The 72,089-nt window shown below is 33.9% G+C and overlaps 4 protein-coding genes and 1 long non-coding RNA gene across 8 annotated transcripts in view; 4 read left to right on the plus strand and 1 right to left on the minus strand.

Annotated features, from left to right (window-relative positions):
• Positions 1 to 8,101: 8,101 nt before the first annotated feature.
• On the plus strand, positions 8,102 to 10,712 carry LOC147407743 (uncharacterized). The gene is made up of 2 exons (XR_015176871.1): positions 8,102 to 8,261; positions 10,476 to 10,712. It is a non-coding gene; the product is annotated as an uncharacterized LOC147407743 (long non-coding RNA).
• Positions 10,713 to 11,870: 1,158 nt separating this feature from the next.
• LOC147407744 (Photosystem II reaction center PsbP family protein) lies at positions 11,871 to 16,019 on the plus strand. 2 transcript variants are annotated; one of them, XM_086436470.1, is made up of 11 exons: positions 11,871 to 12,029; positions 12,121 to 12,187; positions 12,282 to 12,394; positions 12,471 to 12,536; positions 14,392 to 14,472; positions 14,554 to 14,636; positions 14,729 to 14,804; positions 15,013 to 15,131; positions 15,530 to 15,574; positions 15,667 to 15,683; positions 15,839 to 16,019. In XM_086436470.1, exons 1-11 carry the CDS (start codon positions 11,948 to 11,950, stop codon positions 15,840 to 15,842), a joined length of 753 nt encoding a protein of 250 aa, XP_086292596.1. In that variant the 5' UTR covers positions 11,871 to 11,947; the 3' UTR covers positions 15,843 to 16,019. The 2 variants fall into 2 exon arrangements, with proteins under 2 accessions (XP_086292596.1, XP_086292595.1); XM_086436469.1 differs by having other exon boundaries at positions 11,872 to 12,029; positions 15,667 to 16,019.
• A 1,573-nt stretch (positions 16,020 to 17,592) lies between these two features.
• LOC147407745 (brefeldin A-inhibited guanine nucleotide-exchange protein 1-like) lies at positions 17,593 to 27,835 on the plus strand. The gene is made up of 11 exons (XM_086436471.1): positions 17,593 to 18,939; positions 19,886 to 20,203; positions 20,466 to 20,796; positions 21,049 to 21,471; positions 21,724 to 22,016; positions 22,292 to 22,565; positions 22,732 to 23,237; positions 23,476 to 23,797; positions 24,219 to 24,558; positions 25,117 to 25,805; positions 26,842 to 27,835. Exons 1-11 carry the CDS (start codon positions 17,918 to 17,920, stop codon positions 27,454 to 27,456), a joined length of 5,133 nt encoding a protein of 1,710 aa, XP_086292597.1. The 5' UTR covers positions 17,593 to 17,917; the 3' UTR covers positions 27,457 to 27,835.
• LOC147407746 (RNA-binding (RRM/RBD/RNP motifs) family protein) lies at positions 21,790 to 34,204 on the minus strand. Of its 3 annotated transcripts, none has more exons than XM_086436474.1 (8): positions 33,367 to 34,203; positions 33,029 to 33,152; positions 32,135 to 32,264; positions 30,432 to 30,468; positions 30,080 to 30,317; positions 29,728 to 29,855; positions 29,516 to 29,614; positions 21,790 to 21,923 (listed from the first exon to the last, which is right to left on the minus strand). In XM_086436474.1, exons 1-6 carry the CDS (start codon positions 33,601 to 33,603, stop codon positions 29,758 to 29,760), a joined length of 864 nt encoding a protein of 287 aa, XP_086292600.1. In that variant the 5' UTR covers positions 33,604 to 34,203; the 3' UTR covers positions 21,790 to 21,923; positions 29,516 to 29,614; positions 29,728 to 29,757. The 3 variants fall into 3 exon arrangements, with proteins under 3 accessions (XP_086292600.1, XP_086292601.1, XP_086292598.1); XM_086436475.1 differs by lacking the exon at positions 21,790 to 21,923 and adding an exon at positions 28,532 to 28,934 and having other exon boundaries at positions 29,728 to 29,787; positions 33,367 to 34,204; XM_086436472.1 differs by lacking the exon at positions 21,790 to 21,923 and adding an exon at positions 28,532 to 28,934.
• A 35,438-nt stretch (positions 34,205 to 69,642) lies between these two features.
• Positions 69,643 to 72,089, plus strand: part of LOC147407747 (3-hydroxy-3-methylglutaryl-coenzyme A reductase 1-like) — a 3,474-nt gene continuing 1,027 nt past the window's right edge. Inside the window, exons 1-3 of the mRNA XM_086436476.1 lie at positions 69,643 to 70,758; positions 71,365 to 71,546; positions 71,656 to 72,002. Of these exons, the coding sequence (XP_086292602.1) occupies positions 69,758 to 70,758; positions 71,365 to 71,546; positions 71,656 to 72,002 (1,530 nt within the window). The 5' untranslated portion in view covers positions 69,643 to 69,757. The remainder of the gene's footprint in view (positions 70,759 to 71,364; positions 71,547 to 71,655; positions 72,003 to 72,089) is intronic.

Below are 72,089 nucleotides of genomic sequence, written 5' to 3' on the forward strand. Positions count from 1 at the left end.
ATCCATAAAATACATAATGGAAAATTAATACATTAAATCTGGTGTGTTTATCCATGTACATTGTCGTTGCATGTATCAAGGCCAAAATAAATATGTTTATATTTCAAGATGCCAAATAGATGTAATTGATCTTAAACAAATTAAAATTAGAGTTTATCCCACAAAAAATACATCTAATTCAATCACGATGGTTTTGATTATTGCAGGAGTAAAAAATACACAAAATGTTATATGTTAAATCAATGAAAGAAGAAAGGGGTCATGTAAAAAAATCAACTTTGGTATGGACCAATGAAATACAAATATGAAAGTTTATAGGTTGAAATTTAGATCATCAAGTATTACTTATGCGAGATAATTGGATTATACAACCTTTTTTTTGAAACACAATGATGAGATCATTGAGGTTAGTTTTTCATTATTTTATAATAGAAGACCAAGGTCAAGGAGGCCATGTCATCAATTTGAAAACATGAGATCTCTCGATATTCACAAAAACAAAAAGGCACATATTGCAGATGCCAAGATCGACGAATATGGATATGTATTGAACAATTTAGAGACATCATATATTTATATATGGTATAGAAATTGTTAGACATTTTGTCAACAAAGATCTAGATTCTGGGATTAAGTCAAGGGATTGGAAGGTGTTAGACACCAATCAAAAGTTGACATCTACTTGAAGTTATAATTTTTAGATCGCAAAATAATAATTTAAATTATAATTGTAATTGAGATAAAAGTAAGAAAATTTTACTTGGAATAAATATGATATCGGTGTTTTAGGATTCCCTTTATAGAAGGTAGTGTAAGAACAACAAGACTTTTCCAAACTGTGACTTTATAGAAATAGTTGCAGTTTTAAGTGTTTGAAAATTTTAAATCAAAGTGTAGACACCCCAATTAGCACAACCCTGTAGACACCCTATTTTGCACTTGCGTGATTAAGTAACTTGTCAACTCGATTGCAACGGTTCCCAATGATGAATGAATATTCTAAAGTTTTTTTTTATTTGTTACTAGATATGTTTTCCAATCTCAGATGAATATTTCAAGCAAATAAACTCTAGAAACCACACTACGCAAGTAAAATATGATCCAAAACATAGAAATCATCATTTTGAAATAAAAATGAGATTTACGAGAAAAATCATTAAAAAAAATGATTAAATTATCAAATTACCCCTAACACACAAAACTCTCATAGAGGTTAGAAAATCATTTCGAACACATAAAACAACAAACTAAAATTAAATAAATTATTTTACAAATTTTTACAAAATTCGATAAAAGTATGAAAATGCCCCTCATAAGGTCCATGGTCATTTCATGCCAAAAACCTATAAGTGACACAAATCAATATTTTCATTAAATTTCTTATGAAAAATTGATTCCAAAACATTTTAAAACGTCAAAAAACGACATCCCAACGCAAAAGTTCTCTTTGAGGGCAAAACGATAATTCTTCAATCTTAAATTTGAAAATTTGAAATTAATAATTAATAACGCAAAGTGAAATCTTAATAAATCAAATTAAAATTTAGAACAAATAAAATCAATTAATCAAGTTAATGGGTCAAATTTTAAGTAGTGGCTCATTTATTCAAGTGGGGCCTACCTACTATTTAATAAAGAACCCTCCACCGAAGGTCCTCAAAGAATTTATAATAATTTAATAAAGAACCCTCCATTGGGGGTTCTCAAAAATAAAATAAAAAACTAATTATATGTAAGTTAAAAAAATTCAAAATTTAAATAAAACCTAATTGAAAACTAATTTAAACTACTTAACAGATTAGTTAGAGATAGACCTTATCTTTAAGAAACCTAATCAAACCCTAATATTATCAAGAAAGTCCTTTAAAAATGAAACTCTATCACTTAATTTCAGAGGTCTTGAAAAATCTTAGAAAATAAAGGTAAAAAATTTTTCAAAATCTTATCAAAACCCCTTAAATTTGGAGTCCTAAGTCAATACCTAACCCCAAACCCCAATTTTCAACCTATAGATATTGAGAAATCTTAAAAAATCTCACAAAAAGTCATAAAAACATCCAGATGTAGAAGAAAAAAGTTTTATCTCGAATATTAGAAGTAGATTTAACAACAAAGATAAAGCGAAAAGATTCACACGAGAAATGCTTATCGCCAGTTTCTAAGGGAACTGATCATCATAATCACCCGGGTAAAAAAAAACTAATTTTTTATTTTGAAGTTAAGCTGATTTTTTTCAATGTAAATATTTGAGAGGAGTAGAGATCAACTTTTGCAGGACGAGGTTAGTGTCTAACACTTTTCAATCTTATAATCTGATCCCTGTACCCATAATATATTCGTAATTTAATGTTCCTTACTTGTTTAGAGTCATATTTGATTTTAGACCATAAAATTAGGTGGCGATTCAAAAAAATAAAAAAATAGATCCGTACATGCGGATCGAGGATGTTTTCAAATCTTACTTGAGAATCAATTTGAAAATTTTAAATCGTAATGTAGACACCTCAATTTGCACAATCCCGCTCGAGAAAAGTTTATTTTAAGCTAAAATACTTACAAAATGTTCAAAAGCCTAAGTGCTAAAAAATCTACCTCTTTTGCTCAAACAAAAATCCAAATACCTTTAAGTGGCCTATGGGTCCATGATAAATACCATTTTTGCAATATCTCATGCATTTATTCACTTTTTCATCTCGAGATCCATTTCTAAGCCCATCCAAACCTAAGCCATTTCCTATTTTAAACCCATGTCCAGTGCCCAAAGTCCATTCTAAACTCATCCCAACCTAAACCCCTGCCTAAAAAAAAAAAACAGGATTACCTCCGTTTTTAGTATTTTTTTTATTTAACATATAAAATAGATATATTTATTATACTTTTTTAATACTTAAAATAATTATGTTTATTTTCAATTTATCCCATGTTTTCCTAACTTTATCGACTTTTTTCGAAGCTTTATCTGACCGAATTATTCTCGAACCTCGATTTTGTCACTATGATCGCATATACGCCCTTTTTCTCTTTCTCGTTTTCCTTTTTCCCAGCCTATGTTCTATCCTATTCTCTCTCTCTCTCTCTCTCTCTCATTCTTCTTCCCCAGCCCATATCATATATGTCTCCTTTCTTCTTGTTTCCTAGGCCATGCTCCACCCACAACCTTCCACCCTCTTTTCTCTCTCACACAGAGAGTTCTACCATGTAAGAAGCAAATGAGTTCCAGGGTTGGAAAGTACTCCATAACTTGAAGCAATCGTGGAATTACGGTTCTACCATGAAAGAAGCATGTGAGTTTCAAGAATCGCAAATTTGAGCATAGAAATTTGCAAATTTCAAAGGGAAATACAAGTTGGGTCGGGGAGATGATTCCAAAATGGGAGTAGGGTTTGAAAGAATTGAGCAAATTGAATAATTTGAAGGAAAGAGTGGATTGTGACAGTTTTCTTTGATCTCTCAAAGATGGAGTCAAATTTCTTTCCAACTTCAAGTTGAATCATCGAAGCTAACCAAACACATGGCATTACTCAATCGACTCCCCCGACGTGACATGTGCTAGATCCGAACCGTAGATTTGTACTCCTCCAGATACACAACTGTACATCCCTGTAAATATATGTAGTTATGTATCTCGAGAAATACAGATCTACGGTTCTAACACATATCTGGATTGAGTATGCCACAAGGGGGAGTCATGTTATCACGACTCTTCCAACAAACTGAATTTTACAGTTTTTTACTACTCCCATCATAAGAAACACATGTATAACATCAGATCTATAATATATATAAATAAATATGAAAAATAAAATCATAAACTAATTATCTAATCAAACAGTTAAATCTTAAAAGTTTATACCTCCAGATACGTTACGAGCCATTGATCAAAGTTGATGAAGTCCAAATCAGAAAACTAGAACCGACACCAAGGGACAACTCCTATCTTCTTCTCTTTTAAATGGACTCATTCATAGATAGGGGCTCTTTATATAGAATTTGAAACTTAACTATTCGATCACAAATTCCTAATTTGAATTTGATTCTCTAAAATTTTGAAATATTTGGTTAGATTCGTCCAAACCCTGGACTCCCTTTTAAGAGACTTCTTTAGTCGACCACACATTCCTAATTGGGGTTGGATTCTCTAATCTTATATACACTCCTAATGCAACTTAAAAAGCGTAATTTTTCATTAATAATAACTACATTAAATTATTAACAAAACTATATGGGATTTGGTGTCAACAAACACTTATTCTATAAACCCTCCTAAGGACGATCTAATTTTAAATCTTATATTCTAAGATTTAATATAATAATTATAATTTTTTAAATTTAAAATATTTTTTAAAATATTTTTTAGATAATATAATAAAAAAAGATATTTTTAAAATTTTGATAAATTATAAACTAACTAACAGGAATTGTAATTCTATTTGGTTTAGAAAAAAATGACTTTGATAATAGTGAGTTATATATGAAATAAAAGTGGGGGCATTTTTTGTCTTCCAAAATTTTGGTTCTATTCTACCTTCTCTTATTATAATAGTAAAGATTAAAACATATTACTTAATCTTTTAAATAAAATATTTATTTTTTGATTTTCACAAAAGTATTATAAATATTATATAATTGGTGGAGTTGTTTATTGAACTTTATGAATTTTCCAGTAATTGGCTGGGTTTATTTGATGAGTTATCCCATTTAATTTTCAGAATTGACTGGCTATAAAGTGCTGGCGCTGACTCAACTAATAATCCAACTGAGCCGATGCAACTCAGTCAAGTTTCTAGTTGACTCGAAGAGATTTAAAGCTGTGGTATCGTTAGTCATTACCAAATAAGGTATATGAAGTAGGGAAAATTACTTAAAAAGCCCTCGCGAAAGGGTTTTTTTCAAAATAGTTCCTAATTTTTTTAGGGTAATTTGGCAAGACATGTAATAAATTTTTCTTTGTAAATGGTCCCTGGACCTCATTTCCCACATTTATCACAATTGAATACCCTAATAGTTCGAACTCATCGTTTTTATCTAAAAATTATTTTTTTAACATCTTAATCGAGTTTCAGAGTCTCCATTATGTCAAAAATGATTTAAGAAAGAAAAATAAGTCATTTTCAATAGTTTTTTCAAACATTATGAAGATATATGTAAAAAATTATGATTTTTTTAATTTTTTTCTTAATTTTTTATTTTTATTTTATGAAAATTGATCAATAATGATTCTTTTGGGTTGAAATCATTTAAACAAATCGTTATCTCAAGTTTTTATTCGATCTTTTCATGTATTTTAGTAAAAAAATATTGAAAATGAGTAGGTTTTACCGGTGTGGAGTTCAATAATAAATAAAAAGTGGTGCACTCGACAGTAAATAGTGTAGAGTTCAATAACAAAAAAATATGAACTCGACACCAGGCAGAAAAATGTTGAGTTCGACAATAATAAAAAGTGGTACTCGACAGTAAATAAAAAATCTGTGAGTTCGCCAATACAACCATTAAAAAACAAAAAAATTACTAAATGTCCTATCAAACTATAACTCAAAACTTAGGGATTATTTAAAAAAAAAAAAAAATCCTTTTGTGAGAATCCTTTAAGTAATTTTTCCTATAAATTATATAATATGAATCCATTAGGATTGTATCGTGTCAACTTAAAATTATCATCGAAACAAACAAATTTGGATCCATTTAGTAGTGGATTTGGGTCGATAATTGTAGAGTTTGGATTGGGCTTTGGTTCAAATTTTCAAGCTCGTTTCAAGCATAGATCAATAAATAATTTGACTACCCCACGTGGCATACTCAATCGACTATATGACGTGACAAATTTGAAAATCATAGATTTGCACTCCTTGGGATACACGGTTCCCTCGAGATACACTTTTGTAATGGGAAACTGCATCTGTGTATCCCGAGGAGTGCGACCTACGGTTCCAAACCTGCCACGTCAGGGTAGTGGATTGAGTTGGTAGTCAGATTATCACAACTCTTTTTAAAATTGTACGGAATCGTGAAAGACACAAGCTTATTGGAATTTAATCATTAAATTTCGATATATTATGAGGAATTAATTAAGATCAACCTATTGTGACACGATTTTAAAACTTGTTAGAGACCGACATAACTCCAATTAAATCATCTTGACTTCAAGGTAACCAATCGACCACAGAGTGTCGTGGATATGTATCACCCCCCCTTACATGAACTTCTTTAAGATTCAAGATGATTAGTCCGATAATTTAAAAATCTTGTTCGAGTACAAGAAAGTTTAAATGAGTGACTAAGTTTATATTTTTCATATAAAATTATTATTTGTTAAGAATTTAGATGTTTTTCTTTATTATTATAATGGAAGAAGGTGAAGTAGTAGTGGTTCGACACCAAAATTTGTATTCACAAATGCCCCATTTTTTACATTTAAATTTAATATAATCAAAGGTTATTTCCATAAAAAACCAATAAATTCTTTAATTTATAACATTATAAAAATATTTTATTTATTTATTAAGGTTATGTTTGGATTGAGATAAGTGGAGAGAAGAGAAATTCAATTTCTCTCCACCATGTTTGGATTGACTGAGAGAATTTGGGACAACTTTAAAATTTTAAAATATTTAAAAAGTGATGTAGGAGCAAAGTTGAAATTATAAGATATTTAAAAAGATTTATCTCCTCTTTTCTCTACTTTTGGAGAGAGAAAATTCACATTTTTTTTTTCTCTTTCTCTCTTCACTTAACAATCCAAATAAGAGAAATAAAGAGAAACTCATTTATTTTCTCTTCTCTCAATTTCTCTCAATCAGAACACAGTCCAAGTAACGTTCAAAAACCTTTTAATCAATTATTTAAATTATGGATAAGCCATTTTGATAAATGTGTGTTTGCACGTAGCACCTTCCATTGTTCACATGATGAGACATTGATAACCTTAAAAAGACGACTACGGTGAGTTAAAAGAAATTTAATAAAAATACAAGAGATTTACTTCATAGACCTAATTGTTACATTTTTATTACAAAAATCCCCTTGGAATTTTGACAACTCCAAGGGAACCTTACTTTATGAAATTTGTTACCTATCAAACCTCACTTTATCAAGTTTGTTATCCAACAAACTTTGGAATGGTGCTCAATGTCGTAAAATTCAAATTTATGTAGTTACTTTTTCGTTTAACAAACCTTAGAGTGGATTCTAACCACTTCAATTTGGAGCATAAAAAACATGCATGATCTAATGCCACAGGGTTATATTGTTGATTTGCCTTCATTATTGCTGTATATTTTGTGGAATGTTTTCAAAGACAGTTGTGTGTGAGGTGCTTGCCATCAATGAATGCAAAAAAGTAATGATAGAGAAGTACACACACAAACATATCACAAAAGGCGGAATGACTTAAATCTTTTAAACTGGTAACTTGAGAAAAGAAACAATGATGCATCATACTGATAGGGGTTGTTTTGGTTGTTATTTAACCTATGTAGCTGGAAACCAAAAAAAAAATCGGAAATGAATTGAATCTTATGGTAGGCAGCCCAAAACTACTAACCAGCATATGCGCATAAGGTGCATGTCACAAGATTTCAATTTTTCTCAAAACCTGCATGGCATTTTGGGAGCAATTCATTTTGAGGCATGAGGCTCCTATTAGGATATCAATTTATAATGCAGAATCACATATAATCCACATGTTGCAACTTTTTATTTTTTATCCACATTTTTCAAATTTTTTGTCTCATCAAGGAGATCTCCAAGTCACATCTGACCTACCACGGCTTGTTAGTCGTCCAATTAATTGAATCCTTCTGAACATTTGAGGAGGGGGGAGAGGGGTGCGGTTGAACGGTTAAAAGGAAGGGAACCTAGATGGTTAGGAATTCTAATAGCTTAATCAGTTAGTTTTTTGGGCTTATTGGGTGTGTTGTATTTTCCTAGTATGTATGATGTGTAATCCCTATGCTGTGTATAATTGTAATCCTAAGGTAGTGATTTTGCCTTTGCTAATCAAGTTCCCCGAAAGCAACACGTTATTTCTGGATTTTTGTTTTTGGGTATCTTTGGTGCATTACTTCTATTTATTTCATTCATAACAGACAAAATCTATGTATATCCTGTGGTATTTGATTCAAATAATTCCTGCTTGTAGCTTTGGGATTTGGAAAGTCTGTTGGAAGGTTTTGGAAATGCTCCGAAGATTCAGTCAGTCATGGCTGATAGTGACAGTGATGAGATGGATGTGGACATTAAACCTGCTAAATCTTCCAAAGGTGTGTTGGTCTCTTCATATTTTCAAAGCTTAAGTTATTATATTGTTCACTTTATCAAAATCTAATTGGCATGCTTTGAAGAAGATTATCAGTTTCTATTGTGTATTGTGAGATCTCTAGTTGTACATGACCTATTTTTGGGGTGAGTCCTCATTCAGATTTGAAGACATCTCATCTTCAAATATCTATAGGCACCTAAATTACGCTGACATGGTGATACATTTCCTTTTGTATCCTATGTACCTACCAGTGGATCAGTATGTGCTCAGATCCAAGTTGCATTTTTTATATTAAGTTTTAACTTGGTACACCATAGAAGAGACCCTATGGGTGGCCTAATTTAGGCCATTATTTACACTAAATACAGTCTTTCCTTGAGTTATTATTATCTCTTTGTCAATGCATTACAACTTGCCACCTATTTTAATTTGGTTTTTGTTACTGATGCGGATGCATCTCTATGCTGGGCGAGGTGGCCCACGAGATGCGGCCCATTGGTGGGATGGCCCATGTGGTGGGATCCTGTGATGGGGGTGACCCACCAGATGGGGCTCACTAAGGGGGAGGGCTTGACTGGATACTTTGGGCTATGAGATAAAGGAATTAATCTTGCGCTTCTCATCAGTCGTGACTTTTGGTGGAGTATTGGATAATATCTTGCGTTAATTATACTTGGTAAACCTAGGATTGTCAACGGGCCGTGCCTCTTCTCATGGATAGGGCCTAAGCCTATCTAATTAGAGAGTTGGGCTTGAGTCGGACATGTTGAGTAAGATCTCTTAGTGGAATCCTTCGTTTGTTGGAGGCGATTTCTAGGCTTCCAGTTAACCTTAGTAGGAGTAAGATGTTTTTAGTGGGTGAGACTCCAAGGGTTGATTGGGTTCCAGGTGGGGTCTTGGGGTTACCTTTGGGGGAAGCTTACAATAGCAAGGAAATTTGGGATCTAGTTATTGATAGGGTTAGGAAGAGAGGGCTAAATATCTTTTTAAGGGTGGGAAAATGATTCTTATTAAGAGTTCTTTGGCCAACATTCCAAATTATGTCCTGTCCTTATCCTCTTAGCTGAGAAGTGTGGAAATTAAAAGCTCGACAGTCTTTGTCATGATTTCTTTTAGCATGACAAGGATGGAAAGAAAATGTATCACCTGGGAAGTTGGCATATAATTTGTCCTCCTAAGAGATGGGGTGGGCTGGGTTCATAAAGTTTTGTTTCATGAATTTGGCTCTCTTAAGGAGATTTGGTGTCGAGGACAGAAAGTCTCTGGAGGAAAGTGACGTAGCGGAAGCGTGTGAATCAAGAGATTCAATAGGAATTTAAAGATGGTGTGCAATGGAACACATAAAATCAATTTGAATTAATAAATTCAATTGATAAACAAGCAATAGTTTGAAGAAGATAAAGCATAAAGCTAAAAAGTAATTAAGAGAGAAAAGATAATTAAATTGATATGTTTTTGAAATTCATTGAATTTTGTTTTTGGAGCTCCTTATATAGATAACTCCATCATAGCAATTTAGAAATCTTCTAAAACAGTAAAAAGAAATTTTCCTAATCTATTTATAATATAATAACTACTTTCTAAACCTATTAGAACTCTATTTAGATACTTCTAAGCACTTCTAATTGTAGTCTAAATAATGAAAACGAATTTAGAACAAAATACAAACTTACAAGGATTTGTACTCCTCACATAACTATGAAATATAAATCCTACTAGAAGTAGAAATATAAATCCTACAAAATTAGAAAATATAAATCTTACTAGAATTAAGAACTACTAAGACTCTAACTAGGATTGTAGATGTCCTACATTAGAAAGTGATAGATGAGAAGTTTGAAGTTTTGGAGTGCCGGAGTTGGGGTGGGAGAGTAAAGAAGCTAAATGGTTGTATGGATGCGGGATCTGGAAAGGGATCCTCAAGAGACTTCCATTATTTAGTAAGAAACTTAAATTCAAGGTGGGGTGTGGTGATAAGAGTCCGTTTTTGGGAGGATTGGTGGTGTGGAGATCTCCCTTTAAATGCCCGATTTCCCAACCTCAGTGTGCTCTATGCACTTGTCAGTGTCCGTCTGAATTCAGACACCCAATATGATTGGAAGATCATAGCTTGAAGTTGCATCTGTGGACAATTAGGACCATTTCATAGATGATAAAAATATTTGACATCCCGGTAATATTTATCTCCTAACATTTTTCCGCTTAATTTCTGCAGGGTCCAAGAGGCAAAGGGCCAATGAAGGACTAGGTTGTGGCGATGCTTCCAACAGTTTCTTTTCGGACGTGTAGTATTTTATCACTTTTTTATTTTCGTTTCAATAGAGAACATTGTTTCAGGTGCATAGAAATTATATATGATGTTTGACCTGTAATAGATAGTTCGAGGGCGTGATATCTTAAGACATTGTAATTATTTTTATGTTCTTAGTCCCATTTTGAAAATTTGTATCAAGACCCATCCTACTGGAACTTTTGTGATGACAGTGATACTCAATCTGGATAGCTTGATATCTGACAGAACCATTTAGCCATTACTGGGTTGGTGTGTTTGAGCTGCTTTGGCTACAGCCATGAATCTAACTTCTTCCCGAGCCCGATCCCATTGGCAATGCATGAAAGCCGACTGCTCGCTAGCTCGCCTTGGTAAAGCATTGTTCTAATGATTGTTGGAAGTTGCTGCCATGGTTCAAAATATTGTTTCTTTTTGAAATATTTTGATTTCGAAAATTGGATGTTTAATTTTAGAACATCTCGGAATATTTCGATTGAGGATTTGAAGTGTCTTTTCTCTCCTGTTTTAAATGTTGGCTTGAGATGAGAATTTAAACATTGGTTGGAGCTTTGTAAAAGATGATCTATTTATTGGATTGTTGGGATGGATGAACTTTGGCACTACCATTCATTGTGCGTAACCCACTGATGCATTCATTGTTTGTCACTTTTTTTTTTTCCTTTGGAAAATGCTCTTGTACCATAAATTCACGATCCTTGTTAGCAATTCAGAATGCGACAAAAATTGAATATATGAAAAATTCAAGTTTTACTTGTCAAATGGGAAATATGGGAGAGTGGAGACGATGGATAGATTGAGAAGTCCCCAATCGATGGAGGAGACTGGAATTTCATTGGTAACTTAAGTTAATGTCATTTCGAAAGAATGATAATTTTATTGAAAAAAGTAAAAAAAATTCACTGAATATTTTTGCAAATAAAACTAAAGATTACCAACAAGGTTCATGGCTGGTATTATATTGAACCTGGTATTGTAGAAACCTTTCCTCACAACCAACTCGATTCCTTGTCACTCTTTGTATTTCTGAAACTCGATTGAGCTAACCAATTGGGAATCAAATTTTTTTTTTTTTTCTTCTTTGAGAGCCATTTTTACTAAGAGCACGACAATATGTGTACTAAATTCTTCTTTGATATCACAAGAATTCAGGTGCTCTTAGTAAAAGTTGAGGTGGCAATAGAATGTCATTTTTATTTTTGGGTTGTGGTAATAAGAATTCCTCTTTACCAGTTAGCACGATTTTTTTGGTGCGCGGGAGGCCATAGTACGTGGCAAGAGCTTTTCCGCGGAGCCGCGTAACGTTATTCAACATCAGGAGTACAGGATCTTCAATCTTTTGTTTAAAAAGTGTCGCCAAAGCAAAGCAGTGAGTGAGCAAGCCAATCTCAAAAGCAATGGTGTCGGTTTCGTCTCTGTATATCCAATCCGTACGGTCTCTTCTCTGCGAATCCATACCCCTCGTTCCTCAAACTAAAGGTCACAACTTTAAAACCGTAGACCTAAATTTGTAACCATAATTTTCTGTTTCGCGACAGATTTCCTGAAATTTCTTGCTTGATTTCTCCAGGAATCATAACATGCAGAAATAAATCATCTCTGTGCTTCAACAGAAACGAATCAGATAAAAATTCACTGTAATTGCAATTCGAATCTTCTTCTTTGCTATTCCTTGTGAATTTCCATTAGTTTTTTTTTAATTTTATTTTTAAATTTAGTTATTTCTTATAGTTTTTACGTGGAAGAACAATCAAAGACGACTAAAAGGAGAGAAGCGTTGTTTCAGATTGTATTTGCGGCATTTTCTTTCCCATCTATTATTTCAGTTGCTTCGGCAGAGAGTGGTAATCCCCCCACACCCCTCTCTAATCAATATTTTTAAAATTCTGTTAAAATTTGATTGATTTTGTTGTTTTTTAGATGGACAAGAGGATTTTCGTATTTACTCGGATGACACGAACAAGTTCAAGATTTTGATTCCTCAAGGTGAATACTTTAGCACTTTTGAACTCATTTTAGAAGTTAATTATAATTGTTGATTTATACCAGAGTGATTAACTTTCATATCTGCTATTGGCACCCCAACTTTTACTTATTACACCCAATTACCAATAAAGAAAATAATCAAATGGATTTTCCCCAAAAGGTGCGCCACTTATGTCCAAATTCTGGTTTCGGTGTACTGTTCATTTTAATTCCCAAAACATGCATTTCGGATCAATTCATCACTTTCATAATCAATGACTTGATAGATATTAAAAGTGATGAACTCATGAGTTTGTACGTTATAAAATAAAAATGACGAATGCATGTTCTGCACCACTAACACCGGTGTATTTTTGGTGTATTGGTTGGGTTTGTAACTTTGTATCATTTAATACTGGAGCCAGCACACATCTTGGGTTCATACCTTGGAAGTAGTGTCTTGGGGAAAGGGCTACCTGGGCCCCAAAAAGAAGGGTACCAGAGTTAAAGCCACTATAAAGTGGCACTGAGGGTATTAGTAGTGCAAGGGATGACCTGGGGAAAGGGTTACCGAAGGTCCAAAAAGAAGGTACCAGGGTGACAGCCGCCACAAAGTGGTCTGTCATGGGTGTCGGCTGTGGAGCATAGTGGTATGTTAAAATCCCAAAGAGGTATGGGCTTAACTTTCCGCAGCATTAACGCCTAGATATTTTGGTGTACTGGTTGAGTTCGTGTTAGATCAGGCTCTAGCATTCCTTAACTTGAGCGGGGAAAATGATTGTATATCCTATTAGGTGATCTATCCAATAAAGCCATTTACTGGTTTCTTGACTGTTAATTGTGACAGTGTGAAAGAATGCAACTTATCGTGTGGTTGGGTTTGTTCAATTGAGGTAATACTTTGGGCAAAGTGATCTCCTATACCGGGGGTCATTGATGGCTCTTCTCCACATTTTCATACAAAATCATCCTGGAAACAAACAATTTATTTAATGAGATTCGACTTATTCACTCGATGTGCCTTTTAACTTTGCCAAAACTTTACACTAATGTACCGGATCATATCGGTGCTAATGCACTGGGAGTTCTTTAACTTGACTAAAATTTCTCATGAGATTGAACTTAACTTTTAATTTTATTTTTTGGAGTAGATTATTTGAAGGGGCTAGCTTCTTAATGTGAGTGTTGATACCTAAGACCTATGTTCAAAATCCACCATCACTTTTGAGTTACTGATCTCATTAGAAGCAAGCTTATTCGGTGGTAACAACTACTATTTCATTGTTACGTACTGAATTTTTTTTTTCCGGTGTATTTGATCATCTATGCCTATCATGAGGAAGCTGAAAGGAATTCTAGAACCTGTTCTGTACAAAGTTTGAACATACCTGATGCAAAAAAATAAAAAAATAAAAAATAAATAAAATTGAGGCTCAATAACAGCACAGATGAGGGGATGAAAGGAAATCAGGGCAGCAAATGAGGAATATTGGTGATAATGTCGTCTTGCTGAAATCAGGGTAGATCAGAACCAGACATTCTTTTTCTTTCTTTTTTAAAAATAAAATAAAAATAAGGAACACTATTATTGTTTTTGTTATGCCTATGACAACCTGAAGAGGCTGAAAAATGAATGCCTGGAGTGATGCAAGTAGAGGAAAATTTTGACAATCATTTGAACCGTGGACTACGTAAATTGACACCAAATGAAACCATTAGGTTGTGCGAGTCTAATTGTGTGCCTGGATTTAGTTATACGACTGCTGCATTTATAGTTTATGGTACTTTGTATGTTATATTTTAACATTATTATAAATACTACCACTTTTGAAACATGTTGGTATTAATGGGTAAAAAGGGGCAAATGGCCTTGCAGATTGGCAAGTAGGCGCAGGACAGACTGACGGAATCAGATCAGTAACTGGATTTTACCCACAAGAGACTTCTAATTCTAATGGTATTCATTGGGTGTTTCTGATTGTTCATTCTATTTAATAGTTGATTCCTGAATTTAAGATTCGCTGAATGGTTGCTTTAGTCAGTGTTGTAATCACGGGGCTTGGTGCGGATTTTACTAGATTAGAATCTTTTGGCAAAGTCGATGCTTTCGCGGAGAGTCTGGTGGGTTATACATTGAATTTATTGATTCTTGCAATGGAAAACTCATTGGATCTGTATGCTTATTAGAATGTATTTTCAAATGCCATTTACAGGTCAGTGGGTTGGACAGAAGCTGGCAGAGGCCTCCTGGTGTGGCAGCAAAACTCATCGATTCTAAAGCTGCAAATGGTAATTGTCTCTCTCATTTGTAGGTGTTCTAGTGTGGAAAGTATTGAGGTCTATTAGTGGGTTGGCCGTGAGGATTGAGTATTAATGCATAGCTAGAGTTGACATATATGCGTGGGGATGTGCTGTTCTTAACAATGTCAAACATTTCTTTTTTTAATTTGCTTACCATTTGTATTCTTTTTCTGTTTATAAAATTCAAACTGAGCAGGGCTGTATTATATCGAGTATTCACTGCAAAACCCTGGTGAAAGCTGTAGGCACATATTTTCTGTCATTGGGATGGCATCTAATGGTTGGTACAATAGGCTGTATACTGTAACAGGGCAGGTGAGTGTGGCTACTCAAGAAGTGAATATTTCATTTCTTTCTTTTATTTAGGGATCTCAGTAGCTGTTTCGATTGATTTGATTCTATTTTTCCCCACTAATTTCAGAATCTATTTTATTTTCATCTAGAGAGCTGTTATTGGCCCCCTAACTTACTTATTACACCCCAATTAAAAATAAATAAAATTAGTGGATGGTTGAGAATAAGTAAACGTTGGGATGCCAATAGAAGCTCTCTTGTGTTTTTTTGTTAGATTTTTATTTTTTGGGTTTAGGATTTTATGAGCCTATTCATAATTATAAACAACTACTGAAATTGTTTGAACATAATGTTCTTTCATGTTGAGATTATAATTTGAGCCAAACCTTTGTAATGTTTAAAGCGTGTTTTAATTGCAGTTTATGGAAGAAGAGTCAGAGAAATATGGGCCCAAAATTGAGAAGGTGAGCTAAATTTGACTCGATCAGTATCTTTTATTTCCATGAATCACCGCAATTATGAAGCTTCTTGACTGGAGTGTTCTACTGTTTTGCAGACCGTCTCATCTTTCAGGTTTACTTGAGTAAATGATCAGAATCTTTATCAAAGAGGGGACAAGCTGCAACCTTTATCTATTTTTGATTAAAAGAATGTTTTTCTTCGTAACCTCTAGTATATATTTTACTTCCACGAATCATGAGAACCTCACCTGCTCACACCTTATGCAGCTGAGGTTAGATGTCATGAAGCCGGTCGATCAAAGTTCTACCACTTTGCAGTCTGTTTCATCCTTCACACCCGAGTAAATCTTTCAAAACCTCAAGTCATATGTTCTTTGTCCACTCAGATTTGATGTATTTCTACATTGTACTAAGATACATTTCTCTGATAAATGGTTCAAATTCTTTACATTGGGTTCTGTAATTGTGATTGTCACAACAATATCCCATTGCCTGTCTTTGTCGGGTTTCAAAGGTACTTATGTAATTTAGAAATTATGAATTATCGTTGATGTTTCATCAACATTGTTCACCCATAAGTAGGTGGCATGTGCATTTGTACATGAGTTTGAAAAACAGCATTTTTGGGATTTTTCTGACCTCAACCTAGGTTAGGATGTTATAAAAAACGCTGATTTCCTATAAATCACTTCTAATCTTCTAGGGATTAATACATTTTTTTCTTGGAAATCCCTAGTATCCCAACGGTTATATTGATGGAGAGCCTCAGCCCGTCAGTTGAGACTTACATTTTTTTCATATTTTTTATGAGGTTAGAATTACATTTATAATTAATTTAAGATATTATTTTGGGTTTCAATAATCTCTCGTAACATGGAAGTTGCACTTTTAGGATAACTTCCTTGTTCATCTTCCAAATTCTACCGATATTCCCCTTATTTTAAGATATTTAATTATTTATTGATTGAGTGAAAATGATTTTCTTTAATAAAAATGTGTGCTGGTCCCTTGATTAAGGAGGTTGGACTACTTTTTTTTTAAAGAGTAATCCCAAATGGAGTGAAAGGGACTTTTAAGTGATGGAGTGCTGCTGGTAATGGGTGGTGTGCAACTAAGGTCAATATATATTATAGAGAGATTTTATTGCTATACCTAGGGTTGTCAATGGGTACCCATTTACTTGGAGTCGAAATTGAAAACCTTTTTATTGGAACCGATTAGAGTCGGGTCTAAATATGGAACCGACCCGATAGGAACCGGAACCATTAGGTTCTATTTGATGGGTACCCGTGGTACACGAAACCGATTTATTTTGTCATTTATTTTACATTATACATGATTCAAGGTAATCCTATATTTTAAAATTAACATATATAATATAAAATTCTTTAAATTTCATATAAACTAAATATTTGAGTTTAAGACGAGTCATTGCTTTTTAAATTTATTACTTGTAAAGGAAATACATTTTAATATTTGAAAATAAAAGTTATTAAATCATCATTTTAATGGAATAAATTATTATTAAGTTGATACTTTACAAATAATATGTTATTTTTTAGAAGAAATTTTTTATTATAATGATTTTGAAATAATTTTTCTCATTCAATTATTGAGAATCGAAAGTGACGGGTACATGTGCTTTTTTATGGTTTCGATTCCACTTATTTTAAAATTGGAATCGATAAAATATAAAGGTTATGGTTCCAAATATCATAGGAATCGAACCGGAACCGACCCATTGATACCAACCCATTGACACCCCTAGTCATACCAAGTTCACCAAAGAATTAGAACAGATTTTGAAATGATTTCAGTAAAAGTTGGTGTGGGAATAGAAACTCTCATATTTATATTTAGTGGTTCAAAATAATATGAAGTATCTGATTTCCTGTCAAGTTATGCAACCTTCCAATCGATCATTCCAAATTAAGATCTTTCATCATTCATATAAGACAACATGATTGGTACGGAAAATCAGTACGGTACCAACCTAAAGTTTCTAATAAAAGAATAAATAAAATAAATAAAGAAAAAAAATCCTCTCAAATTTCCTCATCCATGCAACATAATGTCCATTACTGAGTCTGAGGATGACGAAGTCAGATCGACAAACCTTCTTACTGCATTTTCATGGCTGCCTCCCCTCTCAAACTTGGAAAAACTGCACTTCTGAAACCCTAACCCTAATTATTCTCTCTCTCCCTCTCTTTCTCTCTCTCTCTCTCTCTCTATACATTTTCATGGCTGCAATGCATTCGTTTCTCCTCTCCTCTCACTAGATCTCTGAAAATCTAAATCCTTTTCTAATTCTTCTCAATTACATCTAATCTCTCTCTCAATCTAATGTCTTCCTCTTCACAAACCCTAGGCGGCACTTCTCGCTCTGGTCGCATTCTCGGTCCTTTACTCGACAAAATCATCAAAAATGTTGCTTGGCGAAGCAACTCTCGCCTCGTCTCCTCCTGCAAATCTGCTCTCGATAAGCTCGGGATCCTCACTGATTCTCCCAATCTCATCTCCAATTCTCCTTTATATGGATTTTCTCGTTTCGATGCAGAATCTGTTCTTCAGCCTCTAATCCTTGCGATTGATTCAGCCTCTGTTAAGGTTGTTGAGATCGTTCTTGAATGTGTTCTTAAATTATTCTCACATGGCTTAATCCATGGTGAGATCGATCTCCCAGGAGAAGACGACAGTCCCTCCATCGAATCTCGCCTCATTGTTTCCTTATGCAAATGTGGTGGGGTTGGTGATGAGGAGATTGAGCTTGAGATGCTGAAGGTTTTGATTTTTGTAATTCGATCACCGTGTGTGTTAATTCGGGGAGATTTGTTGGTTCACATTGTTAAAACCTGCTACAATGTGTATCTTAGCAGCCCGAGTGTCACCAATCAGATCTGCGCGAAAGCGATTCTCGCTCAGATTTTGACAATTGTTTTTAAGAGGGTTGAGGAAGATTTGATGGAGGTGAAGGTTCGGGCGGTTTCTGTTGGTGAATTGTTAGAGCTGTCTGATAAGAATTTGAATGATGGGAACTTGGTTCAATTTGTTCAGAAATTCATCAATGAGGTTATGGAGGGCAGCGAAAAGGCCCCAAATTTGAAACCATTGTCAAGTGTGGAAGTAGAATTGAGAAATGGTGATGTTTCAGAGTCCATGAGAGAGGTGAATGAAGGGGGTGATCAATCTGGTGGTGACAGTAAGATCAGGGAAGATGGGTTCCTTCTTTTCAAGAACTTGTGCAAATTTTCAATGAAGCAAGAAAATTCCGAGGACCATCTTCTCTTGAAAGGCAAAGTTTTGTCTCTAAAGCTGCTAAAGGTTGTGATGGAGAACGCTGGTCCAATTTGGCTAACAAATGATAGGCAAGTCATTTCTATGCTAATTACCAAGTTCTAGAATCTTGACATTGTGCACTAGTTTACTGCACCCTACGCTAACATTGTTTTATTCAAATTTGAAATAACAATATTTCCAATAGCTTACCTCAATTCTTTGGTATTTTAGAAGAAAAAAAAATGTAATTTTTGTAAATGAATACCAAGAAGTGTGATCACAAAAATCTCGTTCAAATATTTTGAAGAATCACTGTTGATTAGTACAGAACCATTCGTATATTCACCATTTTGTTTGAACTTGACCATAATTATCTTTTAGAAGGAGCATGGGATGAAAACCATTTCTATTGTTAATGGATTAGCAATTTGCTGGTAAAGCCAGATGCATATTTCACAAGAAACTTAAAGCTTTGAAGAAAGAATTAAGGAAATGAAGTAAAGAATTTTCTTAGCAGGTTGTATGTGAAGGAATTGATGTTTCAGAGGTAATAATGAAGACAAAAATCTAGACTAAAATGGCTAAAAAGGGGTGATATAAATTCAAAGATTTTCCATGGCATAGCTAATGCTAGAAAGAAACCCATACTCACCTCAAAATGGGTGATGTCGTCATCAAGGAAGAGGTAATTTGGTATCTCATTGTAGAGTACTTATCTAATGAGGAATCTAACTTCCTGATCTCACCTTGATTAGTCAAAATTTGATTGGATTTCTCCGTTAATCTGCAAATTTGTTGGAAAGACATCTGAAGAGAGATTCCTAAAGTATTGGGTGGGATGACAGAATACCATGCTCCTGGTCCATTGATCACAAAAATTAACATCTTTGGAAAAATAGTCTGCCTAGATCATTCTGCTGTTGTGTGTCTCTCTCCCTGTCTCCCCATCTTCATTTTATTATTAAATCAAATATGTTTCTCTATCCTTGTACTTTTGATATGTAAATAATTTTTAATGTTCTTGTTCCAGTGCAGGTTTCTCAGTGCTATCAAGCAGTATCTGTGCTCATCATTGATGAAGAATAGTCCATTGCCTGTTATGAACATTTTCCAGCTTCTATGTTCTGTTTTCATGAGTTTGTTATCAAAGTTCAGATCAGGATTAAAGGCAGAAATCAAAATGTTCTTTCCCATGATTGTTCTCCGAGCCCTCGAAAATGTGATTCAGCCTAGTTTTCTTCATAAACTGACAGTTCTCAACTTGCTGGAGAAGATCTTTCAGGACTCACAGGTCATTGTTGACATTTTTGTGAACTATGACTGTGATGTGGATGCACCAAATATTTTTGAAAGGTATTATCCTCCTAGCTTACATTTTATTTACAATTTCACTAGGCTCCTGTGAAAAAATTGAATTTAACAAGTACCTCCTTAGACACCATTTATTAAATGAATAATTGCCTGTTATCTGTCCAACCACGACATAGCTGCCCAGCTTAACAAGTCAATCCAAACAATCTAATTTTTTGGCCATGGCATTTCACACTATCATTTCTTGTAGTTGTTTTTTAATAAAAAGTATTAAAACCCCTTTAATTCCATCAGATATTTGCAGGATTGTCAATGGACTTGTAAAGACTGCTGTAGGTCCCCCCCCTGGTTCTACCACAACATTGTCTCCAGCCCAAGATACAACTTTCCGGCTTGAATCTGTTAAGTGCTTGGTTGGTATCATTAAATCAATGGGAGCTTGGATGGACCAACAGTTGCAAATTGGAGATCTATATCCATTGAAGAGTCTTGAAAGTGATGTATCAACAGAGAATCACATCACACTTCATGGAGAAGGAGCTAGCCTTGACTATGAGCTGCATTGTGAAGCAAATTCTGAAATATCAGACGCTGCCACACCTGAGCAACACAATGCCTTTAAAATTGAATTTCAGGTCAGGTATTGGTTGAAGAGATATGCCATGATAGTTTCGAGATTGTTATATTATAGAGATACTCCATTTCTAACATACATGTTGCACGCAATCCTCAATGCATGAGGTTGCATTTTGATGAGAATTTATTATATTTCTCCAACTTGATCTCTACTTTAGTATTTACTGTCTTAATATTCTATGTTTATTGAATTTTAATTGGGAATTGACCCCTCTGCTATTTGTTGTGACAATTGTATGTCTTAACCACAGAAAGGAATTTCATTATTCAATCAAAAACCTTCCGAAGGCATCAATTTTCTAATAAGCGCCAAGGAACTTAGTGGTTCTCCAGAAGAAGTTGCTTCATTTCTAAAAAACACTACTGGCTTGAATGCAACCATGATTGGAGACTATTTGGGTGAAAGGGAGGAATTCTCTTTGAAAGTTATGTACGCATATGTGGATTTATTTAATTTTGAAGGGATGAATTTTGGTGAATCCATTATAGTTTTCCTACGGGGCTTCAGATTGCCAGGGGAAGCACATAAGATTGACCGCATCATGGAAAAGTTTGTTGGGCGCTATTGTAAATGCAACCCAAATTCTTTCACAAGTGCGAATACTGCTTACGTTCTTGCTTATTCTGTGATAATGCTCAACATGGACGCACATAATATCATAGTAAAAGACAAGGTGATCTTGATTAAATTGTTCCTATTTTACATTTTGAACAAAGTCACTAATCTTGGAAAACAGTTATTTGTTTCTGTTCTTTTTGGTTTTCTATTGGGGAAGACAAAAATGAAGAAAATATGTATGAAATAGAAATTATAGATAATTAATTCAACATAGTATAAATGTTGGAGATATTTTTTATACATCTTATGCATAATTAAGTTTGAATTCTATAATGACTTCCTGTTTGCATTGGGTTGGTCTTGTTAGATGACTAAGGCTGACTTCATTCGGAAGAACCGAGGAATAGACAATGGGAAAGATTTACCTGAAGAATTTCTGGGCACCCTATATGATCAGATTGTGAAGAATGAAATAAAGATGAATGCTGATTCTTCTGCTCCACAGAACAAGCAGGCAAACTGCTTGAATAAGCTGTTGGGTCTGGAAGGCATAGTCAATCTGGTCACCTGGAAGCAAGATGAAGAAAAACCGTTAGGTGCAGATGGTGTTCTGATTAGGCACATTCAAGAGCAGTTTAAAGCAAAGACTGGGAAATCAGAGTAAGCTAACTTATACCATATGCAAAGGTTGATTTTCTTTTGCAGTACATGGTCTAACAATGGAAAATGACATGTGGTGCATAAGTAGTGGGGTGGCACCCACAATTCTATTGTTCCACCTATGAGATCTTCGAAGCCAATCTCAGCTGGATGATCGTAGCCATCTATTAGATCAACCTTTATCCTGTGTATCTACTACCAGTATCACTGTGTCATTGATAGACCATTCTTATTCTGGATCTTTCTTGTGAAGTACATTCTTTTTTAAATTGCAGGTCTGTCTACTATACCATCACAGATGCAGCAATACTGAGGTTTATGGTGGAGGTTTGCTGGGCTCCAATGCTGGCAGCATTCAGTGTGACTCTTGACCAGAGTGATGACAAGGTAGTCACGTCACAATGTTTACAAGGCTTCAGACATGCTGTGCATGTTACTGCAGTGATGGGCATGCAGACACATCGGGACGCTTTTGTTACATCCATGGCCAAGTTTACATACCTCCATTGTGCTGTAGATATGAAGCAAAAGAATGTTGATGCTGTTAAGGTAAGCATTCAATTGAAGGTGGGGTTTTGATCCCAGGTATGTGGTATTAGTACTCACGGACTTTACTACCTCACTGAGGTGTCACCTACAACTTGCTTCGACTTTCCCTAGTATTCCTCATTTCTATCTACTTTCACTGATATGTATATATATTTTCTTTTAATAGGCAATAATATCAATTGCCATTGAAGATGGTAATTATCTTCAAGAAGCCTGGGAGCACATCTTAACATGTATCTCTCGGTTTGAGCACCTGCAAATCTTGGGAGAGGGTACACCATCTGAAATTTCCTCTTTCACAATACCACACTCTCAAGCAGAAGAGAAAACATTGAAGTCCACAGGTTTTCCATCTCTAAGGAAAAAAGGGAATGCTCTCCAAAACCCAGCTGTAATGGCTGTAGTTCGGGGGGGTTCTTATGATAGTGCTACTTTTGGAGTTAATGCCTCAGGGCCGGTAACTCCAGAACAGATTAATACTTTTATTTCCAATTTGAATCTTCTTGATCAGATAGGGAATTTCGAGCTGAACAACATATTTGCTCATAGCCCAAAGTTGAACAGCAAGGCGATAGTGGCTTTTGTGATGGCCCTTTGCAAAGTTTCCATGGTAGAGTTGCAGTCTCCAACAGATCCTCGCATTTTCAGCCTTACAAAAGTGGTTGAAATTACGTAAGATAAACTTTTTTATAAATTAATGAAACTTCTAACATCCCTAATATTTTTACTATATACCTCCGCAATGTTTCCTTTTTAAGTTTTTCGCAAGGAGAACCAAGGACTGATGAATCTCCCAAGGATATCCATGAGAAAAGTTGCTTAGAAAGAGAGTTTGTTGACATTTGGTTAGGACCAAAAAAATGTGGGCTGAATTTTATTATCACACCGAGACTTCTGTTTGTATCTGCAGGCATTACAACATGAATCGCATCAGATTGGTGTGGTCTCACATATGGAATGTTCTCTCTGATTTCTTTGTGTCAGTTGGGTTTTTAAAAAATCTCTCAGTAGCGATATATGTGATGGATTCATTGCGACAGCTGGCTATGAAGTTCTTAGAGCGTGAGGAGCTGGCAAATTACAATTTCCAGAGTGAATTTCTGAGACCTTTTGTGCTTGTTATGCAAAAAGCCAGCTCTGCAGAAATAAGAGAATTAATTGTTCGCTGTGTCTCACAGATGGTCCTCAGCCGTGTCAATACTTTGAAATCCGGTTGGAAAAGTGTTTTTGCGGTATGTTGAGGTTTTCAACCGTGCATTTTTTCAGAGATTGAAAGACTTATTTCATGAACTCAACTTGCTCAGCTATGAAGCTTGATTCTTGTGAACGACTTTGTGGATTGGTCAAGTTGTGGACTTGATTTAAAAACTAGGAGTATTTGGGTCATTAGCTGATTGGAAAATGCTGGAGTGACCTCAATTCACACTTTGTTGACATGGAGGTTTGTACAGAAGCATTGATGCTTTTCATCGAGATATGAGTGAAAAGCATCAATGGCTGTGTGTGCATCTCCACGTCAGCCAAGTGTGAATTGAGGTCAATCCAGCAGGACTCAATAACCTGCCTTCTTTTTAAAATGTGGATGTTAGAGAATGGAGCAAGTTGAACCTTTTGGACATCTGGTTGCTCACATGATACTGGTTTCATTCTTAGGTTTTTACCACCGCTGCAACTGATGAGCGAAAGAATATTGTCTTATTGGCTTTTGAGACCATGGAGAAAATCATTCGAGATTATTTCCCATACACAACTGAGACGGAGACTACAACTTTCACGGATTGTGTTAGATGTCTCCTTACCTTCACGAATAGTGGATTTAACAATGATATTAACCTCAATGCCATTGCATTCATCCGATTATGTGCCAGAAAACTTGCCGATGGTGGGCTGGTTTGCTATGAGAAGAGCAAAAAAGGTTATGAAGATGCTTCAGATGGACATACTTTCACTGATAAAGATGATCATGTGTACTTTTGGGTTCCTTTGCTCACAGGTAACTTCCAAATTCAGTTTCTAAGCAAAATATTATTTCAGAAATATTAGGTAACTTGGTCAGACTGCAATGACCCCCAACAGAGTCCCAGTCGGTATGCCAAGTGGCAGTATCCACCATTTTATCGGTGGTTTCCTAAGAGATTTTTGACTTTGAAAATTAACTTAGTGTATGAGCATTACCATCCATGGACTTTTTTTTTCCTCTACACTTTTCCTTGTGCTTGTTAGACCCAGAAGAGATATTGGCTTTACCACCAACACCTAGGTGGTTTTGGTGTATTGGTTTCTTCTGATTGCTTAATATAATTCCGTTGGTTGGATGGTTACAATCATCTGATCAAGTTTATTTTGGGCATAAGATATTTCCTGGGTGGATGCCACGGAATGGTGAGCCCCCCCCCCCCCCCCCCCCCCAACACACTTCGTTGCTTATCTGCAACATGTACTGATATTCTGTTGGTAGGCCGTCCTAATTGCCTACCCAAGCACCTTTGATTTCCTCAGGTTTTTTCCTACTGGATCTCTCTTATCAAATATCTTTTTTTCTTTCTTTCAGGATTGTCAAAATTAACATCTGATCCCAGACCAGCCATCAGAAAGAGTGCTCTGGAAGTGCTTTTTAACATTCTAAAGGATCATGGGCATCTTTTCACACGTCGCTTTTGGATTAGTACATTCAAGTCTGTTGTGTTCCCCATATTCACTAACACCCTGGACCGAACAGAAATACATGATATAAATGATGATCAGTTCTCGCCAGGTTCCAAATCCCAACAACTGGAGGGAAATTGGTGGAGTTCTGAAACGTGTATGTTGTCCTTACAGTGTGTCGTGGACCTATATGTTACTTTCTTTGATGTGGTGCGGTCTCAGCTACCAGGTGTTGTATCAGTACTCACAGGTTTCATAAGCAGTCATGGTCAGAGTTCTGCTAGCACCGGGGTTGCAGTATTGGTGCGTTTGGTAGGTAGCTTGGGAAGCAGGCTTTTGGAAGATGAATGGAAAGAGATCTTTCAGGCCTTGAAAGAAGCAGTTGTTTCAACTTTTCCAGGATTTTTAAAGGTTGTTAGAATAATGGATAGCATTGAGGTACCTGATGTTCCTCAAGCAGATGCAGAATCAGAATTATTTTCAGATCATGGGTTCACCAATCATGACGATCTTGGTGATGGTAGTCTGCAAACTGCAGCATATGTAGTTTCTAGAATGAAGAGTCATATTACAGTGCAGCTCCTGATAAAACAGGTGGTCCTCTCTCTCTCTCAAGCCATGCTTCTTATAATTCGTGAGTTCATATCCGCTCACACGTGGGGGTGGGGGTTGGGGGGGGGGGGGGGGGGGTGGAGAATTTCCCTATCAGCTGATCGTAACTGCCCAAGTAAAATTCCAATTTTGGATTGTTCAATTTTTTTGACAGTCCGAAGGACATTGTGTCATTAGCTTTGTTCAACCTGACCAATTTTTTTCTCGGGAATTTTCTGAGGGGGACCTATCAAATGTTGTATTTCGAGTTTCTGAGTGGGACCAGGGTCCGTCACCACTTGTTTCTTCACACAAGATGAAACTATAGTCTTGTGAACCCAAGGTCGTATAAATATCATTTCACATGCTAGGTTTGTAAATTATCCCATTTTTCATGGCCAACTATTTTCAACAGCTGAAACACTAAATTCTTGAACACCATCATTCCAACTACCATAACTCTGCAAGGTATGGATGTGCTCAGAAGTCTTACCGTAAGTAGAGTTACGAACTCAGTCTTTGCCTGGATGGGAGGTTCTTTAGAAGTGCAATGAGATTTAATTTTATGTGAGACCGAATGTAATAGGTTACTAGCAACTGTATCGATTGGTCTTGCCTTTTTTTGTGTGGGGTGTGGGTTGAGTAATGATCTTGCAGATTCAAATGCCAGCGATCCCACCATTCTTGGTGGTGGAACTGTGATTGCATTTTCACGTTTAGTTGCTCGCATGAAGCTCGGCTTTGGAGTTCATGTGTTACTATATGATATGGGCTTGAGAATAGAAACTAGGGGTCATCCTTGAATTTGTTTTGATATTGTTTTTTGTGCCCAAGTATTTAATCTCTTCCCTTACCCCGCTTCTCATCACCATTCATTATTATCTATGGAAAATCTCATTAATTAATGGAGGTCATTAGCTTATGAAGCTAATGGAGATCATTAACTTATGAAGCTAATGGAGTTTCTACATGTAATTATTTTCCTTGTGTAGCAAACTTACTTGACATTGACTGAGCAGTGGATTCTTCTTTTTTGCAGGTCATATCCGAGCTGTATAAAAAACATCAAAATTCCTTATCAGCAGCTAATATTGCAATCCTTGTGGAAATCTTTTCATCTGTTGCATCTCATGCTCATGAACTGAACTCTGAAACCACCTTACAGCTGAAGCTACAGAAAGTGTGCACCATCCTCAAGGTTTCGGATCCACCCATGGTTCACTTTGAAAACGAGTCCTACCAGAATTACCTCAATTTCTTGCAAAGTTTGCTCTCAGACTATGCATCTCCATCTGAAGTGAAGAATGTAGAACCCCAACTAGTAGAAGTATGTGGAAAAATAATACAGATATACTTGAACTGTGCAGAAACTAGATCCTCACTGCAGCGATTGGGTAACCACCAGCGGGCGCTACACTGGGTACTTCCGTTAGATTCACTAAAGAAGGAAGAGCTGGCAGCTCGAACTCCATTAGTAGTGTTAGCGTTACAGGCATTGTGTGGTTTGGAAAGTAACTCCTTTAGGAATTATGTGCCTCATTTTTTCCCATTGTTGGTGGACCTTGTGAGAAGTGAGCACTGCTCTGGTGAAGTGCAGCATGAGCTAAGGAACATGTTTGAGTCATATATTGGTCCAGCGGTAGTGAACTTGTGATATTTAACCAATGGTGTAATTGCCCTGGCTAGAGTATTATGTGAATGATGCAACATTTTTCGTAGAATAAGTGGAGGCGGTAACTGGGTTTCTTGACACAGGAAATTGACTATACATCGAGAGATGCCAAGAAATTTTGCATCTTGCCAGAGCTGCAGCTCAAGAACCAGAGACCATCAATAGTCTGACCTGGAGACATGGCTTCCATCAACTACCATTAACCTTTGGGGAGAAAAAAAGATTATTACATAGGGGTGTAGTAACTTCTGACCAAGATTGTGCCCACTATGCTGCGCTGTATAACATACAATGTGTACAACTTATACAGTGCAAAGGTATGGTCTTGTTTAAATATTCAATTCAATTATTATATTTAGTATGAGAATGTGTTAGCATAATCATCATCAGCCATCACAATTCATTATTCCAAATATTAAATCTGCTAAATGTTCTATTATCTATCTTGGACAAAAGCTTAAATCAAGGCATATTCTTAAAATATTTTCTTATTGTGTTCATCCATATGATTTTTGGCCTCCATTTTGTTATTTTAGATCCTTTCTCCCCTCTTCCTTATTGCCATTTGTTCTTTTTGTTTGTGTCTAAATCATCTTTTAACGTATTCTGATACAACATCGAGAAGTTGATGGCATAAAACAGAACAGAACAGATAGGAGAGCTCCCATGATCAAGATAACTTGTAATGATCTTGATATTAAAAGTTAAAAGAAAAAAGAAAATTCAGATGGACCACATAAAAATGACAAAAAAAAAAAAAAAACCTAAATGGGTAAGAAGCACTAAACAAGTGAAAAATGTGGCCTTTTCTCTTATTTCCAGGCAAAATACAGGATCTTGACAATCCAAACAAAATCCTTGGTCATCCATCGGAATAATATAGGTGTGTGCTCTTCCAATATGAGGGATTACTAGAAAGTTCATCATTCCCTCAAACACTGCAGTAGTCATTATATTAGGAAAATCGTTTTTTTTTTTTTTTTTTAAATACATCACGTCTTTCATGTGTCAACGTCACTAGTGGACCCACTGTTTTCAGAATATAAAGAAAAATTACTGAACACAATCATTAACCCATGACCATTCACTGTTGCTGTATGCACAATATTAGTCGAAGAAAAATGCAAGACCCACCATCCCAGGAACCACATAAACACGGGGAGGGCCAGAGACTCCAGCAACCCAAATTCTGGGTCTAGGCCCTTCAGAATCATATTTTGATTCTACACTTGAATTTACTCGGTTTGAGTTCTACCTACATGCTGGAAACCAGCTTCCAGCACATCCCATAAAAGCCGTAAACTGCCAGTCGCATCAGGTTCTGGCAGCACACGAGGTTTTTACAGACACTACGACAACAGAAGAGCAACCCTTGCTCTTCCCTGATTTTGGCTCCGAGATTTGGAGCAACTTAGACATCTGACTTTGTGGTATCTCTGGCGACCATGACTATGGATGACCTGCAACAACATAAAATAATCTTATTCACAAATTCCATGGCATGAACACTTCAAACTAATGCTACATGATGTCAGAATTCATAAATACTGAGGAAGGTGGGGTTCCCATATTTTCTCCATCTTGATAAAACAGGAATACAGGTTCTTACAGGAATGGTTTATACCTCCTGTCTGGCAGTCCCATTAAATGGCTCACATGGTATAAGTTTCACAAAAAATTATTTGATGACTCATATATCTCATGGACCAACACAATTAACCCAACCCGAATGATCCAAAGAATCCAATCCGATCTCAATCCTCTGTCACTTTCTTTCCTGATAATTGACAAGAATTTGGAATATTGGATTCTAAGGATCACCCAATTGAGTCGCTGCAGCCTTCCAACATTGTGCATTTGGTAATGGTGGTCACGTCTCCTCGGAGACCACTACCTCGCTGGGAGACCACCTGAGTCTGCCAACTTGATACCCATACATCCTTTTTTTTTTTTTTTTTGAAACCTGGCTTAATGAACTACTGGGTAAAAAGTTTAAAATGCTTGCAAACATCATTTATTAGATGGGAAAATCGCATTTTACCTCTAGAATGCGAAGATGACAACTTGCAAGGCTAGATTTGAAGCCTGCCACTCAAGTAGCAGAACTGCCGCTCTTAGTCCTGCTGCAATCTAAGGATGCCTGCAATGAACATTAAGACAATGGTACTTGTGAAAGAAACATAAACATGATGGTCTCCAATTAAAATCAAGTACTCCAAGCAACCAATGGAGAAACAAAATAGCATTTTCTACCTCAAGATGTGATTCATCTCAATATATCCCTCAACCCGTGGTTTGGTCTGAACCGCTACCCTGCGTGAACTTAGGAGAATGAGCAGGAACTATAAACTGTGCTTGTGCTGGAACTGGTGCCGCTACGACTGTTAAATCCATGGAACTAACCTAATTAGGATCCTAGACATGTAGTAGGCTGAAATGTTTTTCAAGGAAATCCTATTCATGTATGTATCATAGTAATAATCATGCCTTTCATATCAACAATGTGGTGTGATAGCACGTGGCAGGCTATTGGGTTTGGAAGATACAAACACAAACCGGATCAACTTATTGAGCAAACAAATAATTTCTATGAGGAAATATTTGCCTGTAGGATATGGTGCTTGAATGGAGGGAATAGGTGCTGCCGTTCCGCCATTGACATTGGGCCCAGGAAATTGCACTATTTGATGACCTGGCATTGCATAACCATGGACTGCCGTATAGCCATGATTGCCAGGAAGAGGTTGACGCAATTGCCCAAATGGGTAAACACCCGAGTTAACTGTCCCAGGAACCCCGTATAGCTGAAGGTATTGCTGACCCACGTAGGGACTGTAGACACTCTGCAACAAAGAAGATAAGACACAAAAATTGCAAGTATTTGTAAGGATAACCCACACTTTCTTTCCCTAATAAAAAGTGAAGTTCAAATTGATAGTGATTTCAGAGTTCTGAACCTGTGGATAGACGTATTCAGGTCCATATGTTGTGTACCTGAAAGAAAAGAAAACCATTGCATTCCTTAAGAATATATTGTTTGTGTGCATTAGAGAGACAACGGGTCATACAGAGAGAATGCGACTTTGAGGTTGTGGGCTCAAGAGCATATTGCCAATACATGTAGCCATTATATAATAATGATTCAGTTTTCCCTATTGTACATGTCGCTCACATGCTCATGGAATAGGACGGTCTAATCAATAGGCCATCTTGTTTATTTTTGACAGCGGTTGCTTGTCATTACCTAAGCATAATAAATTTTGACATATTTCCAAGAATTCCGTGGATTTGTTATTTTGGAATTAAGAGTTAGTTCATCTTCTCGTATTATTGTTGGGGGGATTAATCTTCATAGATCTACCACTCTGTTTAGTCCTCAGCTTTTCACTATCGAGGTTGGAAGAATTAATAGTAGTGTTTAGCCATTTCAAGTTGTAGGGGAGTGTTTCCCATGAACTTTACTTTAGCTTCTATTAAGTTTGGGAGCCTTGTGTCACACCCCTCTTTTATTTTCTTAAAAAAAAGAAAAGGGGCGGGCGGGCGGCGGGGGCTTAGACCCATATCTTAGTTGGTTGACATATTGTAATATAACTTTGGAGTCATGGGTTTCAAATCTAACATACCCACACACACACACACACACACACACACAAAGCTGCTTACATTTTCACCAATATATCCATTTATAATTTGATATTTCCTAGTTGTGGCACTCATCCATTTTAACATCCTTACATTTGCAACACTCAATCTATGAACATGTTGTTTATTTGTTTCCCAACTTCAGCTCCATAAAACATACCTGTTCTTATTGCCCTTTTTTTTTCCTTTTAGTTTGATTAGAATGCATTTTTCACATAATAAAACAACAGACCTTCACTTAGACTATCCAACTCTAATTATACGGACAACCTAATTCTATGAATGTAGGTAAATAAATATTATTCATATTTTTAACTTCTATAAATAATAAAAAAATTAAATTAAATAGGTAAATAACTTATTGCGAAGCCTTTGCCCAAGTGTCTCCCCACCTGAGAGATCTCCATCGCTTAGGTGTTACCTAAAGCTTATGAGTATGTTGCTTCCATTTCGAAGTTCAACTCATCAAGGTTACATTAGTTGGTTCGTCAACAACCCAATATAGATAGACGATGTGTACAATATTTAAACTTAAATTCGAAGTTATGGACACATGTCAATTGTCAGGGATCAAATTAAATTGTTTGGTTACTACATCAAGAAGCAGGTCAACGCAAAACCCTTAGAAAGGGTAGCCAATTTTGATACTTGACTCAATTGTTCTTCATTTTTGCACTAATTGGTACTCGGGACCCAGACAAATGAAGCCAGTTCAAATAGGTCTCAAGTACTTAGGGGATTTGGATTGAGAGAAATAACAGGGTGTTTAACGACAAGATCAGAAGCTCTCATGCAGGTTTTTTATACCTATGGTCTAAGCAAAACATAGAGTTCGCAGGGATTTCTTTTGATGATTTTATTTTTAGATGGGACTCTTTATGTAATTAGTGTTTTTGTTTGTTTCTTTTCCTTGTTGTTCTTTTGAGGCCTTCTCGGCCTCCTTGTATTTGGTTCTCCTCTATATTAGTGAGTTTTGGAACATCACATGAGACCATATGCTCAAGGAAGCACAACTCACCCATATGGAGGATATCCATATCCTTGTTGGTAACTGTAAGAAACTGGTTGGTGGTAAGTGGGGCTTCCAACATACGCTCCGCCGGGGCCTTGCACACTTCCAAAGTAGGGGGTTACTGCCCGCAGACGTCCTATAGGAAGCAAAATTAAAATAGCAAAATATATCAGTATCAAGAAATTCATAGGGATGGAAAAGGCCGGAGATGAAACAACAGAAAATATAACCTAAATTTTTTTTCAATATTCCAATTCATTTTCTGCAGGAAAACAAGGACTTTGATCACCAACACTGCCATAAATCTAATCAAACAGTGGACCATGAAAAGGAAAAGAGACAGGTTATATCTTTAATAGGAAAGATAACATACAAACAAGGAAGTATAAGGCACACATAGGTAGACTCTTGAAGACCGGCCATAAATGTGGTCCATTTGTGGGAGGTTCAAATCCATCAATGATGGTACCGCTTTGATAACAAAAACGACTACACAAGGACGTTAATTATGGTATGGACGCAAGACCTCACAGAAACGTTGATAGAACGCATAAGCTTCGGTGTGGTGTGGTTTCAGAAACAGATAAGGATTACATACTTTGGTAATGAGTCCTATATATTTTTCAATTCTTCAATAGATGAAAAATTAAAGGATCTGAAATCAACAGGAAGGATCGAGAGACTCAATCAATAGTTTTTGATTGTGTAGAAATCAAACATTGATCACACAATTCAATCATGATTTTGTTTCCGTACAAAAAGCATTGTGATTTGTGACAAGTTCGAGTTCAACTTAGTATACTTAATCAAATGGAAAACCTCAATATGGAAACATGATTACAATGGAACCCCACACATGTAAATCCTGAATTAAAAGAATTAAAGGATCTGAAAAGATACCATAAGGTGGAGGTGGTCGAGGCCGTCCAAGTGAAGCCAAATTGCAATTTGCACGCCTACCGTCAATAACAGGACTTGGATCAGCACAAGCCCTCCTTGCAGCATCGGGATCACGAAAAGTCACCTAAAACCCTCCATACAAATCAGACCCCAAGTAAACCAAGTCATCCCCATAATCAATAACACAAAATAAAAGTGCAATCTGCAAGGTTGCAACCACAAATTTGTTTTTTTTTTTGTGTTGTTGGTTCTGTTCTTTTTCTTAATGTAATTGCATACAATATTAGTTTTGAAAGAAACTAGGGATCCAAAAACAAACAAAAAAAACAAATACTCACAAAACCATAGCCTTTTGATCTCCCGGTGTTCCTATCAGTGATCACAACTGCCTCGAGGATTTCTCCAAATTGCTCGAAGTGACGATGCAGTGCCTCGCTCTGTGTCTCCCAGGCCAATCCCCCAACAAAGACCTTTGTATAGGTAGTATCTCCAAAAGGAGAATTCAAGAATTGAAACCCAGAATTGGAACTCGATCCTGATCCTGAACCAGGACCCGGAATCGATTGATAAGCCATGAGATTCCAGCAAAAGAGATCCTAATTCAGAAAAGCCAGAAAGAAGATTCCACTAAAACTTGATCAAATTCAAATAGATCGAGTGACGCTATAGTCGACCCAATAAACCCTAGGCCTCACCTTAGCCTAGAAAACCCTAGATTTTATTGAAACAAGGTAAAAAGTTGTGGAATTCGAAGAAAAGGGAACCTAATTCTGCAAAAAGCTGGATCAAATTCGATGATACAAGGTGGATATTATTAGTCGATCAAGTAAACCACAGTGATCATATTTTAAGGAGAAACCCTATAAAAACCCTAAATTTGAGGACAAATTGGGTCAAAAGGGAGATTGAGTCTGGTGAAATTTGCTGGAATCTAACATGGGTTTTAAAGAAAAAGCTGATCAACAATAGCTGTATAAGAATCAAGAAGAGATTAGCAGACAAAAAAGATGGAATTTTTTTTTCTTAGAAGAGAGAAATGGAAGAGAGTCATCATTTTTTCACAGGAGTGCAAGAGAAATAAAAATTATAAAACCTCTCACGATTCTCAAACAAAGCATACAGGCCAGGGTGTCATTGGGGCCGTGGACCCTTTCCCACCCTCTCTATTTCTAATTCTAATCCCTCTTTTTTTTTTTTATACTAAACCCTAATTTCCCCCTTTAAAATTTTTTTTTATTTAAGTTTTTCAATAATAAATATTTTGTGGTTTTTTAAGTTCCTTTTTTTCACCCACTTTTTCTTTGCCTCATTTTCTTAACCATTTCATTTGCTCTAATCTTTAGGGATTCACTTAAAATGAAATAAGATGAGTGGGTCTTTGTTTGATTATGCACTAGAAATTGTAAAATAAAATTGCAAAGTCTAAGATTTAAAGAAAACATTTCAAACATTCAATAATTTCGCAAGGACACGATAGTTTGTCTGATGGAATATTTTTTGAATTATCTTATTTTCTCAAAGATAGAGGATAAATGAATTGAAGTGGTAAACTCTTGGTCAAATCTTTTTATTTAGTGCTCTTGGATTTTGTCCACCATGCTCTTTAGACCTAAAGGATTTTTCTATTTAGAAAGATTTCAAAGGGGACTTTCTTTGAGGAATTTATAAAATTATTTTTGATTGTTGAGAGAATAAAGAGATATATGGAGTTTTGGTATTTTGTTTTTTTTTGCCTTTTGGACAGTGTTCATGTGTAGGTCTCCTCTTTATATTTTCTTTCCCAATTTATTAAAATATTTATATTTATTATAAAAAAAAACTGTTTCAAAGTTTTTGTTTCACAAGGGAGTTAACCTCTTTGGTAGGAATTATTTGAATGTCCTTTTCAACTAGTGGTGTGCCTTAAGAAAAAATATATCATTTTAAAAATATAATTATTAGATTTGAAATTAGTATTCTAAAATAACATGTTATAAAGATATAAATTAAAAAAGTGTAATGATTTTGTAATTCAATCTGACAGGGTAACTCAAAAATTCAACTGACGTGTACTCTCCAAGAATCATAGAATTTTCCTCTCGGAATACACATCTATACATCCCCATAAAACATGTGTAATTGTATATCCCGAGGGAAAAAATCAACAGTCCTTGCACCTGCCACGTCATTGAGTTTTTGAGTTACCCTGTCAGACTGAGTTACAAAATCAGCTCTTATTAAAAAAATATATATGCTTTGTAGATAGAAAAATATGTAATAAATAGAATTGCCAGCTTGTAGGAAGGATATGATACAATGTGATTGGGAAGCAATCACTGTACGCTCGTCCTCCCTGTTTTGGGATCATGCTAAGCACTCAGATGCCTTAAGAGGATAGTAAATTAATGAGAGACTTAAGACTAGAATGACATTTAATGGACACTATAGGGCACAAATACTTCACTAGAATTACAATATTAAAATTACAAATCATTTTAAGAAAGGTAAGATATGTATGACTTTAAGATCTTTTAATAGAACTATAAACATGTATGCCAAATATTGGACTGCATTGAATAAGAGTCGTGATAATCTGACGCTCTTTATATGCACCACCATAGATTTTTTTTCTTCGAGATACACAAGGAAAAATCCATGGCTCTATCACTGCCACGTCAGGGAGCGTACAAAAAGTGTTAGGTTTTAGAGCGTAAGTCTATCATTAGTCATTGAATAATTGTATATTTTGGGGGTTAAGAAAATGTCAAATGAACAATTAAAAAAGTATTGTAATACAAATTTGAAAACTAATTTGATTTTATACTTAAGGGGTAGCTATGATGGCAATCTTTTTTTACTTACTAAGTATCTAGATGATGGTTAATGTGATTGGTATTAAATAATAAAAGAACTTGAGTGAATATAATGACATTATGAAGTACTAGGAGGTGGCATGTGCAAATACACATGCATTACAAAAATTAGGATTTATTCCTAATTATTTTTTTATAATTATTTTAAAAATTTCAATAGATAATCTAATTTTATATCATTTCGAATCATTTAATAAATAATATATTATAATTTAAAATATTAACTAAGGCGATTTTGAATAGAACTTGATAAAAAAGAATTTTTTGTTATTTTAGAAAACTAACGTGATTATAAGAGTTGAAGGACTGTATTTTTATTCATCTTGATAATAATAAGGTTAAATGTAAATGTGGGGGCATTTTTGGTCTTCGAAATTTTGGTATTGATCAACCCTAACTATGCCTTCCTCGAGTATTATTGCTTTATATTAGGGGTTGATTCTGAGTTAGTATATGTTTGGTATAGTTAATTACAAGATAATTACTCATAATCAAAGACAAATATGTTTTTGTATGGGGTTGGGATCCCTAGATACATGAAAGTGAACTCATATGTTTACACAATACCAACCATGTAAATGCTAAATCCAACTGTCGAAATTTTATCTTAGAGATTTGTGCTATATTTTTGGGATTCTTTATTTTTATCGTAACCCTTGGATTTCACTTGGACATGATCAGGATTGTGAGTGAACATATAAATTCCCTTTCCATGCGTCTATTGATCCCGAACATTTAGTACGTTACTTGCATACAACAAATTGTTGATTGACAAAACTTGAAAGACAAAGTCAATGCAAAATTAGAAATTTAAAGTGATACTTTGGAGTCGAAAATACTTGAAATAAGAACCATGATGTCAGCAGTAACACAAACAAAGAAAGGGCCACATGTTTCTTTCAAGTGCTATGTGAAGAATACATCTTAATCAAATTAAAATAAAAAGATGTCAACTTCTTTAGTGTTAAACAATATTGGATGCCCGCGAGATGGGAAGAGAAATACAAATTTTCTAGGGTCCAATTTTCTTGGGAATTCCTCGAAAGTATTTTGTGCATTTACAAGAGTTAAAAAAAAATAGTATTTATGTAAGATTAGAATTACATTTATAATTATTTCAAAATTTTCAAATAGATAGTCTAAATTTAATGTGTTGTCAAATTCAATACACTGTAAATGCATTTTTGTAATTTAAAATTTTAATTGATGTGGATTTAAGTTAATAATACTCAATCATTTCTCACTGTATAGTGAAAAAGAAGTTGTTTAATTGTGATAAACTGACGTTCTTTTTTATACGTTTTCTGACTTGACAATTCACATGACCATAAATCTTTATCCTTGTGTATCCTGAAGAAAAGGATCTACGATTTTATGAAACGAACGTACAAAAAAATGTCAGATTATCATGACTCTTAGGAAATTTCAAATAGATGGTCCAGCTTTACACGGATTTTGCAATATAGTATATTTTTTTGTAATTTTTAAAAAATTATTAAAGTGAAATCGTATTAAAAAGACTCGCCCTTCTCTCGTTGTAATAGTTAAAAAAAAAAAAACATATATTTAACAAGCACAAGTACCATGTTGATCATATTTACGGCCTTAGTTGTAACTTCAAACATAGCCAGCCTTGAGCAAGAGAAAAATAGTGGAGTATCTTTATGACTTTATAAAGTAGTTAAACAATTCCATGAAGTCCACAAGGCCCTATGCACACTTTTGAAAGCGACCCTCACAAGGAATGATGGAGGTTGTGACGGAATCGATGGTTTCTTTCATTAAAAAGGAAAATATGTACAAATATATTTAGATATATTTTTATTTTTATTTTTAAGGTCAAAATTACAGAAAAGGCCGCCTTCAATTAATTATCTCACCATTAAGGAACTATATATATATATATGTATGGAGGTGGTCCCCATTCTGAAACATTGAAAGCCTGGCCTAATCAAGGTATGATTATATTGGGCTCCCCAAAAGACAGATGTGTGGAGCCAATTTCAAGCTGTTGTGGCTAGGTTTTGAGTCACACTTTCAATGTTGGAACAAGTGGGGGAACCAAATGGGGTTCCAACTCCATTTCATCACCATCTCTACCCACAATAGATGATCTGCAACAATTTTTATTTAGAAGCTCTGTTTGGGTCATGAACACTTCACAATTATTATGTCACAAATCTCAGCTAGACACTCATTGTCCAACATCGAAATTGATCTTCATGTCCCCGTTGGATGGTTCTCGGATAAGATTCAAAAGATGGTGTGAAGGTTCGTGACATGTTTCTAGTTCTATGGTCCTAGTATAAATCAAGATGTGGTCGGCCAAATGGACAACCACAAACGAGGCGAGATAGTGGTGTCGTGGTATCGCTTTAGAACTCATTGGCAAGAGGTGGGCGACAGAACCGTCAAATCGAAAGGCATTACTAAGAACTCAAATGCTACAACATATCATGTTATTCAAAGACGTGACCTTTAGTGTTGTACGATTAAAGAGTCGGAGAGAATGACTTTATAGATCTTTAAGGGTTAGCTATTCGTTTCCTTGATAATACGACGGACGGACAGATGGCAATCAACAAGGCAAAGCTCACTGATTCATACCCAGTCACAAATTTATGGAGATCAAATTTCATGAAAGGTCAATATGGTCTTCAATATTTATTTGTTTTGGATCTTGTATGTTTAATTCGATTTATCTAAATTTGATGCATTTTTGTTGATTATGATGATTTTAAATCTCATTAAGATCAAGATGGCTCAGATCTCTCTTGCTTTATTACCTTCCAGACTGAGATGGCTCGCCCGAGTCATCTGGGTCTAGTCCGAGACTTCAAATCATATTGATCGATCTAGCCACTAAATTTCGATATCGAGAAAATTACCCATATGTCCATCTTTCCATCTCAGCCGTTCATTTGATACAGACACTTGAAAACTCCTTTTCTCTGAGCTCCCACGTGCAACAAAGTTTCATCCAAGGCCCTACTGATCTCCCCACCTCTGATGGTTTCCTGTTCAGTGGAGATTGTACAGGAAACATAAGTTCGTGGACAGGCTGGAATTTTTGTCCCAAAAAATATCATAGAAAAGCCCAAACTGCTGGTCCTACTCTCTGCCATAAAACTTGATTTTGGTTTGGGCTTTTGATTTGATGGGTAAAAGATACAAGACGGACCCCTTAATGGATATGTGTTTTGGTTTCATGAAGATATCTAGAAAATATGTTTCTTCTAGGACTTTGCCAAAAGCCAACATAAGCTTATACCCCCAAAGCCCAATCAAGCACAAATCTAGGCCAAAGCCTAGAAATTTGTCTTCGTTTGTGTGAGAAGAACCAAAAATGGAAGGAGTCCAATCCATTTGTTTATGGGTCTTACAAAGTCTCAATTCTACTTATGGACCTCATAAAAGCCCTATGACTAATTGGCCAATGATGAGCGTAAGATGGAATCTATGTTGGACTTGGACCCATTTCGAGACTACTAGAATCCATGACAAATGATGGACTTCATAACATTATCAAATTTCTATGCAAGATTTTGCTAGTTGGTTTCTCAAAACAAATCTATATAATAAAACACAGTGGACTCCACTCCATGGTTCCAAAACTTGGTTTGATTTCTCATCTTGTTCATGGAGGAGACCGAGTTATTTCAGATAAGATAAATCATTTAACTCAGCTAACAATTATTTATTTATGAATATTTGCATGAAAATAATTATAATTATTTAAATTATAAAAGAAGATAGATTTAGGGCGGAGCCAGGATTTTCTTTTAGGAGAGGCAAAAAATATTTAATTGAAATATTGGAGAGCTTGAAGATGACTTGTTTTGATGAGAATTCAAGAGCTTTTTTAATTAGAAGTCAAAGAAAATGGCATTTCGACCATTTGTCATTAGTCTATGAGAAAAAAAACCAAGTCAATAGGCAATGATACTAGGGTAGCTCAAATATTTATCAAAAGAGTCGTACTGGAGTGACCTCAAGGTAGGACCTCACATCACACACCGTGACATGAAAGTGTCTGTGAATCATAGATGCTTTTTCACTCATATCTCGAGGAAACATCTACCATTCCCATACACTTTCATGTGAAGGTGTGAGATATGAGGTCCAATCTTGAGGTCACTTCAATATTATTCTTAACAAAATACTTAGATACCCCCTTGACCTCAACCTTCTCTAATAAATTATTGCAAAATGACATTAGTATCCTTATCTTCAACCAGTAAGTAATATCCTTTTGATTTTTCTTTCAAAAGCAAATCATCTTTAATCTCTTGGATAAAACTCTTACCTAGTTTTCCACCTTAAAATTACTCTACTTTAACCTTCAAACCTAAAAGTAGGATAGGATTTTTGAAATAGAAGATAATGAGATTTTTTGAAAAAAAAAAAAAAATTCTAGAATTTTGCACATGAGATTTAGGTAATATTTGAAACAAAATTGAAGATGTGTTAAATAGATTAAGATTAATTTACTATAAGGGGTAGAAGAACTTGAAGATTACTATTTTAGGAAGAAAAATTAAGGATTTTTGGTTGGGAATTGAAATGAAGGTATTTAACTTATTTTTGTTATTAGTCTAAAAGAAAAAAAAAAACTCAACTCACTATAGTTCTTGCACCTGCCATATCAGTGAGTTTTTGAGTTACCATGGTATGTTGAGTTATAAAATCAGCGCTCTTGGGTGGGAGTGTTATTGAGAGTTTTAATTAGTCCTTGATTCAAATTAAATGTGTCAATTGATTAATTTTGGATTGGGCCTTTGATAATAATAATAATTATTATTTTTAATAGGCGTAGCCTTGTCCTTTCATATAATTCAATTTCGGGGATGTGGAGTGGCTCGTGTTAATTCAAGTATGAGAGAAATATCACTCCAATGGCGAGTGGGAGTGGACACTTTCCTAAGGGTGCATGCTATTTTAGACAACTTCATGTTTGAAAATCCTAAAGAATAATGTTTGGAAAGCTTCGTCCACAACACTAACTGTTATAACTTTAATCAACTTGAGTCGTGCCTCCTCAGTGGGGGACATTTTGATGTGGTGGCACGTGCATGCCCATAGATGCATTTCTCTGAGATACGAGTAAAATGCATATGTCACCACGTGCAGACCTATGGACCTTATGAATTTTTGTCCCATCCCTTGGTGAACCTACACTCTAAAAATCAGACTTGAGTGCTGATAATGAATCTTAATTGGAGTAACAAAAAAAAAAAAATATATGATCAAAATCAATAGCTAGAAACCATTGATGAAAAATGCTTGAATCCAACGGCTAGTAATTGACAATGACGTTGACTTTTGGTGTGTAGATCCACCTCTTAACGATGCTGGGCCGAAAGAGTGTGCCACATGACATTTTGGGATGTCTTTAAAGGATGATTATTACTAATTATCCTTAAGCATCTTTTGTAAGGATGCATGTACACTCATTCAAGTCAAGTTTATAAGCTTATGTTGTAGGTAAATTTTTTAACCTTCTGAAGTATATGATGTAGATTATTATTTATACTATCGAGCGTAACAAAGATGAGGATGGGTGGAAAGACAAGGAAAGATAAAATTAGAAATGAATATATTTGATAAATTTTTTATGAATTTACAATTTTGGTTCATTGTTCATATTAATTACCAAAACGTGAACGATAACGAATTCAGAGGTTTTTAGAGTGACTATTTCACAGGTTTAAAGTGACAATTTCATTTTAAACCTGCGAAATAGTCACTTCGTTTTGATTTTTTTTTTTTATAACGAAAACGTGATTGTTCACGTTTTGATAATGAAAATGAAAAGTGACCGGAATCGTAAAGAACTCATTTTCAGCTCACGAAAAGTAATTCACCCATGAGAAAATGTAGGAGTAATTCCAATAGAGATAATAAACGAATAAAAAATCGATTGAGATGGTTTGGACTACATTTTCAACAAAGGCTGATTACAACCCTACTTAAAAAGAATACACAAGTTGAAAGTTGTTAAAAAAGCGAACAAATGTCCACTCAAAAGGAGGAGGAACAAGATTCGTTTAGCCGAACCCCAAATCTTTGGGATGAGGCTTCAATGATGATTTTTCTGAATTGTATATAATAAGAGTTATGCTCATAATTGGATTAGTGCATGAAATCTAGATTTACAGGAGTCAACTTAACAAACTTTAAAGTACTAACAAGAGTTATTTAATCTTATTAAAGGGATATAACTAGGAACTGAATTGGTTGAATATGTAATTCTTAATTAATTCAAATAAAATTCTTTTAAAGTTTAAATAAATAAAATCAGAATATCTGTAGTTCTAGAAATTTTAGAAGATACATTTATTCCTAGACCTCGTGTTTCAAATTTTATGTGGTTTTTAAGGTTTTACTCTGGAGTGCCACTATAATTGCATATTATATCCCAATGCAGACCTTTTTGACATGTAGGGTTAGATGAAAACTGTACACATTTTTACGTATCAAGTTAAGATTAAACCTTAAACTTGACTGCACTGGTTTGAACATGAAAATAAGTAGAAGGCAGTTATGTAGTAACTTATTAAAGTGAGTCAAGATACATCATGGGAGATCAATGAATCTGGGAATTTCAAATCATCTGAAACACATCTCTAAGTTGCGGTTGTTTTGAGAGTCTTATAAAAAATGTCGACTCCCTTTAAACTTATCTACAATTTCTGTCACTTTTGTAGAACCATTTGTTTTTTTCTAAGTATCCGTCCATGAAAGAGAACGATACCATGCTCTAGGTGAGTTGGATTTTGGCCGAGTTAAGCCATCCCTTATCCCGACCAAGGATTTACGGATATGACGACACAATTGAGCCCAGCCCATAAGCCAACCATTTCTGGCACTTTAAGAATTAACTGGTCGGGCTTGCGCTTCATTTTTTCATAGAAGTTAAGCTCAAGTCTGGCCTCTTAATAAGGTGGGTTTTAAATTACGTCTAGTCTCTTAATACTGGTCTCCAACAGCTATGAGGACATTGTATATAAGTACGTAGTTTTAGTCTTTAAATAAATTGTATATCTGAAGAACAATTTGTAATTTTCTTTCCTGTTTTTTTTAATAGATTAATGATGAAGGCACTCTGTTTTGGTACATGGCTGACTTGGCAAGAGAACAGAACCACACATCTCTTTCTTGTGTATCCCGGTGAAAGAGATTTATTGTTCTGTGCCCTTGCCATGTCAGCTATGTACCCATCGCGCGCATTCATCACGACTCTTGATTTTATTACAAAATCTGGTTGGATCTCCTCAAACAACCAGTTCGGTCCAGTTTTTAAAGTAGTGGTCCAAACATCAGTCAGACAAATCGTTGAGCCTTTCGACAAATCAAGGACTAATCAAATGATGTATCAAAGAACAAGTTAAGGTTTCACATATTATCAAACATCACTGTGTGTGTGTGTGTGTGTTTTTTTTTTAGTTTGTTGAATATATCTATTAAATATGTTTCTTCTAGTACTTTGTCAAAAGCCAACATAAGCCTATGGCCCCAAGCCCAATCAACAAATCTAGGCCGAAGCCTAGTCATTTGTCTTCGTTTGTGTGAGAAGAACAAAATCTCCATTTGTTTATGGGTCTTACAAAGCCTCAATACTACTTATGGACCTCAAAAAAGCCCCATGTCTAATTGACCAACTATGAGCGTAACATGGAATCTACATTGGACACCCATTTCAAGGTCTGATAGAAACCATGATAAATGATGGAATTAATGACATTGAGTCCAATTTCTATGCAATATTTTGCTAGTGGTTTCTCAGGACAAATATATATAGAAAATTACATCGGTAGACTCCACTTAATGGTTTCAAAACTCAGTTTGACTTCTCGTCTAGTTCATGGAGGAGACCGAGTTGTCTCGGACAAGATAAATCATTTAATTCAATTTATAATTATTTATTTATGTATATTTGGATGAAAATAATTATATATTTTTTTAATAAAATATGGTAGACTAGAAGATGTTTAATCATAAAACCATATTTTATTTAGTTAATAAATATTTAAATTAAAAAAAATTAATTATTTTAATTAAAATATAAAACTCCTGATTGACTTAGCTGAGATTTTAAACCATGCTCCACTCCCTTTATTCCCCTCATAAAGAGGGGTTGAGATTTAATTTACCTATGAATTTCAAGGATAATTTTTTATTTTATTATCTTTCCTATTCTTCTATTTCCCAAGAATACACTTTCATCTTTATTGTCTTTCCTCTTTTCATTCTTTTCAAGAATGTCATCCAAACTTTATTGTCTTCCATCTACAATTTTTTTTTCAATAATACCCTCTAAATTTATTTTCTTTCCTCTCCTGCCCCTAAACGATGAAGAGGATGCCCAATAGGCATGGGCACACTCTAATCATCTTATAAGACAGAGTGGCAATTTTTTCAAAGATTCAAATTTCGTCAAATCTTGTAAAACATCAAATCATATTCCCATGAAATTAATTTAAAGAGTAGGATTGAATTCAATTTTTTTTTTATTTTTATAGTATTTAGAATTTATATTTAATCATGATACTCTTATATTGTTCTCGATATCAACCTTATTAGATTCTTTTTGGGTCACATAATCAGTAGAATTCAAACCCTCTATAGTGGCACAACCAACCTACCATATTTAAAGAAGTCGCTCATTTCTTTTTTTTGGTGTAATGATTTTGTAACTCTTAACTCAAAAACTCAACTCATGTGTACCATACAAGAATCGTAGATTTCTCCCCTCGGGATACAAAACTGCAATCCCCATAAATAGGGCATTAGTAATCTCCACTTACCCTATGGTTCTTGCACTTGCCACGTCAGTGAGTTTTTGAGTTACCATGTTAAGTTGAGTTACAAAATCAACAAATTTTTTTTTTTTTTTGCTTTGGAGTTTTCCCTAAATAGGGCATTGCTAGTCTCCACTTACCCTGTTTGTTGATAGATCTACAATAAATTTGGCGTGGGAGTGTTATTGGGAGTTTCATTAGTCCTTGATTCAAATTAAATGTGTCAATTTATCAATTTTGGATTGGGCTTTTGATAATTTTTAATAGGCGTAGTCGTGTCCATTCATATAATTCAATTTCAGGCATATAGACTGGCTCGTGCTAGTTTAAGTCTGTGAGAAATTTGAACAAAATACGATGTATCAAAATCACTCGTGAAAGTGATCAATTTGAAGCTAGGAATTAGGCTTCATTTTGGTATATATTAAGACTAATACAGTTATGAATACATGATTGGACAAATCAAGAAATGGTGTAGCTGCTATCCACCAATGGGCTAGACATATATTGGGCTTTAAGGCCCAATAATACTTGGCATTGGGCTTTAGTGCATTCTAGTGTAGACCTGAGAATGGACTTTATACAATTGGGTGTTCTGACATGATTCTGAATTCATCTTCTCTTGTACAGCTAGGACTTATATAGGACTGGGCTGTAAATAGCTGGGTACTATTTCGGCCTCAAAATCATAGTTCAAGTCTGGCCTGCAAGTATTCAGGTCTATTTAGAGGTCTGATCCGATATCAAACAATTTTTTTTTTTTTTTTACTATCTATATAATATATAATAAAACAGAGACTGATGATAAAATGACTCAAAAAAATGTACTCGGTCTATAAGTGGTTGACGTGGTAGATCTTTTTTCCTTGTGTATCCCGAAGAAAGAGATCTATGGCTCTGTGCACTTGTCACGTCAACCACGTACAGAGCGAGTACGTTTTTTTTCGATTGGGATTATCACGACTCTAAAACACAACGGTTATCTTCCCTCCCCCAATGTTTATACCCAGAAAAGAGCAGTTCAGATCAAAATCCTATATACATCTCAATGAATAATTTCAACTTTATTCCTTTTTCACTACCTTGCCAATAATACCCATTCAACTTTATTGTATTTTCTCTTTTACCCCTTTTCAATAATACCCTCCAACTTTATTATTTTTTATTGCACTCCATATTTTCTTCTTCTTAAATACACCCACATATATAGAGAGAGAGAGACAGAGAGTATGGACAATACAAAAATGGGTGGAACCATGTTGATCGGCAAGTATTCAGTCCAATAAAAAGTATCGGGCCAAGCGACATGATAGGCCTAGCTCCCAAGCAACAGCTTGGCCCTAAATATTAATCCATCTAGCCCGGTCCAGTTCCATTGCTTGTGTGGAGTAATAAGGCTGCCGAAACCGATCCAGATGGGCTTATCCGAGCAAATGTCAGGCCCATCAATTACACTGAATTAATAAAAAATAATGGGCTGGGCCAATTGAATCATAAAAAGGGGTTAGGATTTTATCATTTTACGAATCTCAAGGACAACTATAATTTATTGAGTGTTTCATGTTCTCTTCCTTTTCAAGATTACCCTTCCAACTTTATTGTTTTTTTTCTTCTACCCATTAACCCCAAAGAGGAAGCTTGTAACAATTGACTTGATCAAACCCCAGTAAAAAGTATGATATACAACTTATCTATATAATAAAACACAATAGTAGGATCCACTTGTAGGGGATAAGCGTCTTTAAACCTCAAAGAGAATGCATGTGCCCTAGGCAATGCAAACTCTAGTATCTAAATAAAATATAAAAAATACATCATTTGTAGAATTCAGACACATAATATACGTTTGGAGATGTTGATCCAAGTCTGATCCCATAAGTTATTGAATTAGATTCTTATCGGATTGGGGCCTTATCTAATTATTAATATAGATCAGATTTTGACTTTAATTGATCCATTGATACGTTATGATTGATAAAAGTGGAGATGAAAAATGCTGAAGTGACTAAAACAAAAACTACCCAACTAAGGTGTTAGTGTACACAGATCCATTGATTTTTTTCAGGAAAAAAATATATGATTATGCACTCACTGCTTCCACAGTGAGTGTCTTTTTTTGAGTCAGTTTTGATGGGCTCAGGTGGAGATCCTATCCCATTTGCATGCCATGTGGTACAGCCTGGGATTTCTTGACACTGCAATTTTTGGCCCACTTTTTTGTGGATGCATGAAGAAAGCAAAAAAAAATCAGCTAACTTATTTAGTCGGAACAAAACGTAGTTTTTTTCATAATGACCTTGATCAAGACAAGCCGTAAGTGCTTCTAAGACACCAATATGGAAAATTAGTCGAACCCAACTACTAGATATCACATTAAGCTGGTTTTTTTTTTTTTTTTTGGTCCATAATAATTTCTCGAGTGGGCCAAACATGTGTCAGTGGTTGATGCAAGATCTCCCATTCTCACAATCTTTTTATGATCTGTTAATACATAAAAGTTTGAAACAATCCATACCTTATCAATGTTAGTGGGCTCAATAATATAAATCATATTTCATCATTTAAATCTATCACAAATGGTGTCTTCAATCAAGACATGTTTGTTCGTATCCTTTTGTATTATCTCCATCTATGTTATTTTTACTCACCTAAGTTATCCATTTATAATCTCAACTTGCATGAAAAATGAGTCTGATCAATAATTAATTCCTAATCCAACTCATTGTTGGTCTGCACCCAAAGTCTAAACCAACTAGTGATTTCTAATCATTCGATCCCGAAACTTTTTCATTGTGGACTTACTCATCATTAAGTTTAGTGTGAGGTTAAATCGTTAGATCTTGATAAATTTGGGGGTCTAACTCAAAACCAATTGGTAATGACTGGAGAGGTCCAGAAGATTATTAGGAGAGGGACAAAGCAATGAGTCTTAGATGTAGGACTAAACTCAATACGCACCCGCACACGTGGCCAAATTAGACCAAAGCATGTGGAGATATTAATTAGGTGTCACAGAGGAGAGAAAGACCCACTTTGATACCATGATAAATTTGAGGGTCCAACTCAAATCCAATTGGCAATGAGCGGAGAAACCCAGGAACTTATATGGAGAGGGACAAAGCAATGAGTGCCCGATGTAGGACTAAACTCAATACTCACCCACACAAGTGAGCCGAACTGGAAAAAGCATGTGGAGATATTAACTGGGTGATGTGGAAGAAAGAAAGACCCGCTTTGATACCTTGATTAATTTGGGGGTCCAACTCAAAATCGAGAGAAAATTAAAAAGCCCTATTTTAAATAAATATATGTTTCCCAATTCAAAATCAACTCTCTTGGAACCCAAAATGTCAAATTTGCCGTGACCCCCCAAGTTGGGTATATGATGAACAGTGCCATTCCGACCTTATTTCAAGCCATCTAATATTAATCCACCACTTGGGTTGGAAAGAAAAGTGTTGAAACCCAATCAGATTTCCCAAATGATAGGCGAAATATAAATGAATCAATCCATTTTGATTACTAGTTCAACTTTGATTTAATTTTAATTAGAACAATAATTCCTAATAAAATATTCATGATTGCACCAGCTACTTTAGGTTGATCATGGTTGAAATGGTCTGTTAGTACTTGATTTCAAAGTTAATAATAACACTTTAAAGTAATTTAGAGTCAATTTATTTTAATTATAGAGTAGCTATTTGTTGAATAAGTCTCTACAATAGTGCAGTCCCATAATGCTATAAAAATATGGTCAAAATAAGTAATTATAATAATATATGGTTTTAGGCTGAAGGACAGCATTTTGCAATTATAATATTTTTAAAGTACTTGGGTCAAGAAAGAAAATATATTTTTTTAAATACTATCTTATTTTATAAATTGGATCTTGAAGATTTCTTGATTTCCAATATTTGGATGAAAATTAAGTACTTTTATCAGTTTAATAAAACAACTAAAGCTTGCTTAATTGCAACATCGAATATTTCAACTCCGTGTCCCAAACTCAAATGAAGGAGGATTAAGCTAATTAAGTTGACACTCCATAGTTTATCTAAACCATTTACATGGATTCAATTTATTTATTTATTACTTATTTTTAAAAGGGTAAATTACATTTTGATAATTGCGTTTACCTCTCCTTTCATTGACAAGGTTAAAATCTGGATTTTATTTTATCATAAAAATCATTCTCACAAAAAATCAGCCTATTATGAAATTTCTAACCCCAATTTACAAGTTGAATAATCATGGATTGTCAATTATTTATATTTTGATGTGGTTACAAGTTTCAGAATGGGCTGATTTTTTGTGAGGGTGATCTCCTCATCATATATAGATCATCCTCACAAAAAATCAGCCAATTCAAAATTGCTAACCCATATATAGAAAAATGTTTGATTCTCTTTAGGGCCTTCGAACACTACTCATATATTTATATAATAAAATATAACAATAAGGCCCACAGATATTACAATTTTGTGGAAGAAATCCTCCCATCAACCACAATTTTGTGAGACTCATTTTATTTCTTTTAGTCTTCATACCTTTAACTTTATTATATTTAATATTTTACCCTTTAACCCACTTTATTTCATCTTTTACCTTTTTAATCTCAATTTTTTTAATAATATCATTTTAACTTTATTTTTTTTCTCTGCTTATACCCTTAACCCAAAAGAGGATGCTTATGTCGTAGGCAAAACGAACTCTAGTATGTATGCATATAACTATGGATCCTACTTAAACTATGGTTAATGAGGATATACGTCTTATCCAATTACAATGGAATATGGTCTATACTACCCTCGTTTCCTTTTCACCCCTCGACTTTATTTTCCATCCTTTCGTACCTCTCCCTTTTTCAATAGTACTCCTTTAAACTAAATTAACTTTCATCTTTTACCCTTTTAACGTAAGTTAAAAAAGAACTCATGCTCTTTAATTTCTTAATAATACCTTTCCAACTTTATTATTTTTCATCTTTTACCCCTTTAATCAATTTTTTTAATAATACCTATTCAACCTCATTATTATTGTTATTTTAGTCCCCTTAACCTTAAAGAAGATATTCATGCCATAAACACTTGAAAACCCTAGTATGTATAATAAAACACTACGGTGGATCTCACTCCAACTACAATTGTGGGTATAAACATCCCATTTTAACTATAGTAGAGTGAGTCCACATTACACTTTATTGTCTTCTCTCTTTAATTTTATTGTCTTTCCTTTTTAACTTTACTATCTTTCATTTTTTACTCTTTTAATCTCGAAGATGATGATCAATCCATAGGCACGAGTAAACACTAGTATATATATAAGGACAGGATCAACAATCAACTGAATGGCCAACATGTTTTGTCCTATATGGCTTAGAAGTTTCGAAATGAGGAGATTATCCTCACAAAAAGTCAACCCATTCCGAAGCTTCTAACTCACATAGGACAAAACATGTTGGCAATTTAGTTGGCTATTGATCTTGCCCCATATGTATGGGTTAGGTTCGACGATCAATGTTAGGAGGCAAATTTTTTTCAATATAATTAAAAGTTTCTGATTAAGTTGAATTTTTTTTTTTTGTGAGGATGACATTTATGACGAGGAGATCATCCTCACAAAAAATTATCTCATTCTAAAATTTTAACCCCATCAAAAGTGATTTAGAAAATAACAGTAAAAATCAACAAGCCACATAATTCTTCAACTTTGTAAACCACTTTTGATGGGGTTACAAATTTTAATTGGGCTGATTTTTTAAGAAGATGATCTTCTCATCATAGAGATCATCTTCACAAAAAATCATCCTAATTCAAAACTTGTAATTCATATAGGACAAATGGTTGCTCTCAACATTGGTTGTTGAATGTGTGTATCTGAGTTAGTCATGCATGTCCAAGATTGTATATGTCCCCTTTTTAGAATCGATAAGCCTATTTTTAATGAACATAGTAATAGTAATAGTAATTTAGTGATGAACAGAAATTAAACCTTGGCTGAGATTATCACATGGACTTTACAAATTAAGTTAGCCAATAGTGTATCCCCCCTTTCATCATAAACCAAAATCTTATATTCATAGGTAAAACTCATGCAAAAGAACATAAAACACCTTCCTAATAAATTTGTGTTCCTCAATAAATGTGTGATGTAAAAGTATAAGGATATCCCTTTTAGCAGAAACATGATTTTCTTTCCTACATTTAGCTAGAATGGATCTTTATACGTATAAAGAGCACATTCCACAACTCAAAAGGAGGCCAACGAGTATTTTCTCCTCCACGGTCTTCATGAAATCGACTCTTGATATCCCTTATTAAAACTGAAATGAAGTCCACTCTTGTGAAACTAAGATTCGAAATGAAGCAATTTAGCGGGATATGATCTTGCAGGTTCCCTATTATTATTATTATTATTATTATTTTCTATCAATATGGTAATTGATGATACTTTCGTGCCACCTAATGAAGTAAAACATTTAATAAACTTATCAATATGAAAATAACTGCTCTACATATAGTAGAATCGAGAAACAATCAACCTCAAAACTTTTGGATAATCGATAATGATGATGAGCATGAAATGGAGGAGATAAATATCGAGCCAACTCAATGATTCATCATGATAATGCACTGAGTAAGGTTGGAACTCACCCAATTAATGGTCTGTATATAATATTTATGAAGAGAACAAAAGATAAATATCTTATTTATTTTTAATATTAAAAACTATCATTTAATTAAATAATTAAAATTTTAATATATTTTATCTGACTCGTCCGAGTCGACTCTGTGGAATTCAGATCCAACTCGAACCAGAGTTTTTGAGTTTTAAAACAATAAAACTGAGACACAGTAGTAAAAAATTTGACTTTTGAAGAATAGAGACAGTTGACTTATGTAAAAGCATGATGAAGCGTATATATATTGTACATGAGAACCTATTATTTTGCTCTTTTCTGTTCCCATTAATATTTGACCATTGAAAAACGATAAAAAAAAATATGTATCATCACTTTTAATTGGACTTTTTTCCCCATTTTTCTAATGGAAGATAAGCTGGGAATCAATAAATGCAAACCATGAACTTTGATAATATGGTTCAATGACGAAAGAAGATTGATACTTAGCAATTACAACATTTGGAATAAATTGCAAGGGACAACATCCATGATTACTTCATACTCAAGAAAATTAAATAATGTTACATAGCAATCAAATTAACTTATGGAATTAAATCTACAAAGACTTTTGAGTGTTCATGTTTGAACGAAGAAACATACTCCAAGAATCATAAATGCAAGCCCAACATCTTTCGTATAATTATCTAATGCCACTTGTGAGGATATGAGTTTATGAATTTGGATTGATTTTCTAATGAGTTGTGCTGGAATGACGTCAAGATTGTACTTCATATCGTACACCTTGACGTGAAAGTGGATAAGAATCATAGATGTTTTTTTTTTGTCGATTAGAATCATAGATGTTTTTCACTCGTATCTTGAGGAAACATTTATGAGTCCATACACTTTCACGTTAGTGTGTGTGCGATGTGAGGTTCAATCTTGAGTTAACTTCAACATTATTCTTTTTTAATTTATCAAAATGAATAAGATTTAAGGAGATGGGGAAGTGCCATAACTTGGGTTTAAAATTTGCTTTTATCTACTAATTTCTAATCACCAATCTCATAACGTAGACAGAAGAAAAAGAAAGAGTGAGATCCAATTAAGAGATGCTAATTAATTGATTCGATCCCTAAGACTATCATTTTGAAAATTAAGAAAATACGTGTTTTTTTCTTAGAAAACATTAATTTAGAAGTTAATAGCATAAATTTTTTTCTTGATAAACAAGCGAGTTAGTAAATAATCATCATTAGTAGGTAAAGAAATTTTGGACAAATTGGAAAAGTTTGTCGTGCTTGACACCACGACTTGGGTTTAAAATCTCCAACTTGTCTTCACGGATCACTAAGCCTTGTTTGACTAATTACAAAAAATAGATTAATAATTAGTTGATGAAGATGAGATTTGAATCTATGTTATTGTGTCAATATTCACAAACTTTAATTAACTTAACAAGTGGCCACCTTTAGTAACGTGTTAGACGTTAGAATTGAGTGATAATTTAAAATATAAAATTTAAAATCATTAATTGACAGTGTTAGATGTTAGAATCGAGTGATAATTTACAATTTAAAATGATTAATTGACAATATTGTTATTGCATGTTTTATTTTTAATGTAGATGATTTAAATGTAACTGCTAAGACATTTGCATAATTATATTGCACACTCAAAACAAATTTGTTCTATTGGGTCAATAGCCATGTGGATGGATAAAGTATGTAGGTGAGTTACTTGACTTCTTAGTAAAGTGAAGTAAGCAATGCAAACGATGAAAACCAATTCAGAGTTCACGAGAATGGTATTGAAGAAGAACTCAACGACAATGACAATGACACGTGTTATGACAATATAGAATAACTCGTAGGAAAGTGAGTACGGATAACCCAATCGAAAAGTCCATTTGGGTCATTTTCAAGTGGGCCCCGGAAAAATGGATTCTGTATAAGATGCCAAATAAATAGTAGGTGGTGATGATGATTGCGAGTAGGATAAAAGGCCGGGTTAAGGGTCCAAACCCGAAAAGTCTACCAAGACTTTACTCGTTAAAGTGAATGGCAGCAGTATTGTTTGAAGTTTGAAAAAATGACCGTTTGTTTGAAAGAAAGAATCTGATATTTTCCACGAAAATATCTATCCATTTACAATTAATTTAGTGCTCTTAAAAGGGTATCCAATACCAATTGTATACATTTTTTTTATTTGACCAGGTTGGTTGTTCGGGTCTGATTTATACATGATTCGATAATTGGTTTAATTAGTCTGATTATAGGTTAATGTGGTATCCAACCCATTAATAGAGACAACCAAATTGTATAATCTATTAAAATCTTGTAAAATTTTTTATGAAGGCTGTGGGTCTTGATATCATACCCTTGATTCAAAACCCATATATTGACCCGTTTCAATACTCAAAAATAATTATAATAAAAAAATGTTATATATGCATCAGAACTTAAATTTTAATCTGTGAAACCTTAACTTCTTCTTCTTCTTCTTTACATCATTCAATTGTTCATTGATTTTTCGAAAGGCTTAGCGATTCGTCCTATTGGGTGTTTGAACTAGTACTTTAAAAATTGGATCGAACTGGTGACGTTGAAAGGCCTTAAAGAGAGTCAAACATTTATCAAAATAGGGGTTAGAAGCTTCGGAATGGGTTGATTTTTTGTGAGGATGATCTCTATGGTAAGGAGATCATCTTTGCCAAAAATCATTCCATTCAAAAACTTTTAACCCCATCAAAAGTGGTTTACAAAAATTGGACGGTCCACGATACTTGAACTTGTAAATTAAGGTTAGAAATTTTGGAATGAAATGATTTTTGGCGAGGATGATCTCCTCACCATAGAGATCATCCTCTTAAAAAATCAGCTCATTTTAAAACTTCTAACCCCTATTTTGAAACATGTTTGGCTCTCATTAAGTCTTCTGAGCGCCGCCCATATAAATAAATGAAGGTGACTTAGGAAATTTTTTTTATATTTTTAATAATTTTTTGAAAGTAAATCGGTTACAAATTCTCAGTCCAATCCTCGATTTGATTTTAAAATATTAGTTGTAACAATTGATCATAATAAGTCAATATTAAGTTCATAGTCCACCTTCACCTGCCACTTACCGACAACTAATCACGTTAGCCCAAAAAATAAAAAAACCATAATGTCAATTTAAGTATCCATTTACTTGATCAGGTGATTCTGGCTTTGGATGTTTACAGCTATAATTTACTTGGAAGAAAAATGAAATAAAAAGGAGGAATATGCATGGTCGGTACACATTGTCCTCAATGATCCTTTGTCATCTTAGACCATAATCAATTCATTTTAGAATGAAGAAATATCTGGATTTTCAAATACTTTCCAAAGTAAATATAGGCGGTGGTACGTATATACATTTTCTCATGATCATTTATTATCTATATAAGGGTATTTTTATAATTTAAAAAATCGTCATTAATGTCGATCTTTATAATAGTATAGATCTAGGACAACTCTCTGAATATTTAGGGTATTATTCACAAGTTATCTGAAGTAGATTGGACCATTGAATTGTGGTAAAAAATGGCCAAGATTCACAATGTCATCCATAATTCAATGGTCCAATCTACTTCAGATAGATCCATCACAACAATTATACCATCATCATCATCATCATATTACATTTAAACAAATTTATGGTGGGAACTGCAGAATTGTTCTATTGGCCCAAATAAAAGAACGGGGCGATGCCAAGGGATCATAGAGAGATGTATGACCAACTTGGTAAAATGAAATTCAAATTGTTGTTCATTGAAATCTTGACTATATTACATGATTTCTCATTGATAATAAAATGTAGTTCCCAAAAGGGGAAAAAAATGAATTCTTTACAAAGATTATGTGAAAATATTTCAACTATTACGAATAAAATGCTCAAGATTTCACCAAATAATTGATGTCGATCAAGGGTTGAATTTTACTTAAGAATTTTAAATAATTTGTACTTATATTTTCTATGTACTGTGGTCGAGATATTATCGGTTGATTTAGGGTCAAAATAATCTTAGAACACAGTGGTCAAGAAGATAAGTTCTAATAATGCCTCAGCTCAACTTGCAGGAAAACACTCCTTCCAAACAAAATTGCTTATGGCAACAACTCAAAAACAATTATACAAAGAAAGACTTTCCAATCATCAATAAATTTGAAGACTTTGATCACAGACTTGGAAGACCAAATATAGTCCAAGCATGAATGATGCCGTGTGACTAAGTTGCATTGATGTCATATCAAGGGTGTCAATGGGTGTCCAATTACCTGAAACTGATTAGTTGGTTTTGGGTCTACCAACATGAATCCAATCTTTTTTTAATCCGGTTTTGCGTAACTATCTTGAGGATCCGATAAGAATCAGGTTTCCATCAGATAACCAAACAGTAAATTTATAATATTATAATAAATTTAGTAGTCTAATTAAATGTTTACAAAGAGATATCTCAAAGTAAATGTATTTAAAGTAAAATTAAATATAAAGAAAATGTGAAGTTATTCATTTTTATCTTTTCTCTACATATTCTCTCATTCATTTTTCATACTTTTATACATTTTCAACGACAAATAAATAGTTCATACAATAATTTTCTATGATATTATTATAAAAAATTTGATTTGCTTGAAGAATTTGTTAGTGATCTTAATTTGCAATTGAAGAATTACAAATTAAATTGTTACATTTATAAATAATTATCTATTTCATTGGATATTTATATTATTTTCCCATTTAAAAAAAATATAACCTATCTTAATGGGCATCCAACAAGTATCAGGTGTTTGTAGGGGCGGTTCTGGTTCCAAGGATCTCATACCCAAAATCGAAATCAATAAGAATTGGAACTGAGATTTTATTTCGATTCCAATTTCGGATCTATACGAAATCGATCCATTGACACCTCTATGTCATATATAATAACATATTTATAGTAAATGCGTTCGTTTTAAGATTACTATCAAGGAGTTTTTAATTTTACTGAGAGAAAGTGTGATTAAGAGATTTTAACGCTATCGTTCAAAAATCTTGGAAGGATATTTTCATCACCCATAGATGTATATGATATTGTTGAATCACACAAATTATGTGTCCTATTCTCATTGTTTTGATTTATTCCCATACCAATTTTCTACATCACATAATATATTTTTCACTCTTTGGCAAAGAAAAATAGCTCCAACTACAAATAGGGAAGTAAAAAAAGTTAATTTGGGTTTGATCAAATTACTCAAATTATCTTATTGAAGTTCTTTTTGGGCCATGATTTGTTTTCTTCATGAATATAGGTGAGCTTTCGTCAATCCCTTTAAGTACAGCCATGGTAAAGTCAAGTCAGATGACTGCCTTATTTTTTAAATGTTACTTCTACTTTTGTTTTATATATATTTTTACTACTTCTACTTTTGTTTTATATATATTTTTACTAATTGGAGATTATTTTAATATTTACTAGTTTAGTAGACTAATTATAATTGTTTAAAAAGGTGCCAACTAGTTTAGATAGTCTAATACTCAGAACTGATCACATTAAAAATATATATATATATATATTTTTATCAAAATAATTATTATTTAATAAATAATTATATTATTTAGAATAACACAGGCCTAGTGATGATGATTATTGAACTATTGTGGGAAAAAAAATATGTACTTTCCTTGTGATTCATGGCTCCACACTCCGGTCCTTTCCATTCATTTGGTCTTATATTCTTGACTTGTAAAACTTAATTGGTTTGAAAAAAATGTACAATAGGTGCCCATCATCCTCAATAGTCCCACCATGCCTTCCTTCTATCTCAGATTTGTAGACCAGATCTTAAATCTTTGGTGGCCACGATTGTGAGCACATGTAAACTTGTTTTTCTCGTTTGATCCCATCATTGGCTAACATCATCATCAACAACGTCACCCGTGAAACACGAGTAGAAAAAATTAAAAAAAGAAGAATAAGAAGAAGAAGAAGAAGTAAATATGCTGCTAATCCAATAAATATTGATGGAAATTGTTCAATGGTGATTGAATAAGATATGTAGATAATGCTAACGACTATTCATAATTCTTAGTACCTTTCATAATGTTCGCATGGACCTAATATACCAAATTTTTAGCATATTATTAGTAATTATTTTGAGAGCAGAAGAATCCAACTTAGCAAAGTTAACACCTTTCAAAAAGAATAAGAATCTAATAATAACCTCACATTGTGTGTAAAATATGTTCTAGTTAATTACAGATTGAATATGGATCTAGAGATGGATCCAAATCGTATTCACGTTGAGTTTCGATTGTGAAAGTGACCCATCTGATTAGATCAACATGCACCGATGCGGGTTGATAATTAATCATGCATCAAATATGAAAAATGGGTTTATCTGAATTTTATGGGGCATGAATAAGAGACAGCTTAGGAACGAAGCCAGTGTGACCCGGGTCCAACCCATTCATGCCTTAGATCCATAGACCATGGTTGATTAAAATTATTTGAACTGTCATTGTTACAAATCTGTTCATTACAACGATGAAATATGTAACTAGTTGGCGATCGTCTTCATTGTATACACCACTCCTAACTATCCAATTAATTGGCAATTTAATGGAATAGCACAGTTTCAAAAAAAAAAAAAAAAAAAAAGGATGCCTATAAACAGTTTTTTTCTCGATCTATATCTTTATCGTCGTTTTATTTTCTTGTTTTGCACTCAATATGTTCAAAAGAGGGAGTGTAACTTTCATCCCTGGCTCTTGATTTAGAATACTAATGGTGTTGGTGGATGAAATTAACCAAATAAGATTAATTATCCTAATGTCAGATAAAGAGCGGACTCTCAGTGATAGAAAAGATTATGACCAGACTAGTTGATAGGGAATATGGTGCAATTGATAATTTTATCAATCTACCTACATATGTCACGTGGCATTTCCTCATTAATTGGTAATGCAACCTAGAAAAAACAAGGTTAGGGTTAGGATCTCAATTTTAAGCTCTCGAAGTAGCATCTGATTCATAATTCTCAAACCCATTAAATTTGAGTCGGACTATGATCTCAATTTTAAGCTCTCGAAGTAGCATCTGATTCATAATTCTCAAACCCATTAAATTTGAGTCGGACGATGACTTAGTAGTTAGCAGTCAGCTCATCCACCATTCACAATCTCATGAAAATTTATTTAAAGTTTAAAAAAAAAAATGGTTCATTCATTTATTTTATGTAAATGCAGATCGATAGAAATAGTGATGTTATAAGAGACTATAAGTGGAAAGAATGATGATGAGAATGAATTAATGTAATGTTCAACCACATTTCCTCATGAGATCTACTTATAAAGTCCAAGCTAATGAAGCCTTACCGGATTTATCTACATAGTTAATTTAATGAAAAACTTTCCTTATTAGCATAGTAAGATTTTAAGCTATACTAAGAGTCGTTTTGCTCAAATGGATTACCACATCAGTAATCCAATAACACAGCCCTCTAAGTTTTACTTAAAAACTCGGATAAAAAATGGAAGACTACAAAGTTTTCACATAACTCCTAAACATAAAATTGAAATTCAATGGTGAAAAGTAAAATTTTTTTATTTTTTATTTTTATAATCCTTTTTCAAAATAACATCCCTAAAGCATTGGATCATGTTTTTGGATGCCACAAAGTGAGCCAAGGACCTTTAGTAAGGGCGAAATCCTTACTAACATGGTAAGACTAGTTGGACTCTTCAATTTATTCCCAAACAATGATAGTAATGAAATACATATGCAAAGGGTAGGACTATTTTGGCCACTTGCATAAATTTTTTGACTAAATCATGATAACTGGATACAATTTTTTTTTTTTTTTTTTTTTAAATATTAGTCCTTTGATCGATTCAATCAATGATTGCAGCTCATATTATGCAAAATGTTTGGATTAGTAAAAGTGCGCCATTAATATTATCTTTTATTAGTGATAGATACATTATGAAAGGATGATGCGGGTAGGTTTAAATCCAATTGGATAAAGTGGATGCACTCTTTTGAAGCACTTTGTAACAGATTCACAACAATCACAAACTTTAAGAAACTTTATATGATGGTGTAAAAAGAATAGTTGTATTTTATGTAAATTGAATGTTGGCCGGTCAAAAAATTACTAAAATGAATATAGTTGAGATGGACAAGTAGAAACACCAAGATGTATAAATTATCTATATATATATATATATATATATAGGGAAATGTTCAGCACCCTAAGTTTTACCACACACTTTAACAAACGTTTTTTGTCCTACATGGGTTATAAGTTTTGGAATGGGCTGATTTTTGGTGAGGATGATCTCTATGATTAGAAGATCATCCTCCCCAAAAATCAGCTCATTCCGAAATGTTTAGCCCCATGTTTACATGTTGAAAAATCGTGGACCGTCCATTTTTTGTAAACCATTTTTGGCCCGTTATTTGGCCAACAATTTGGCAAACACTTTTTCAAAACATGGGTTAGAGGTCTTGGAATGGGCTGATTTTTGGTGAGGATGATCTCTACGGTGAGGAGATCATCCTCACCAAAAATCAGCTCATTCCAAAACTTCTAGCCCCAGTTTACAAGTTGAAAAATCGTGAACCGTCCATTTTTTGTAAACCATTTTTGATGGGGTTAGAAGTTTTGGAATGGGCTGATTTTTGGTGAGGATGATCTCCTCACCGTAGAGATCATCATCACCAAAAATCAGCCCATTCCAAGACCTCTAACCCATATTTTGAAAAATGTGTTTGCCAAAATGTTGGCCAAATAACGCTACCCTATATATATATATATATATATATATATATATATATATATATATATATGTATATATATGTTCAATAAATTGTAGGAATAATGTTGCTTGGTGTATATATATGTATGTAGCTTGGTGGTATATAAACTATAAGATAGTTTTGGCATGTTCAACAAAGGCTGGTTACAATCTTAACTAGTTAGAAAAAAATTACTAAAGTTCACGATACATAATCCTAAAAGTTTAAGAGGAAGAAAAAGAATCTAAAGAACTTGGATGGAGATAATAAAAACATAATGATAATATCAATCAAATAATAATAGGAAAAAATTTCAAATAATTACAATTTTTTTTTATCTATATCGAAAGTGTTACAAGTGTTGACAAAACTATCACATAGTGTTTGACACTTTGATAATGATCTATGTGTTAAATCAATCAACACATGTAATACTTTTGGTATTTTTGAAAACTTCAATAATTATTTGAAAATTTACTAATAATAATAATAATAATAATAACATAAATAGAGTAGAGGAATAAGATTGCTAAACCAACTCCAAATCTTTGGAATAAGAATCTGTTATTATTATTGTTGTTGATGGACACATACATCATTTTTTTGTTGATTTTTTTTTTTTTTGCTTTGGCGAGCTGCACGTACCATCCACCTGCACGTGAATAGCAATAAAATATATCACTTTATGTACAAAACATATAAAGACTTGAAGGTGTGACTTAGGAAGCAAATCCAGTTGGCCTTACCAATTTCTCTATTGATTCAGGTTTGAACATTTTTTGTCAAAATGTCAAACTTGCATTTTTTTTTATCCTATTAATAATAAAATTATGGTTTAATTTCTTTTCTAAAGCATATTTTATAATAGAATCAATTTCTACTCTAAAATAAGAACAAAAAATAAAAATCAAGGAAAAGAGAATTATTACCTATAGTCATCATGTGAGGACATTTTTTCTCAATTGATCACACCATGTCCCTCTCTTACGTAATTCAAATTGGATAAATTTGATTGGCCTTTATATATGTTTGATTGCATGGAAAATCAAAATCCATGAAAAAAATGGTGGTGGAAAAATAGAAAGAATGGAAAAGTTAAATCCATTGTTTGATCTTTCTTTGGAAATGATAAGAGGGAAAGAAGAAAAGATAAAAAAGGGGAGAATGTGGTGGTGGTAGTGGTGGCGGTGACGGATGTGAGAGAGAGAGAGAAGGTGATCGGAGATGGTGACGATGACGATGGTGATGGTGACAGCGGTGAAGACGATGGTGAGGTTAGTGTGATGTTGATTTTGGTGATGATATAGAAGAAGAAGATATAAGTGGGGAAGAAGAATATGATATATTGGAGATGTAAAATATGGGTGGATTTTACTTTTCCACCCATATAAGTGTGAAAGTGAAATTGATATTTTGGTAGGCTTTTTTATTAGGGTGGAAAATTAATGTCCATGAAAAAAATACAATCAAACACATGAAAAATGTCATTTTTCATGAAAATTAATTTTTCACCGTATTTTTCATATGCAATCAAACATACTCTAAGAGGAATCCACGTGCAACATGCAAACTATTTAAGTAATAGCATTACTTATTATTATTTTTTAGTTAATAGATTCTTCAGTAATGAAAAATTGGATAAAGGAATAAAAAAAAAAAGTCATCATTTAAAACAACCGAACAACTTTTATGCGCATCATTGTTACCTATAAAATATATAATAAACAATTTTATATTTAAATAAAATACATTAATAGGGTAACATTACGAAGATCTCGAGAAAACCTTGCAACCATATTATTTTTTATTGCAAATCAGATTATTAACTAAAATTTTAAATAATTGATTTTATGTTTAGATAAAATTAATTAATGATGTTAGCTTTTAAAATAGAAAGAAAAATGTATGGGTAGTGTTATGCACGGGTCACTACGATAAAGATTCATCAAAATTGTAAAATATTGTTGTTCATTTATTAGTTGGGAAGAAAATTTTAAAAATTAACTCATCTTCGTATTTACTTTTATAATGAAAGAGGGTATTGAAAAGGGTGATTAACACCAACATTTTCTGTTAAAAGAATTGTGCCAAAGTGATCTCAAGCTGGAATCTCATATCGCACTTCTTGACATGAAAGTAGATAGGAACAATAGATGCTTTTTCACTTGTATCTTCCAACTTGAGCTTACTTCAATATTATTCTTTAAAAAAATACCTGGACAATACATTTAAATGAAATTGGCAAGTCATCACTCATGTAAATGACTCATCAAACAGTTCTAATAATTGTATTGGTTAGCCCAAAGGGTCCGCACATTCAAAATTGGATTGCGGCACGTATGGTATGATAGATGAACCCGTAAGTGTATAATTAATTGAATCAAAATATACTAATTATTTTTTATAATGAGATTCTAAACCCAAAGGCCCAACTAGTAAAGTTGAGGCAATTGATCTCTAAGAGCACCATATCTCATCAAGTTAAACAGGGAGAGATCCTTGTGGATGGCCAACGAAAAGACTTGAATTTAGGATTAGAGGGATGCCTTAGTTATTGCAGTGTTGCTTAAATTCAATAAATATTATTAGATGGACGTCACCTAATTATGGTAAACGTCGGCTAATACTTTAACGAGTCAAAGAGGTGTTTGTTAGTGAACACACCTCACCTCGACATTTTCAATGTGTTAGTCAAATATTTCATTCAAAGTTAGAGGGATAAACAGTTTGACTTACTTCTTTGTCCTGACTTTGGTTCGTTGAATAATAATCCCACGCATTTAAAAAAAAATAATACCGCGTGGGTACTCAATCAATCATCTCTAGCCGTTTAATTTTGACATTTTTATTTTATTTTATGAATTATGATTTTCTGACTCCCCTCACAATACAACCATTCCCCTTCCCTCCGATTAGGCATGTGATAGAATTGTAGATTTTCTCCTCGAGATTTGCAATTGTATATATTTATGGGGATGTACAATTGTTCATTCCAAGAAAAGAAAATCTACAACTCTATCACATGCCATGTCGAGAGAGTAAACGGGGAGTATGTTAGAAAACCCCGACTCTTTTATTATAGATGAGGTCCATTAGATAAAAGGGATTCGAAATTAGGGAGTTTGGCTAGCTGACACCCTCCAAACAAAAACAAAAAACAAAAAACAAAAAAAGATTGGGATCTTGATTTTAAGCCTGCTGAGTTAGGATCAAATTCAAAAGTTTCCAATCCATTAAATTTAGTAAAGGTTAAAGTCCAGTAATCATCATGTTGGATGTGAAGGTGGCGCAATATGTAGACCAATGTTTTAAAAATTGACTAGATGATTTGATGCAATATTTGTCAGAGTAATTAGTCAGATTGTGATCAAACGTTGTTCTATTCAATTGGATGTATCTTTATTACTATGATGAGAGAAGACTCAATCGTTGTTTTTTGATGCAAAAAGAATATTGCTGAAGTAACCTTGGGTTAGAACCTCATACCACTTCTTGACATGAAAGTGTACGGAATTATAGATGTTTTCATCAAGATACGAGTGAAAAGCATCTATGAGGTCATTCCAACATGACTCTACAAAATTTTGGATGATAAAAAATGACACGTTTACATTTCAACTTACTATTACTAAGTTGATTTTCGTCAAAATAAATAAAATTACTATCATATGAACTCTATAAAATATATACGTGCAATTGCACATGCCAATTACTAGTGTGTTTAAAAATCATAAAAAATTATGTATATAAAATCCAATTCAACCCCATCCATGGTTTGATCCAGTTTTCAAATCCACTTGGCATGTAGGTTTGTTGGATGAGGACAGCATTATTGTCCTTTTCAGAGTAAATTAAGTATATTTTTCAAAGTACGAATCTTATGATTTATTATTCCTTTTTGGCTGGCTCAATAAGCCATAAAAGTGATTGACAAAAAAGGCTTTGATTTTGAAACATTGCTTTGAATCATTGGTATTTAACTATAAACGGTCTAATACTCCAATGAAGTTACTGAATAATTATTTTTTACCAAAAGGGTCTCACATCTTTTGATATTTATTTATTTTTATCAAAATAGATTTTTCATATATGGACATTAAATTGAATTTATCATTATACCATTATTTAATTTCATACAAACGAAGAGTTGGCAATTCTTAGCTCAACTACGAGCACTACTCGAAAACGACTCAAAATTAATGGGTTTGGATTGATATAATTGTGTCAGTTGGTCTAACTTAGTTATTAATGAGTTGTGTTAGAGTTAGGGACATATATCAACCCATTGCGCCCTATTTAATTAGCGTGTCCTATTGATTTGAACACAACACGACTGTATATAATCCATTTAAATTATAAAATATTGGAGGTAGTTTAAATATAAACAACTATTTAAGGAATTTTATAAAAGAGGTTCTCTCTTTCAAGGAATCACGTCAAGTTCACAAGTTATGCATGTGAACCGAACACAAACTAATTCAAAGTGTTTATTAAATGGATTACTCGGGTCATGTTGTGTTACCTATTTAATAAACCAGTCGAATTTAGATTAAAGATTAAACTTACAGGATTTGGGTTAGGTAAAATTTTAAAATAATCCTATCTTGACACGGCACGATCCTTTGCCACTGAAATGAACTAATTATTTTCATGAAAGATACCCCTTTAGCTAGATTTACCTTTATATCCTTGTTTTAAACTTTGAAAAAGTCATAAATCTTAAATATATGTAGTTATGACTTTGTCAAGATCATATAAAAGAGTACATGATCTTTTATTTGATAAAGATGCCAAATGGTATGTTGTTAAAACATTCCTTTGCCTTTTAATTACTAATCACCAACCTCCCACTTAATTATAAAAGAAAAGGAAAAAAAAATTGATCTTATTTGAGATTCACAAGAAAACTAAAAATATTAGAATTGCTAACTTGGTCTCCTCCCGTGACTGCTATTTTGATAAAAATAAAAAATAAATACCAAAAAGGATTATATGACTATTTTGATAAATATTTAAAATTGTGGTTGGATCAGCAATTTTGCCTTATGCTTGACTGAATACTTAGCTCTAGTTAAATTGATAACAAAGTTTAATTTAATTTAAGAAACAGTTTAAATAGGACTTTTTCTAATATCAGACAAAGGTTCTCCCATCTCAGTTGTTGGCTTGATTGAAGAGTCTCCATTTTTCCTTTTTAAAATGTAATAAATACACCATTTTCGACTTTTGATTAGAAAATTAGTATTAATCTCTAAGGAATTTGTATTTTTCCTCTAATGTCAACTGTACATTTGATTGAGCACAACCAAACCTGAGGTTCATGCCTGTCTAAGGTCTAAAATTCAAACTCAATTTAAATTTTAATTCTTGTTGATCTGTCGGGGTTGGCAATTTGAGGTCGATCTACTAATATATATATATATGTGATATCGTTATCATTATTATTGTTATAGTAATATTGTTCACGTGCCGGGGAAGAAGATAAGAACAGAGGTGGAAAAAAAAAAAAAACCAAAAAATCCAAAATGAATTTTTAAGGAAATTCAAAACATTAGAACTCATCATCATTTAATGAATGCACCTAAACAAAAAAAATCTAAATTTAAAAAAAAACACACACAAAACAAAACAAAGAAAAATTTGCACCAATAAAATGTCACAGGTTTATTAAATCACCCTTTATTAAGCTTGGATCATCTCATTCATAGGTATACATAACTAAGTTTTAAAAATTCATTGAGTTGACTCAAAACTCAATTTTGTATATCTGATTGGATTTCCTTGTGACTCGGCCTCATGACTCAGGAGAACCAACTCACTAAGAAAACTCTTCAACGCAGTTTAGTTAGCTCGAAAATGTACTGAAACACAATTGAATCAGTTGACTATGCATAATGTTTTTTGTGCGAACGAAAGAATGAATATATTTTCTACTTAAATTCTTCTATTTAGTGAGTAACGAAAACTTGCAATGAAATCATCTTATTTACTGGGACTCGATACATTCCAAACTATTTACAATTAAAGTCATGAGTAAGAAAGTATGTTTAGGTAAATAAGTTTTTTTTTAAATTGTTAAAAGGTTATTAGTAAGAATCGTGGTACACGCCATGCGTTGGACACTACATTCAATACTGAGCTGATGTGGCAGTATATAAATAATCATAAGTTTATTTTCTTAGAGATACAAGTTAAAAATCGACAGTTGAACGCAATATCCAACACATGCAATGTAACATGACTTTATTAATAAATGTCATAATGATTTAGTAGATATTTTAGAATATGTACTGTCACTATAATTTCAAAATCTCTTGTCCACGAGTTGGAACATTCCTCTAGTTATAATTGTGAATTATCAACTTGACTCATCTCAAGTCAAGTTTACGAGTTTTAAAACTATGGTTCGAAATACGAATTACACATTTTGGACAATTCAAGTTGCACTGTTTGTAGGGCCAGTCAATCCCTTTCAACCTCCAAAAATTAATGGTGGACCTCCCAAGCTAAACAATAATCCTTTTTCCATCATAATCACTGATCCCCATTTAAAGCTGTTATATATGGATATATATCAGGAACTCACAATTGATATTTCCTGCATTTGTTGGCCCCCAGTTTATTATAGACCCTAAAAAACAATCTATTATACCCAGAGAGACAAAATTTTCCTCACACACTTGCACCATTGTTTTTTTTATCAGTTATGTGAAAGAATTTGGCAAAGCAAAGATAGATCAGTTCTAATAATTAATCAATTTTGGTAATGTGTTATGTCCCAACTACCAGATGTTGAAAATAGTTCTTAAGAGTTCTGGTTTATGGGGGACCTTAGATTAATGAAATTATTTAAATTTTACCATCTAACTCTCTCTGGAGTCTGAACGATAAATACCATTTATAAATAAATATACTGTCTTTGAAAGATCCAATCATACATCTACTTGTACTCTTTACTCGGTTCAGTACCCAAATTGTGGGTACTTTTTACTCGGTACAAGTACCCAAATTGCATAAAGTTTGTAAAAATGCTTCCTACAACAGAATAACCCATGTAGATTATATGCAAATGCCCACCTTAAGACAAATTTTAAAATACTCAAAATGTCACTTATCATCTCTTCTACCTTACATGAGTTTTTTGAGGTTGTGGGTTCAAGTCCAGTTTACCCATATAAAAAAGAAAAAGAAGAACAATATGTTCATAATTTAAAAGCTTAATATGTAGCTTTCAATCTATTCCTATGATTTGTGATAAAGACACGATTTGTGATAAAGACGAACAAAGAACATTGTTGGCCTTATAAACCCCAAAGTCTTTGCAACAACCATCATAGAGAAAAGGCAAGAAATGATCCAATTGCTTAATAAATTATATTCAACATAATGATCATTACACAAAAAAACAGTCTATTTCTATTAATAACTATTGTGCGTTATCTTTTCCTATTTTTCTATGCTTCCCTAGGACATGCGTTGAATCTTCCTATCCTTCCAATGGTCACTTCTCTAATTTGTCGAAGTAATTTAGGTTTTTCAAAAAGAGTGTGTACCTCTCAGTCCTCAAGGAAATGACTTGATTGGGTGGGGAATCCGGAACCTATGGGGTTTTCTTTAGGGATTGAGGAATCTTCGGTCCCCATTCTTAAGGGAATTACTTTCCTTTGTCTGATCATGGTGTCCATACGTAAACTCCTTGATGTGTTCGGGCACGTTGATATATTATCCAATATATTCTCTAAGCAGAAATAGGTTCTCGTCAATGAAGCATCGTCTGTACCAGGGCTCTTTGTTATATATTGGTAGTTGGCGTAAAAGTTTCTTTTATGTTAGGGGTTTGTAGAACATTTTTTTCATCAATAGAGAGGTACCTTTTATGTGAGGGCTCTTTGGCATGCACTAGTCCTTGTACTTGAGGGATAGTTTCACTCAGAATGCATGTAACTGCAACTCGTAGTTCTTTCACTCAAGAAACCATATGCAAATGGCCTAGACACACTCCTATCTTGGAGATTGATCATCCTATGAATGACTTGCATGAAATCAAAACAAGGATTTGGTTCTTGGTACTTTTGTACAGGCGGTGGGAGGGCGATGAGGCAGGGATGTTTGTGTATTAAAACAGCTTAGAAGACTAATTTTTGTCTCGAAAGCTATTATTTATATATATATATATATTAAAATGTTACTAAAAATATTGATTTAAGTGATTGGTCTATATTTTTTTTTTTAACTTGAAATCAGATTTCCATAAGCCTAAGAATGTCAAAATGGATTATATCTTTGTGAGGATAGTTCTAAGGTATGGAGTATGGACCATTCAATGTAAATTTGGTTTGACGCATATATTTTCTCCATTCAATATTTATTTAACATCTAAAAAGATTAAAATATTAGATAACATTTAAAAATGCTTTACATTTATACAAAATCCGAACATACTTTGAAATCAAACTTCAACAACTTTTGTTGGATTATAATATAAACATTTAAGACAATTATATAAAGAATAATGATGAAGTGACCTCAAGATTGTAACTCATATCACACATCTTGATGTGAAAGTGTGTAGCTACACACTAATGCTACACATTTTTACGTCAAGATATGCGACATGAGGTACAGTCTTGAGGTCACTCCAAGACGACTCTTATATAAATCATTTGTTTAAGTTGTTTAAATCTACAAAATTATCATGTCATCAAATAAATTATCTAATAAATCACTTAATAAAAGGAGATTATCTTCTCATTCATTTCAAAACTTTCATGATCTCTTCCCGAATCAAGCATGAATCTTTCAATTCATTTGGATCTCATGCTATTACAATCAAAGACATGCACCAAACTCTCTCTTACTATTAGTTATTGAGATTAAAATTTTATTTTTATTAAAAAGTTCTTATAGAACCTTTTAAAACTTAATAAATTTTCAATTATTAATCATAAAAACTCCACTAGAAAAAAACTAATCCATGCCATTTCTAACTATTTCACTTATTTCCTTATAATTTTAAAATTCTTTCTACAATTTTATCAAGATTCTTCTCATCTATACAACAACAAAATCTTATCCCAAAGATTTGATGTCAGTTAAACGAATCATTTTCCTCAATTATTATTTGATCCAAAATCAGATATTTTGTTATTGAATGTTTTCTTATATCCATGAGGACACTAATATTAGAATAAAACCAACTACCTACCTAATTTCACTTACACTAATTTTTACTAAATTTTATTAAAATTTCATATTTAAGAAAAATATGTTTGATAGAATAAGTCTATCCTGCCATTGTTGTTTTCCAGGCAAAAATGGAGAAATCCACACTTGTAAACAATAGTCATATTAAGTACAAGAATAACTAATGAAAGAGGAGGGAAAGAGGCAGGTGTGCGCAATGCACATTCGGCTCATGAAAAAAGTTGACTGATTCAACACGTGCGATGACTGAGCTCGTACGTGCTACTGGTCGTACGTGTGAACTTCTTGGTCCGAGCGTCCGTATCTATAAATAGACCTCTTCCTTCTCTTTCGTTCATTGTGAGATTCAAGAGAAACAGAGCAGAGATCTCTACAAAATCTCTCTCTCTCTCTCTCTGGTTTTTCATTTTGGCATTTTCTCTTTCTGCCAGAGTACCAAAAATGGACGTCCGACGACGAACCGGTAACAAACCCCCTCGCCCATCCCCAACCGTTGGATCTCTCCATCACCCAATCAAATCCCTTGAAAACACCAAATCCCCAACCCCACAAGCCTCTGATGCCTTACCTCTACCTCTCTACCTCACAAATGGAGTTTTCTTCACTCTCTTCTTCTCTGTTGCTTACTTTCTTCTTCATCGATGGCGTGAGAAGATCCGTACATCAACCCCTCTCCATGTTTTATCCCTCTCAGAAATCGCAGCCCTGGTTTCTCTCTTAGCTTCCTTCATCTATCTTCTCGGCTTCTTCGGCATAGATTTCGTCCAATCGTTCATCACTCGCGCATCAAACGATGCGTGGGAGGATGCCGATGAAGAAAATGAGGAGAGATTCATAATCAAAGAAGATAGTCGAATTGGTCCTTGTGCTGCTGCCCTAGAATGCCCTCTCCCTCCTCTCCCACCAATCGCTCCAAAAAAGGTGGATTCTCTTCCTCCTCCACCTGTAATCACTCCTTTGGATGAAGACGAAGAGATCATCAAATCTGTTGTTGATGGGATCACTCCATCTTACTCACTCGAATCGAAGCTAGGAGATTGTAAGAGGGCGGCTTTGATTCGACGAGAATCGTTGCAGAGAATTACGGGGAAATCTCTTGAGGGTTTGCCTTTAGAAGGATTTGATTACCAGTCGATTTTAGGGCAATGTTGTGAGATGCCTATTGGGTTTGTTCAGATTCCTGTTGGAATTGCTGGGCCTTTGTTGATTAATGGGAAGCAATATTCGGTGCCAATGGCGACCACAGAGGGTTGTTTGGTTGCAAGCACGAACAGAGGTTGTAAGGCCATTTACGCTTCGGGTGGGGCGACGAGTGTGTTATTGAAAGATGGGATGACAAGAGCGCCAATTGTGAGGTTTGGAACAGCGAAGAGAGCTGCTGATCTCAAGTTCTTCATGGAGGATCCAGCCAATTTTGATACCTTATCTGTCCTTTTCAACAGGTTGGTTTCCTTTTCACCTGAAAAAAAATAAAATTTTTAATCTCAGTTTTGTAAATATTTTATTGGGTTTTTTTTTTAAATTTTTGACAAATTTATCGTATTTCATCTCTGGATATTTTGTGAATTATTGGTAGATTATGTGAATTTCGTTATTTGAGGGAAATGGGATTTAATTTTTTTTTCACCTTTTAGTCCTTTTTTACCTGAACAAGTTTCACTTTTTAAGCGTAGTTTTGTAAATATTTTGATGGGTTATTTTAATTTTTGACGAATTTATCATATTTCATCTCTGGGTAATTTGTTAATTATTTGTAGATTACGTATGTGAATTTGTTTAATTGAGGGAAGAAATGGGATTTTTATTTTTTATTTTTTAATGTTAGACTCTTTTTTTTTTCCCGATGTTGACATGAGTTGGTTTATGCGAGGACCCTTAATTTATTCCAACTTTTTCATATTTTTAACTCGTTAAAGTTGTTTTTTTTTTTTTCCTTTTAATCTTCACCCACGCTTAATAATCTTAGAAGAATCGATGCTGTTTTTGAGGCTGAATTAATTTTGATTCTTGTACTCACATTCTAATTCTTTGTATTCAACTGGTTACAGATCAAGCAGATTCGGAAGGCTTCAAGGTGTCAAATGTGCTATTGCAGGGAAGAACCTATACATGAGATTCACCTGTAGCACAGGCGATGCAATGGGAATGAACATGGTATCCAAAGGAGTGCAGAACGTTCTTGATTTCCTTCAGAATGATTTCCCCGACATGGACGTTATCGGAATCTCTGGTTAGAAATCTCCACCCTTTCTACAAATTTTAAATAATTATTCTTGATCCAATTCTAGTAATGTTGTCGTTGGTCTAATTCTATTCAATTTGCGTTTTGGTTTCAACAGGAAATTTCTGTTCAGATAAGAAACCAGCGGCCGTGAACTGGATCGAAGGACGTGGAAAGTCTGTCGTTTGTGAGGCAATTATCAAGGAAGAAGTTGTGAAGAAGGTTTTGAAGACCACAGTTTCTGGTTTGGTAGAGCTGAATATGCTCAAGAATCTTACTGGGTCGGCTATGGCTGGTGCTCTAGGTGGCTTTAATGCTCACGCTAGCAATATCGTCTCTGCTGTTTTCATAGCTACTGGACAAGATCCAGCACAGAACATTGAGAGCTCTCACTGTATTACCATGATGGAAGCTGTTAATGGTGGAAAAGATCTTCACGTTTCTGTCACCATGCCTTCTATTGAGGTAGTTAATCAAACTCCATTACTATTTCTTTCTAACTTCGAATCTTACTAAAAGAGAAGTTATAATTCATTGGGATCTTCATATAAG

This window comes from Akebia trifoliata, chromosome 3, assembly GCF_017979445.1.
Source record: "Akebia trifoliata isolate Shusen 1 chromosome 3, ASM1797944v1, whole genome shotgun sequence".
Classification (NCBI taxonomy): domain Eukaryota; kingdom Viridiplantae; phylum Streptophyta; class Magnoliopsida; order Ranunculales; family Lardizabalaceae; genus Akebia; species Akebia trifoliata.

Bases quoted from the DNA above. Each gene is read 5' to 3' on its own strand.
- LOC147407746 (XM_086436474.1), bottom strand. From the start codon at position 33,603: ATGGCTTATCAATCGATTCCGGGTCCTGGTTCAGGATCAGGATCGAGT. The intron at 33,153-33,366 runs GTGAGTATTTGT...GGAGGGTTTTAG, and splicing joins GATCAAAAGGCTATGGTTTT to GTGACTTTTCGTGATCCCGA. The intron at 30,469-32,134 runs GTGAGTTGTGCT...CTTTTCTTTCAG, and splicing joins TATGGATATCCTCCATATGG to GTACACAACATATGGACCTG.
- LOC147407744 (XM_086436469.1), top strand. From the start codon at position 11,948: ATGGTGTCGGTTTCGTCTCTGTATATCCAATCCGTACGGTCTCTTCTC. The intron at 12,030-12,120 runs GTCACAACTTTA...TGATTTCTCCAG, and splicing joins CCTCGTTCCTCAAACTAAAG to GAATCATAACATGCAGAAAT. The intron at 14,805-15,012 runs GTAATTGTCTCT...CAAACTGAGCAG, and splicing joins CGATTCTAAAGCTGCAAATG to GGCTGTATTATATCGAGTAT.
- LOC147407745 (XM_086436471.1), top strand. From the start codon at position 17,918: ATGTCTTCCTCTTCACAAACCCTAGGCGGCACTTCTCGCTCTGGTCGC. The intron at 18,940-19,885 runs GCAAGTCATTTC...GTTCCAGTGCAG, and splicing joins ATTTGGCTAACAAATGATAG to GTTTCTCAGTGCTATCAAGC. The intron at 22,566-22,731 runs GTAAGCATTCAA...TTCTTTTAATAG, and splicing joins AGAATGTTGATGCTGTTAAG to GCAATAATATCAATTGCCAT.